A 67,152-nucleotide genomic window follows, 5' to 3' on the forward strand; every position below is an offset into this window, starting at 1 on the left:
GCCGGACCGATCCGCCATTGTCGGTCGCGGTTTCGCTGGGGAGTGGGGAGGGATTTTGACGGAGGAGGGAGGGGGTGCCAGACACCGCGGTTGCTGCCGCACCCATTTCAGGCTCTTCATTTATTTGCGGGTAAAGTTCAACCTGCATTACGGAGTCCTGCACGGTGAATTCGTCCTGGGCCTCTAGTTACATTAACTCTACATCCACCTCACTCCCCACCTGGCTCAACTCGCCTTGGCTGAACATTTTGCGTGCTGGGAATAAAATTTATAACGCTCGTAATTTGGGGACATGGGGGGGGGGGGTTTGCTCCGTATACCCCTGATCCGACTCCGTGAATTTTGCTACGGGTGCGGAGGGTTCGTATCTCCACTTTTGAACACCAAAGCAAATGTTACAGCCCGGGCGTCGGCCGCAAACTGACCGCTCTGATGGAACCGCAAGTCAAGTCGGCCCGACCGATCGCCCGGAATATATATCGCCGCCCGGATAAGTCCGAGCAACGGGTCCTTGTACAAGAACCGAAATACGCCAATGGGCAGATAACGTGGGGTAGGGTCGATTGCCAATCTTCAATGTACCTAAATACCCATGTGATCCAACTACCGGGGTATTCCACCCTCGACGGAACTCGTACGGAACAAACCGCCAAGGCGAGCCTGTCCCGTGCACGATTCCGAGCGGCTTAATCGCCGAGAACCGTCGGTCCAAATGTCCCCCATTTACGGCAAACCAACGGCTTTCTAACTACCAACACACGAAATGCTCAGTCAATGAAAGAATCGACGCGACGAGCTGAAAACATTTAACAATTGGGGTATTTATTAATAATAATGGGGAACTAGGGAAGCACGTAAGAGCAGAACCATACCGACTTTAGGAAATGCGATGCAAACATTTACAGCACACAAAGCACTTAATTTCCTACTTATTAGACGGGCCCACAAAGGGCGGAGGAGCTCCTTGTGAGCCAACGGCCATCCATATCTAGTGCCCAACTGTGTCTGCGGACGTCCTCCTGCAGTTGGGTTACTTCTTATTAGGAGGTTGGTGGCAGGATTTGCACTCCAGCCACCGTAAAACGCTTCATTCCGCAAAACGCAAAAACGCAAAAAAATCTGAAAACCCACTCCGTGGGAGTACCTCCTGTGCAGCTTCCCTTCGCAGGGCAGCTCACCGGATGATGGGATTGGGGCAAAGCCTTCGGGACCCCCAATCTTTGATAGGAGGGAAACCACGGGGTAACATCCCTGGGTCAGATTGCGGGAGAGTGTGTCGGAGTGGTGCTGAGGTGTCGTCCACCAGACGGCGGTCTCCTTGGGTTAACCTGAGGCGGTCCCTTCGGGTGGGTGCCTGGAATGTCCTATCCCTAAGAGAGGATGATCACCTGTCTCTGTTATCATCTGAGCTCAAGCGTTTGGACATCGGGATTGCAGCTCTCTCTGAGGTTCGGAGACCGGATTGCGGCGAGATAATGGTGGGTGGTTACACTTACTATTGGTCTGGTCGCTCTGATGGTTACCATACCCAAGGAGTTGCTGTAGCTGTGTCCAATAAGCTGACCCCAATGATAATTGAGGTAACACCGGTCAACGAGCGTATTATGAGATTAAGGATTCGTCACTCCTTAGGTGTCATTTCCCTGGTCTCTATTTATGCTCCGACTGAGGCGAGTGATCTTACCGTGAAGGATGCATTCTACGCCACACTCGAGTCTGTGGTTGATCAGTGCCCCAGACGAGATACACTTCTAGTCTTGGGGGATTTCAATGCATCGACTGGAACTGATAGGGATGGTTATGAGGTGTGTGTTGGTCCCCATGGGTCAGGAACTATGAACCAGAATAGCACTAAGTTCCTTGACTTTGCAAGAAGTCATGGACTTAGGGTGGCTGGTTCATGGTTTCAGCGCCCGCAAGCTCATCGCTGGACTTGGTATTCCAACGCTGGCGGTGTGGCAAAGGAGATTGACCATGTCCTCATTGACGGTCGTTGGAGGATGATCCAGAACTGCAGGGTCTACCGGAGTGCTCAGTTCCTCAATACTGACCACAGGCTTGTTGTAGCAACTCTAAAGCTGCACCTTAAATCCTGGAGAATGGTACCATCCCAGCCTAGGCTGGATGTTGCCAAGCTCAGGGATGAGAGAGTAGCTGAGGAGTTTGCGAACAGGCTGAGTGGACACTTGGGGGTCTGGGTGCTTTGGGGGTCCTGAAGAGTTGTGGAGCACCTTCAAGACCACCGTCCTTGATGTTGCCGGTGGATGCCTTGGAGTTCACCGCAGGGCAAAGAAGAATTTTGTCTCTCAAGGGACACTGGATACCATTGACCAGAGTCGCAGGGCCAGGCTGAATGGCAGAGCTGAGCTGTTCAGGGAGCTGAGGCGTAAAACTGTACGTGCACTGAGGGTGGACAAGGAGGCCTATGTGCGAGGAATCTGTGAGGGGTAGAGCATCACCTGTGGACAGGTGATTCTCGTCCCGCTTACAGGGGAATTCGCGCATTACGTTCATCCAAGCCCATCCCTCGGAGCACTGCAGTTCGAGCAGAGAGTGGTAGGCTCTTGACAGAGGAGTCTGAAGTGAAGGCCCGCTGGGCCGGTTACTTTGAGCGGTTGTACCAGGCTGATCCCCCAGCTGTCGAGTTGGACGTCAAGGGTGTTACAATCCCTGTTGCTGACCCTCGAATCAACTGTGGTCCACCATCGCTTGTGGAAACACGGGCTGCGGTGAACCAGTTGAAACGGGGCAAAGCTCCAGGGATCTGTGGCATCCATGCTGAACTTCTCAAGGCTGGTGGAAATGCTGCACTCGCGTCGTTGCATGCAGTTTTGTGCTCTGCCTGGAACACAGGCATCATCCCAACTGACTGGAAGAGGGGCCTTGTTGTCCCTCTCTGGAAAGGGAAGGGTGATCGCCAAGACTGCAACAACTACCGAGGGGTGACGCTGCTCTCAGTGCCGGGCAAGGTCTTTGCTCGGATAATTCTTGATAGGGTTCGCCACCATCTGCTTGAGCACCAGCGTCCAGAGCAGTCAGGCTTTACACCAAAGAGGTCAACGATTGACCGTATCCTTGCTCTTCGTGTCCTCACTGAACGCAGATGAGAGTTTCGGCAGGGGCTGCTTGCAGCCTATGTTGATCTCTGTAAAGCGTTCGATTCAGTGAATCGGGATGTCCTCTGGAGGATTCTTGGTCTTCGTGGGGTGCCACCGAAACTGATCGATCTGATGTCTGAACTCTACTCTGGTACTGAGAGTGCTGTGAAGTGTGGTGGTACCGCCTCTGACTTATTTCCAGTTGTTACTGGAGTTCGTCAGGGATGTGTACTTGCCCCCACACTTTTCAACACTTGTATGGACTGGATTTTTGGGAGGATGTCGGAGAGATCAAGTTGCGGTGCATCGTTTGGCAATGTCAAGATCTCGGACCTTGATTTTGCAGATGATGCAGTCATCTTTGCGGAGACTTTAGACATCCTCTTGGGGGCCCTCGAGGTGCTGAATGAGGAGTCGGAGCCGTTGGGATTACGGATTTCTTGGGTCAAAACAAAGATCCAGGCTTTCGGTGACATCTTGGATGCTGCTGTCCTGTCTGTGTCTGTTTGTGGTGAGGATGTTGAGGTCGTGGATAGATTCACTTACCTTGGCAGTGATATTCATGTCTCCGCAGGTTGTGAGCCGGAGGTCAATAGACGTCTGGGTCGGGCCTGGGGAGTCATGGATTCACTGGATCATGGGGTGTGGCACTGCCGGTACCTGTGCGGGAGGACGAAAGTCCGAGTCTTCAGGTCCTTGGTACTTCCAGTCTTGCTCTATGGGTGCGAGACTTGGACTTTGACCAAGGATCTGAGACGGAGACTTAATTCCTTTGTTACCAGGTCTCTTCGGAGAATCCTTGGCTATCGCTGGTCGGATTTTGTGTCCAACGAGCGGTTGCTGAGAGAGACTCGGATGAGATTTGTTACCTGCATAGTCCGTGAGCGTCAGCTGCGGCTGTATGGACATGTGGCTCGTTTTCCTGACGCTGATCCTGCTCACCAGATTCTCTCAGCGAGGGAGTCTCATGAGTGGAGGAGGCCAGTGGGCCGACCACGTGCCTCATGGTTGCAGAAGGTTGACCATCATCTCAAGGAGATGGGGATGGGCCTGGCATCTGCCTGGGGGATGGCCAGACGGAGGCCCCTGGAGTACCGGCGGAAAGTGGACGCAGCGACGCGCTGTTCTGGCACATGCTCCCATACCTGACCTGACCACGGATACATGTACGCACACACAAACACACACCCAAGAAATTGTGGCTGAGGCCATTAATAACGAGCTCCAGCTCGGAGGACAGGTGGCTGAAACCCAGAGCCTATCTTGAACCTCTCCACCTCATGTGGTCTTCAAGTTGTTCGGACCCAGGCTCCAGTGAGAGCGAGCTGGATCCAAGCCGCGATCCTTCCCGAGCTCCCGCGAATCCTCCCGCGCTTCTCAACACATGCTGGTGAGACGAGGCGCCGATCCTTCCCATCGATGCGTCACTTCCCCGAGGAACCACCTCCAAGAAGAGGTCGATGAGTCACACCAAGCCGGGAACCAAACGGAGAACAAAGAGCTCCACAAACGAAGAAGAAAAAGAAGCCACCATTCACAGCTCGAGCCGAGCAACCGGCTCCACTTTCTTCCAAAAAAAAGCAGCTCTCCAAAAAGCCTACCGAGCCAAGCAGGACCCGAAGCTCTGCTGAACAACTCCTCTGCAGAAGCAAAAAGCTTCCGAAAACCTCAACCCTAACCCAAGCCAAACAGGACCCGAAGGTCTGCTGAACGACGACTCTCTGCTGAAGCGAAAAGCTTACTACTCAAGAACAAAGAAAGGATCTCGTCCTTATCCGTCTCCGCCCCCCTCCCGCACGCCCTGCGTGACTCATGCCCGAGTGATCCATCCCCCACTCAACCACGGGTGGGAGGGAGTTGTTGACATCATGGATCACGGGACGGCATGGTTCTTCTTCCTCTTCGCATAAGAGCGGGAGGGACGTCTCCATTGTTTCGTTCCCTAACTATTAAATTGATCCGCAGCGCATCTAATCGATTTCTAAACATTTAAACAATGGAACGTGAGCTATCTAGGGAAAAAGCACTTATCGATAAAGCTGACTAAAGGAACCTGTATGTTGTGTGCAATCGAATTCCAAATTCGTAACTATATGTATATATATATATATATATATATATATATATATATATATATATATATATATATATATATATATATATATATATATATATATATATATATATATATATATATCCAGGACTTTTGGAACACCCTGTATAATGAATAATAAAAAACATTTATGAGCACACTGAATGAATAATTGAATGAATAAAACAACACCCAGGAAATATTAACACAAAAATATTTAATAAATATTAACACCCAGGGAATATTAAATAAACCTGTCAATGTTCTGCACGATTTTAATCCCGTGGTTGTCAGTAACACAATAACTCTGTGTATTCAAGGTGAAATGATTTAATTCATTCCCGGTCCATCAGACAGGTGCACGCCACGCTGTTTGTGCCGCATAGTTCGTCCTAATGGCGTAATTGCACTAATTCGTTTCGTTGACCGTGCTTAAAAGGGAAGCTGGCATTAAATTATTATATTAAGTGAACACAGTTTCTCTAATGTTTCTATGAATGTCCCCAAAGCGAAGAGGAGTTTTTTTCAATACCCTGAATATTATTCAGTCATTTTGTTAGACGTTGTTTCTAATTCCCTGGTAATGCTTAGTAATTATACATAATGGTACAATCATTCTCTTTTTGATGGCAGTTTCACATAATACGTCTCGCCAGTTTTCAGGCATCTAATTGGCCTTCATCGCAACTGCTTCAATGTGATTCATGGAAAATGGCAAATTGCTGTATTTCTGGCCATTTTGACTGCCAGCTTAAATTAGAATATTATCCGCGGGCTGCCTTTATGGGCTCTGATGGCTGTGGGGTAGATGGAGCTAAGCAGCAGGCTCCTGGGGAGAAAGCTTTTTCACTTCTGTATTTCGTCTTTAAAATGATGTACTTACGCTAAGCGGGTTATTTGCCGAGGTTTTTATTGGATTAGAGGCCGTTATGCTTTTCTGTAGGCTTTGTGCCACTTTTGAAAGGTGCATATAACTGGAAATACAGCGGGAGCTTGTTATAAGAATGATCCCAAACTGGTGAAAGGATTTGAGAAGTTAATCCAGGTGAGGGAAGATTCAAGGGCAGATAAGAATGTGACTGCATAAAAGTCGAAAGATGAAGTACAAATGCATAATTAAAGCAAAAACGTATTCATCAGCAAGTCCTACTACAACGATTGCTACCATTGCAGTTCCACTGGAACATCCCCAATAATTTCCACATGATTGTGATGTCAATCAGAGAACCTTTTTGGACCAAGACACTCACGAACAAACTTGCCAGATCCGACATTCAGGAATTTGAAACTTATTCAGTTTGCTGGTGAACACTTGCCGACTCTTAATGAAAGACACCGTGCTATCTTTAATGTCCACCATCTAACACTTGTAGACAAGTTATAATGAGATGCAATGCCATGCCTGTGAGGTGTATATGTATGTATGTATGTATGTATGTATGTATGTATGTATGTAAGTATATATATATATATATATATATATATATATATATATATATATATATATATATATATATATATATATATGTGTATATGTGTAAGTATATATATATATATATATATATATATATATATATATATATATATATATATATATATATATATATATATATATATGCCTGGTGTTGGCGCAGTGCTTAGGCCAGCAGCTTGGGATCCAAAAGGTCCTGAGTTCAAGCCCCGTTGTGCCACTGAATTAATACACCAGGGGGTTGACTCAGCCTGTCATCCTTCCGAGGTCGGCGAAATGAGTACCAGTGTACTGGGCCGGTGTATACCCTGGTTAAAATAGGTGTACCATATCCCTGTGTTGTAAGAGGCGACCAGGGTTGCGTCAGGAAGGGCATCCAGCGTAAAACATGTGCCAAATCAATATGCGGATCATACAGATGATCCGCTGTGGCGACCCCGAACGGGAGCAGCCGAAAGAAGAAGATATATATATATATATATATATATATATATATATATATATATATATATATATATATATATATATATATATATATATATATATATATATATATATATATATATATATATACCTCACCGTTGTGCAGATAGTTCCGCACCGTTGTTTATAGGGTTTCTTTGTGTTCAGCGGGCTGCAACTCTTTGAGATAGCCGTTTTTCTTTCGCTATCGTTATTTTGGACTGTCCGAAAACGTCGAACGAATGCCCCATGGAAGACCTGCAGCAACGCGCGAGTTTTCCCACTGTTTTGCGCCGCCAACACTGGCACGAGAAACGGCGAAGAGCTCGCTCGCAATTGGTGGACACGGAGCATGAGGCGGTCGGGAGGGGGAACGCCCCTTTTCGAGGAGCTTCTCCAAAGAGCTCGAAGGGAGGCGGAGCTGAAAAGGGGGTGGAGCGAAGGGGCGGAGCCGAAAAGGGGGTGGAGCGAAGTGGTGGAGCCTCACGCTATATAAGGCGGACGGCACGTGGGGCTCGCTCTCTCTTCTTCATCGTGCTGGATTGCTCTGCTTCCTCTTCGTCGATGCTCTCTGCTTCTTCTTCGTCTACGTCATCCGCTCTCTTCTGGTGGTCGAGGTCGAACTCGGACTCGCTCTCGTCGTTTTGGCTTCCTCTTCTCTTGGTGGTCGTCGGAGGTTCGCGCTTCCTCGTCTCTTGGTGATCGAGGTTGAACTCGGGTTCTCTCTCTGGATCGTCGAGGTCGTCTTCTCCCTCTGGGCGCCAAGTCGTGAGGGTTGCGAGTGGTGGTCCAGGGTTGAGGAGCACACGAGAGGAGAGTGCCGGAGAGGGCTCGCCGACCATCACACCTCGAGTGGGCAGGTAACCAGCATGGTCTCGCGGGCCTTTTCGGTCATCCACAGCCCATGACCATAAAGGTTTACCAACCCCACCTACCTCCCTGCCTATGGGGAGGGTTTCCTGTTGCTTTTGTATGACTGCTGTGGCGCCGTGTCCCTATAAGTAGACCTGTGTAAGTGATGTACATTGCTCGTATTCCGTGGTAACGCTTTCTATTTGTTTCTTGTACATTGCATGACTGCCTTGCTTTTGAATACGTGTGTGCTTTATAATAAATGTCCTTGTGTGCAACGTATCCCATTCGTCACATTCTCCTTTCACCACATTGAAAGTGCCATCTTGCATTGTGGAATGAGTTGTGGGTTTTGAACACCCAAGTAAAGAAGAATCTGAACCGTCGAGGTCGGCGATAACACCGCTCGGTTATCCCTGTAGCACGGAACGAACCGCTTAAGCGGTTCGTGTCCTAAGCCGACCTGCGGCGTGGTGCAACCCCTCGGAAGGTTACCCGCACGGGTATTTCGGTATATCGACATACGGCGATTCACCCTATTTCGCGCGGGTAGAATGCGGACTGGGTTGTGGTGAGGTTAAAGCCCCACCCGTGACTGGCTCCTGGCGGTAGTTCCAGGAGGGTCACGACTGAATTGTCCGCCCGGTGGGAGACGCGGCTGCCATTAGAGCTACGCAGCCGATCGCACGCCAGGTGGGCCAGAATTCGTAACAATATATATATATATATATATATATATATATATATATATATATATATATATATATATATATATATATATATATATATATATATACATATACACAAGCCGGTAGGCGACGAGGGATCCGCGCGGATCGAAGTGCTGGATACGATGCTTTTCATTCTGACCAATCCTCCGATGAAGATTCATTGCCAAGACGTATTGGTTCACATACAATTGTTCCTCTGCCTGGCAAGATTTTTCCTATTGCATATTTTGCCAACTGGCACTCCTCATACAAAATGACGGTAAATAGACACCCTATTTTTGAAGGACTACCATTGGTTCACATACAATTGTTCCTCTGCCTGGGAAGATTTTTCTTCTTGCGGATTTTGCCAACTGGCACTCCTCATAAAAAATGACGGTAAATAGACACCCTATTTTTGAAGGACTACCATTTGTAAAATAAAACCTAAATCAAAAATCGGCTCGAGTAAAATTTTCTAAATATCTCGAAGTGTTTAATTCCGAAGTCTCGTTTCTCCACGTTCAAAACTGTAGGACAAGTATTGAAAATAGTGAACACGGTTTTTCGGCCGCTGCATAGCAATGGGTTGGTGCTTAGCAACGAAACTCAAACCTGCATACTCCCACCCCATATGGCACCTGTTTCGCCAAGTTTCTTCGAAATCGGTTTGCTAGTTTGTGCTATGGAGCCTCGCGTTGCAGGTACACACACACACACACACACACACACACACACACACACACACACACACACACACACACACACACACACACACACACACACACACACACACACACACACACACGGAAAACCCGTTAAACTTCTCTCAATGCTCTTGTTTGACCACCTCCTGAGCCACATTATTTTTCATAAGCCACGCCCACTTTCCTACGCCACTCCCACTTTTCATCACCCACTTCCAGTTTCCCTAAGCTTCGCCCTTTTTCTTAAGCCCCTCATAAGAAATGACGGTAAATAGACACCCTATTTTTGAAGGACTACCATTTGAAAAATAAAACCTAAATCAAAAATCGGCTCGAGTAAAATTTTCTAAATATCTCGAAGTGTTTAATTCCAAAATCTCGTTTCTCCACATTCAAAACTGTAGGACAAGTATTGAAAATAGTGAACGCGGTTTTTCGGCTGCTGCATAGCAACGGACGAAACTCAAACACACATTCCCAGCCCATATGGCGCCTTTCGCCAAGTTTCATCGAAATCCGTTTGCTGGTTTGTGCTGTGGAGCCTCGCGTTGCAGACACACACACACACACACACACACACACACACACACACACACACACACACACACACACACACACACACACACACACACACACACCCCGGCAATAAGGGATATTTTGCGAATCCGACAGACAGACACACACCCACAACGAATATAGGGGTCACTTACTGACTCGTGAACCAATATTGGTCTCAGGGGTGAATTCTGTCTGGGGAGGCTGCTTCATTTGGTAGTTTTATGAAGACCCATTAAGTGATGATTGGCTGTCGTCCAAACCACGAGCAAGACCGCATCATGTGGCTCAGGATGCTCGGATAGGAAGGAAATGGCAAACCACCCAGTGTAACCCTCGCTAAGAAACTGCTTTGGTAGAACTGATGTTCTGCAACGAGATTATGGTAAACCAGAAATATACATAAAGTGTGCGTGTAGGTATACGCTGAAAACACACACACACACACACACACACACACACACACACACACACACACACACACACACACACACACACACACACACACACACACGGCAAGAATGCTGACACATAAACACAGTCTCTTCTTAGCTGTCTTGCCTGGGTTGAAATCTTGGCCCAGCTATAAACTGTCATCCCGGTGGTTCACAGGCAGGGTGATTCATCAATGTGTGTGTTGTCCCTCGGATGGAAGTTAAAATGGCTGTCCCATCTGCCGGTATTAATTCGTGGACATTAAAAAAAAATCCCACTGTCATTTGTTTGTGAAGGGTTGACAAGTTATCGCCGGAACCTTAATCCTAAACAAATTGCAAATTATTGCCATAACTAGTGCCGGAAGGCAATTGCAAACCACCCAGTGTAACCCTATGGCAATTAACGGCTTTGGCAGCATGGACACTCTGTAACAGAGTGTGGTACATGACGATTCATACACACACAACCTCAGGATTATGTACAGTGTCGTGTGCACACATAAATACCCAGTGTCGGGTTGATGAAACATCCTTTCATTTACAGCTTCACAAGGTGAGTTGTATTGTGTGTCGTGGTGGCGAGAAAAATGGCAGATCCCGTTCGATGTGCCGTGCGTTTTCCACGACAACAGCGAATAAATAGGAGGCTTTGTGTGAATAAAGCATGTGCGGTGCTCTTTCATTCTTCATTCCAGCCGTCACGGGAAAACGCTTAATAACGAGACTCTTTCCAATGCTGCTTGTCGTCAGGATTTGTTATCATTCGGATATGGTTACAGATCTGCAGCCTCGGACGGGCTTCAAAAGCTTCGAGATGCGCTTGATAAGTCTTCCTTTTTACAATGCATCAAGCTTTTGGGAAATTCTGCACACGTGTTGCACACAGCAAAAGAAACAGGTTATCCGAGAGTAGGGGATTTCAAGTTATGGTCGCCAGCACCGTGAGCCATGTAATTACGTGCTCAGATGGGAATACCAAAGAGGTCAACTTAATAATGGCATAAATTATATGAACGAAAGGATTATCATTTTCAATTGTACTTTAACAACAATTTCAAACTTTTAACTGATCACTCGCTATTTTCTCCCTCTCTGTTAGGCCACAGATTTACTGATCACGTTTTGAAAACGACACGGATGCAATGCTCCACTTTTCACTTGTTAGCTCGAATCCGCCTGTACTCACCTTCACTCACACCTGCTTCACAACACTCACCATAATTGCAGTTCTCAGAAGACTCAAAATTATCTCTTTTGATCCACAATGCCGTCGCGGAAGAGGTTTGTAACTTGGGCTTTCTTTGTTAAAAGGAACCCTGAACTTAACCAGTTTTTATTCACCCCTTCCCAACTGATCTTGCTCTTGACACACTTGAATGAGAAGCCAGAAATGGTTCGACCAAAGAAGCTACCATGAGGAATTCCAGAAACAATAGCGGTCGATCTTAATCATTTCCTCGTCCACGTTCATGAAAGCAACGATCATGAAATAAGTGTTGAAGATTTTATAATCCCTCTCCCCCCTTCCATCCTCCCATCCAACACCTACCCCTTTCCCACCTCTTGAATGACATGACATCGTTCCCACCTCTGGAATTGGCATATTTGGTGGGTTGTACCAAGTGCTACCTTCGTATTAATACAATGAACACGACACTCATCTTACGGCGAAACCTCATTCGATTTCACCTCTTTGTCCTCGTATATATTCATGGTCTATGACGTACTAGTGTAAAACCGAATGAATTTTGTGGAACTTTAACCAAATAATTTTCTGGAAGAGTTATTAATACATGAATGACCACATCGTAGTGAATATAGAGGAGCGGAGGCTTTTTATCCTTAAGACACTACATGTAATAAAACAAAGCCTGTCTGGAATAGTTTGGTGAAGATAATAAAAACAACTTGTGGAAATGACTAGAAAAAATATTTAGCGTCAAGTTCTGACTTTGGGCACACATTCCATGAAGGACAAGGACACCAGTGTAATTCAACAGAAATACAAGGGGGATTTAAAGAGTTGCAAAGGAATGACATCCTCACAGTATTCAAAGAAATGCCAAAAAATTGTTTCCAATTATAATACAGTCTTGTGTTTTTTGAGGAAAAAAAATTTTTGGTATCAAGCTTCCTCCTAGCAGAGGGGAAGGCTTATAATAGCTGTTGTAGGGTTTGTTCCTACAATTAGAGGTCCCCATTTTTAATGGCACCCCAGCGTTTCTTCTACCACAAGGAGTACTAAAGCAATATTTAGAAAAATATTTTATATTATTTTTTTTTTCTTCCTGCACTTTCAACACTCAAAATTTTCAAACTGCATCAATTTCCGAGCTGTATCTCTTTCTCGGCGTTCGTGAAGTATCTGGGACTTTCTGAATGCTTACACAATATATTGTATTCGGAGTATCCGGGACTTTCAAATGTAATTTCTTTTTTTTTAATCAATAACATGAATAAAAAGTACGTGTGGTTGGCAAATTTTTTGACCTCGACCTAATTTTAAGGTCATGACATAATTCGACATTTTAACATTTTTCACCATAATACAACAAAAGTTTGTTGAATTGCAACTAAATTGCTCTCTTGATAGCCTTGAGCAAGGCACATTTACACTTAATTTACATCATTCCCATCTGGGTTAAAGGTCAATGTCTTACATCCCTCGGTGTATGAAACCACCATTTAGGTTTTTTTTTCTGCCAATTTCCGAGGACTTTCGGAACTATATTTTGCATCGATAATGGGAATAAAAAGTATGTGGAGTTCAAATGATACTTTTTTTAATGTTGACCTAATTTTTAAGCTCATGACCCAATTAGACATTTTAACATTTTCCCAACAAAACTCGACTAAGGTTTGTCCAATCAGAACGAAATTGCCCTCACTAGATCGATGCGAGCTGCATTTACGCTTAATTTACATCATACCCCTCTGGGTCAAATGTCAAGGTCAAATGGCGATCTGAAAAAGATAAAACACGGTTTTTTTTGTCATCACTCAATTTTGCCAATGTGGAATATCAAGGACTGCTTGGCTTTCCAAGATGTTTTTACATTACAATAGTGTGCACTAAAGTTGTACATCTCACATTTAATTCGTGTCCTTGACCTACTTTTTCGGATTGGGACCTAATTAACAAAAAAACCACCTTTTTCATTGTAACTTTAATAATTTTCCTTCGACTTTCATGATGTTGAGTTGTTTGGATGCACTATAGATGGGGACACATTTTCTTAATTCACACTCTTATCCATAAATGTCGAAGGCCATATGATGATCCGAAGAAAATTTGGCCATTATTGGATTGCAGACCAAGAGTAAATCATTGCAGACCTTCCCAGTCGGGAGAGGCTTACCCTTGGCGATCTCTTTTGTGATCGCTGATATCTAGTTAATGAAATACGATTGCATTTTGAAAAAAAATGAAACATAATGAAGTTGTCACCTCTTGGATCATTTTTTTCTCGTTCCTCAAGTTATTGAGATGACCGACAACCAACCGGTGGAAAACCTTTCCATCGCTGAGAATCTAAACATAGGCAAGAGGGTGTCCATCTCAGTGAGCTGCCCAATCTCTCCATATGTAAGACAGGGATTTCGAAATTGGTGGAAGTATCAGCACACAATGCCTTGTTATTTCACTTAATTTCCTTTGTTATTTTGTAGGTGCATTAAAAAATACATTGCACTGATCACTATCTAGCAGCTCTCCTAGCTCTCGAACTACTTGTTAAAAGGTACCATGTGATCTTCAGCATCCATCAACTAATGTTCGCAGATGGGACACCCAGCTTAACGTCCGTCGAAGAAGAGGATGCACTTTGTGATGCAATGCCCTGTCCATGAAGCACCAGACAGTCGATACTCGGGTAGCAAATCAAACTCAGACTAAACTGCTTAAAGTGAGGTATGTCAGAACTGCTGTTAGATATTATTAATTATAATTGGAGGCCTGTACTCTTAATTCTGGAGCATGCAACGAAAGTTGAGAAACGTTTCTTGGTGAGATCCAATCCTTGGTAATAGGACGCCAAGCACTCAACTGACGGTGATTTGGGCAGGAATTTGTAATTTGTTCAGGGTGCGGGCGATAGCTCACTCGCCTACTCTTCGCAAAGGGCACGATGAGATTTTTAACGTCCACAAACCAATGCCGACAGACGGGACGGCAGTTTAACGTCCATCCGAGGGACAGCATGCACATTGATGTGTCGCCCTGCCTGTGAAACACCAGGGTGGCCGTTTATAGCTAGGTCGAGATTTGAATTGAGGCGAGACAGCTGACAGGGGAAAGTACATACCACCATGAGACCTTGAGGGCATGTGCTATCCCTCCAGTGCACTCTGGGGTATATAAGAACCTGGACCATACTCCTTACAGGGGCCTTGGTGCTGTCGAAGCAGTTTCTTGATAAGGGATATACTGGTTGGTTTGCCATTGTCTCTCCAGCGCTGTTTGTCCGTGTTCTATCATTTTTTACGCTGACCGTCAAGCAAGGAAGCAGCAAGTACCATTTGGGGTCGAGACTCCTTTAATTGAATTTAAAAAGGGAAAATATTCACTTGGAATAAGACCTCTGGGTGCAAGGCAGTCGTGACGAGGAGAGCCAGGAGTACCGGAGGAGAGGTGAGGAGGTAGGGAGGACCGGAGGAGGGGAGATGGCGGGGGTGGGGAGGACCAGAGGAGGGGAAGAGGGGAGATGTCACCAACACATTATAGGATGTTTCATGGAAAGAGACTTGAAACGTCATGCCGATTATTATTGAAATGTTCATTGTGTTAATTAGACAATGGAATATATCTACTGCAATTGTGTTGATATTTTAGGTGAAAATTTCAATCAAACCGTCAGAAGAGTCGAATTAATGTTGCAAGGACATCAATAACATCTCTGGAATGTTGATAACAAGGGGGGGGGGTACAACCCCCCCCACTCTCTGAACCCCATTTCCCCTCCCACCCCCATCCTAAATCTGGAAAAGGTTGATTCCCTCGTTACAATATTAGACAGTGTTTACTTGAGGTGGTGTTTACAAGCATCCAAATTTTTGGATGGTTTTCAATGATTCTCATGTTAATACACAATATTGTACATGATAAACACGACTTAAAGTATTGCAACGACGACCTATCCAATGGCACCGATTATTCCCACCACTTAGTGGTGTCTCCTGGGGAATGTTTTTGGCTCATGCTTTTGACGAACCGCCTAACATGACCTGACGTTCGACTGAAGGCGATTTGGCCAGAAATTAGGAAAAAGTTCAGGGTGCCGGAGATAACTCGATTATTATTTTGGGGAAGACACCGTAGGGTCTTGAATGTCCATCAGCTAATGCTATCAGATTGGGACACTCAGCATAATGTCCATCCAAAGGAGGGGAGCACCTTGCAATGTTGCACCCTGCATATAAAACCCCAAACCGACAGTTTATAGTTGCGAACGGGAATTTAAGCCAGAGGAGCCAGCTCAAACATAAGCACGCTACCTCTGTACTATCCTGCCAGACCGATACAGCCTTGCGAACGTTTCAGCAGAGCCGAGAAAGCGGACAAACTGAGCGATTGGGCTCACCGTTAATCACAGCATGTAATGACCTCACAAACATCTCTGTTGGGAGCCTCAAGACACGGAGGTCAAAAGAGGCATATTGCGTCCATCCGTGCGGCTCTGACGTCACGTGTTTTGGCAACAGTAATGCGTTCTCGATGAGGATGAAGGCTTTGGGTGGGGACAATGAAACGACCTGTCTGTCCCTCCAAAACACCGGCTACCTCCCCTCAAGACCCCCACTCGCCTGAGGATTTGTTTGAGGTCGGGAATCCTTTCAGTATTTCAGCAACCACCCCCCCCCAAGCCAAGCAGCGACACAGCCCCCCTACCCTCTCCAAACTATGGTAAAACTTTGATGAGAGTGTTCCAAATACGCGCCTCTCAATGATGACGCTCACAATGCTGAATCGATGGTTTTCCAATTTGGAGAGGCATCTCGGCTCGGCGTTACTGTCTGATCTGGTACTGTTCCGTGGGTGTCATTATCTCAGATTCGATCATTCTTTTGCATGGACCTTTTCTCCAATTTTAATCTCAACAAATAAACACCACATTATATGAAGTGCAGTGTGCGGAGTTGCAGATGTAATCACTGGTAAATGTTCACAATCCTTTTCATAATTGCACTAATGAGATGTAACATCGAAAAAACATGCAAATAAAACTAGCTGTTTTAAAGATTAGGATAATGAACAACAGTACTTTTTAGGCAATCCAGTACTTACGGCAGTGTTGGGCGGTGTTTTTTGTTGCACTTTTTCAATTATATAATTATATATATTCTTACGAATTCTGGCCCGCCTGGCGTGCGATCGGCCGCGTACCTTGAATAGCAGCCGCGTCGCCCACCGGACGGACAATTCAGTCGTGACCCTCCTGGAACTACCGCCAGGAGCCAGTCACGGGTAGGGGTTTAACCTCACCACAACCAAGTCCGCATTCCACCCGCGCGAAATAGGGTGAATCACCGAATGTCGATATACCTAAATACCCGCGCGGGTAACCTACCGAGGGGTTGCACCACGCCGCAGGTCGGCTTAGGACACGAACCGCTTAAGCGGTTCGTTCCGTGCTACAGGGATAACCGAGCAGTGTTATCGCCGACCTCGACGGTTCAGATTCTTCTTTACTCGGGTGTTCAAAACCCACTACTCATTCCACGATGCAAGATGGCACTTTCAATGTGGTGAAAGGAGGACACGACGAACGGGATACGTTGCACACAAGGACATTTATTATAAAGCACACGTATTCAAAAGCAAGGCAGTCATGCAATGTACAGGCGACAAGCAAACAGAAAGCAATACCACAGACTATAATTATTATTTACAAGCACAGTCACTTACACAGTTCTACTTACAGGACACGGCGCCACAGTATCCATACAAAAACCCGAAAAGAAAGTAGGGACTTCCCTTGGTGGCCGTCGAGTCTTCCTCCAACGACCGTTAGCGTGGTCGCGCCTGGCCCCGACCACTCTCGCGGCCGGCGAACCCTCTCCGGCAATCCTCGTTCAGACGCACAGGTCCACCACACAACCGGCGCTGCCACGTCTCCCGTCTGTGCCTTGCTGGACAGGCCGCTCGCCAAGGCGCGAGCGCAGGACAAAGACGAAAGAAGACAAAGACGAAGACGAGGGCCAAGACGACAAAAGACTCAGCAACTCTCGGACGACAAAAACTCAGCAACGAAGACCCAGGCGACAAAGACTCCAAGAGCAGACGAGCGAAGAGGAAGAGGGCGCGCCCTGCCCGTGTCCGTCCTTTATGGAGCAGCGCTCCGCCCTACGCAGCGCTGGGCTCCGCCCGTCGCTCCGCCCCGTTTCTCGGCTCCACCTCCCTTCGAGGCATTTCGAGAAGCCTCTCGAAAGGGGGCATGCCCTCACTCAGACCGCCTCACGCCGCGCATCCACCAATTGGGAGCGAGCCGCCCCACCCCTTCCCTTCACACCAAGGGCGGGGAAAATTCAGGCGGGAGAAGTCCGTTCAGGCCCGGCAAGAGCCTTTCTTGCAGCAATCCTGCGTCCTTCCTGTAATGGCTCGTGCCGCGGAGATCGTCGCCGCGTGGTCCGTGGAGGACGGCGTTCGGAGTGCGGGAAGTGGCGAAGATGGTGGTGGTGGATGTGGTGAAGGTGGTGTTGTTGGTTTGATCCAAAATAATGACAGAACAGAAAAACGGCTATCTCAAAGAGTCGCAGCCCGGTGAACACGGAAATTCCTTCGAAACAACGGTGGGGAAATCTAACTACACAATTACTTATCGTCATAACTGATCTAAGGACCCTTTATGGTGTATTGCGAATTTCCCCAGCCGTAACACGACCCCCTCCCCTTTTTACAGACTCATCCTGAGTCGCCGAATTTTCGTGTGCCATCATGTGTAAGTTCTCCCCTCGTACGTTTTACCTTCGGATCCCCGAGTGCGACATTCATGGTATTCGTGTCCCCAAAATAAATAACCTACGTGCTGAGTAACTAACTAAATAAACCCACTCAAACGGACGACTTAAATAAATTGCCGGCGCTGAGACTCACATGCCGGGGGAGCAAAACACATTTACAAGTACATCTTAACCTGACAAAATTTACACTAACCATGGCCCAGGATCGATGGACTTTGCAAAGAGAAAAATTTAGCAGGGAGCCAGGCTGCTCACACGCAGTCTCTGGCTCATGCAATGCAGGTGACAGGGAATGTGGCCGGCTGCTCACACGCAGTCCAAGACCTTCCCCTTTTAAAATGAAGGCAGTGAACTGGCAAACGTTGCATGGGCTGTCAGTGCAGTCCCGTGTTGCAGCTGCCACCAGGGCAGTCCTTGCAGCTTGCGCAATGATCCTGGCGCATATGGGAATGAACAGGGGGGGGGGGATGCAAAACAGAACGGGGCAAAATGGACGAGGGCAGCAGGCATGGGCCAAGGCAAAGGCCTTGCAGCAACACAGCCAGCCGATGAAGTTGGCCAGCCTTTGCCTTTCAGTGGAGGTTGGTGGAGGGAGTGCGGTGGTGCTGGCCACTCAGAAGGCAGGCTTGGACCAACCTAACCATCTCCCTCCCAACCTGTCGCCTTTGCCTGTCTCTGTCCATACCCACTCCCTTAATTTGTCAAAACCCAATTTTGCCCCAACTTATTTTTTTGTTTTTATTTTTATTTTTACTTCCCCCACGATAATTTCGTCTCCTAACCCCCTTTATCGTCCTTGTTCTGGCTAACCTATCCTGTCACCTAGCCTACTCCCAACCCCTACGTTCCCTTCCCGGAGGGGAATGAGGGAGGGCTAGCGTCCTGTGTCAAGGCCCAATCTAAGCCTCAGGATGGCCTCCCCAGACTTCAGCGATCGATAACACAAAGTGGGTCCAGCGGCCCACAACGAGAGCGAGGGGATGGATGGTGCGGAGGGGTACACTTCCTAATCTACCCTAACCAGTGATAGCCCGGTGCCCGGGGTACCCACTCAGCGATACTCACCTTTCGCAGCCATGCTCCCAGCCTGTCAACAGGGCTCCTGCACCCCTCCAAATGGGTATCGAGCCTACTTTCCCACCAACAGCAAAACGACCTCCATTTTGTCAATTTAACTAACCCCCTAACTCACTTTACACTGACCCCAGGGTCCCTTGGGCGGGAAACACTCCTCCCCCCAATCACTCATTGCACCATGCATACCACCTTCACTCCATTCACTCACTCAACACGTCTCCTTTCACAACTCACACATCGCTGATCACTGCTATCCTGCTGACTACTTCCCCTAACTACCTCGTGCTCCCACGTCGTCCCTTAAACTAATAGCACATCCTTTGAACACTACGTAGCTAAGCTACGTCCTCTCTACACACTCACAGTCTGTCACTGTCTCCGAAGTGTCATTTCCCATCCTAAATCTGAACCCCTCTAACTAATCCATTCCACGGGCTCCATGAGGACTTACCCTGCCCCATGAAGCCGGTCTAACTAACACTAACACTTAGTTATTAATTAGTGTTATCCTGTGCCCTGGCCAAGTGGGTCTTCCACCCCTTGCCCAGGGAATCCTGTTCACCCGAAGCGAGGCTTGCTTTTCTTATATTTCACATGCGCAGCACCAGCGCGGCAACTCGCAACATGCGCACCTTTTGCGTAACGTCATGGCCGCTGTTCGCGCTTCACGTCCCTCCTGGACGGCACCATCCGGCAGGGATTCACCCCTCCTGCCGGATTCCAACCCTACGTGCAGCCATGACGTCACCCTGCGCATAAAAAAGCCTCGCGTTTCGAGGGGTTCCCCACACGAACACGTGTGTTGCGGCTGCGTGCTCCCGCATGCCGACCGTCATCTCTCTCACATACAGCGACCTCACACACACGGTCTCCCTTGCACTCGGCCGTTCACTCACGCATGCCATTTCCCTAGCACACGTGGTTCCACTCGCACTCGGCCTTCCACTCGCACAGGGGGTTTCACTCAGACACGGGACCTCTGTCACACACACCCCTTCACTCACGCACGGCGTGCTGGGAAGCACGCACTCCGGCACACTTGCCACCACACCACTCACACGCGGGGTTTCTTCCACACACGGGGTCTCACTCATACCCGGGGTCTCATCCACACACGGGGTCTGTCACCCACCCGGTCGCCCTCATACACGCCCTTGCACCCGGGCTATGCGTGCGTTGCAGCACGCATTTCGCCACACTCGTGAACACACACCTCGACACCACACACACCGGGACAATCGCACTGGGGATTAGCGCCACCACAAGGGCTCCGGGGCCTCCATACCCCAAGCTGCACGTGCACCTGTTCGCAGAACTCACTTGACACAACTGAACCCACCTGGTCGTGATCAGCTTCAAGGGAGCATAGCGTCTCCCTCCGTCCCTGAGGGAGGCTATCCGGCTGCTTGCACCGGGTCACAACACAGTCCGCCAGCTCGCCCCCATTAATAGACCATGTGGAGGTACTCGCTATTACCTTCAGAAAATGATTTTCGTTGTGCAGATCACCAATGTGGATGAAATTTGGCATACTTAAAGGTTTTTAGACGCCAAGTTCAAATCCACTTGTTTCCACGTCGAGGATGTGACACAATTGGTCATTTTTGGCAATTAAAGATACACCGAACATTAAAGCACGATTTTGACACAGAAATGAAGAATCAAGGTTAGATTGATATGTACGTCAAAGAAAATTCTTGTGAGGTCTTGAAATGATACAATATGTTTATACAGAGCCCTATTCACTGTTATTAAAGATGTTTATAATTAAAGGTCGTAAACCGAAGCAGTTACATATTTTTAACGGCCGAAAACGTCTGGACCGACCGGACAGGCCTTCGAGTTGACCAAGGCAACTTTTTGCTTAAAAGGCAGCCACACTGGCTATTAAAGGTAGTTACATTGACTATTAAAGGCAGTTACATTGGCTATTAAAGACAGCTACAGCGCCTAATAAAGACAGTGACATTGGCTATTACGGATTAAATCAGAGACAAAAAGACTGCGCGACTCAGCCTGATGAAAAGTAGAACCGCCACAAGAAGATTACTGTCTTAGAACTCCAGTATTTCTTGCTCTGAAGCGGTTGCTGAACTAGGCTCTTGACTGCTGTTATTACAAAACTCAAGTCCACTATTACATGCGAACCAACCTGAATACTACTATGTAGTAGATCACGACAGCAAAAGCAGTGTGACACCCGCATTCATAGTTCGTTGTCGGAATCATCGTCAGTTCCGCTTTCATCATCCATAAGTTCCATTTCTGCACGGGTCTGTTCATCGTTGGCGCAGTTTTGACACCCACAGCACCCTGTGCAGGACAGTCCTTTTGACTGGCAAGAACACTGGTGGGTCTCGCATTTCATCTTCTTGCAATTACATTTCGTCGCCTCTAACAGTTCCTTCGGCGCTGGTGGTTTGCTCAGCCAGTGAACAGTCAGTGCTCCGTTGCATTCCACCCATCCGTGAAATGTAGGAGAAGGGGCTTCTATAAACCTCTCAGTCACGCGGTGGTGGATCGCAGACTGATAGTTCACTCTTTTGTAATGCAGCATCAGAGCGTCGCTTGTAGGCGGCAACTTCTGTTCTCCCAGCGACTGGCTGCAGAATAGCTTGTAGTGAGCCTCATCCACACTCCTCATGGTCGGCTGATTGTACATGGCGCAGACGAATTGTTCCAGGTCGTGAATGATATTCTGATCTCGCGTGAATTCTCGACCAATGCTCCCGAAACAGGTGACGAGATGGGGACTCTTCATCATCAAGTCGAATGGCCTTGTTTTGCCCTTACCGTGGAATGCACTGGTGGTATCACTTCCCGTGAAATTGTGCAAACCTATCAACGCATCGCAAACAGAACTTTCCAAGGCATTACTCAGCTTTCTAATGTCAACGACAATAATGTCCTTGGGACTTCCTGTGGCCAGATGGAAATTTCCTGCTCGAATCGACTTCGAGCGAGCCAACGCCAACACAAACACATCGATGTCGAAACTCTCTATGCGCACCGACTCTTCATTTTGTCCCACGTGAGTGGCATGAAGCAGGAGCTTCGTGTCAGCTTCCTCATGGTCACATTCAAGTTCAGGTACTGACGACACGACACAGTCATGACACCATTCGACGCCTCGATTTTCTCATATTTGCCGGCATGACTGACGTACAACAGCATGTCGCCCAGTTTTGATGGAGATGTTTCTCGTCCACGATTCGACGATGAACTCTATCAACGCCTCCTTGTTGGCTCGGCTCAGGAGATAATTGGCCTACTGTTTTGGAAGGGCTCGATCACGTCCGTAGATGGTTCGCACCTGAAGATTGCCCACCCTGCCCGCTCGTCTGGCATGCTCCAGGCATTTGATGCTGATACTTGGGTAAGTATCAAACACCACGTCCACTCTCGAAGATTGGTTATGTCGTGCTTTGGCCACTACGATGTTCAGCACCAAATCTTCCATTTTGCCGAAAGTGTTAGGCAGTGAACCAGCCTTTATCGCCAGAATAACAGCCATTCCATCCACAATCGTTGCACCTTGGATAGGTCGAGCATCCACATCGCAATCGGGCCACAGTTTCAGTGCATGGTTGCGGAGTTTGGCTTTGTCAGTCTTAGCAATCGAACCATCACCAGATGCCAGCGGGAAAAATATGTTCACCGTGGGTATGCGAGCAGATCGTGGAGTGTTACATTGCTTTTCTCTCCAATCAACAGCAATCGTGTGAAAAGACGATGTTCATCCGCAAGTTCAACCTTCGGCATCTGCTGGTGGGGAGTCGCCGACTTTCCTCGCGCCTTCGAGAAAGTTGTCAATTTGGCCTTCGAAATCGGACTGAAGAATGGGACCTCACCCGAGAGAAGCCGATCACGCATGAATTGCACGACAGCATTCTCTCCCTTGACATACGCATTCATCAAGTCCGCGGAAGTAGCTGGCGGTGCAATGACACCTGAACTAATATTGACGAGTTCAAGGTGAGCGCCGGAGAAAGGGTTAATCATTTGAAGTACTGTGTCCATCACTTGTACCGCCACTGCTTCGTTCTTCTTCGAGCTCGATACATCCAAATTCTTTCTCGTTCGGGGCTCATCGAGGATACCCGCCATGGACTCACATTTCCTTGCGATTTCCGCACGTGCTGGTTGGGACAGGATCCACTTCTTCACAGCTGTGCTTTTCTGAGTGTAACCAATGATGCCTCCACTGGTCTTGCTGTCCCTATTTAAAGTCTGCTCAATGATCTGATCACATGCAACACTACTAAATCCATAACGAGAATGCCGTTGGGCAGTCCATGAACGCTTGATAGGTGTCTGGGTGAGAGCACTCTCACCCGGCCATTTCCAGCCAGTAAACAGGTAAGTACCTTGCATAGTTTAGGTGATCGTACGCAAAGTACCAGGGCATTGACGCTCTTGTGATCGCAAGGTGTTTCAGCCAGTTCGAAGTACGAGTTGCTCGTATAAGCTCTAGTGCTAGCTCCACCATTTCCAAGTAGGGCCATGTAATGTCCACACTTTGGTGTTTGTTCAGGTAATCCCTCACCATGAGTGCTCCCGAGTATAGAACATGTAAACTGAGGTCTGAGTCACCCTGCTTGTGGACCCTGGCTGGCTTCATCCTCTGTAGTTGACTGTTTCTGTTGTAGAGCTACTGTCTACAACAGCAGCCTGAGCAATGGAACCAATATCAATGTCCTTTATGTACACCACTTCACTCTCAGACATTTTTGGTGGATGATAGAAAATCATGTCTGGGTACCGTTCCTGCAGTCTTTTCTTCAGTCTTGTTGCCTGGTAGTTGGCCTTATCCTGACTTTCGCATACTCTGAGTAGGTCATTGAACATCTCACACAACTTCTTCATATGTATAGATTGCTTTCCATCAATGAGTTTTACCTGGATTACTTTATCACAGAAAATGTCAAATGTTGAGTCATAGTTCACTTTAACTCTGTCTGTGGTATGTGTCATTCACATACTCATAATAACATTTACGGTGATAACAAACTTCCAGCGCCACACAGTCTTTATCCTTTATAGTTGTCATTATTCTCACATCACGTTCATCTCTCCTCTGCTCAGCAGTTTCCCTCAGCTTTCCTCCATCCTGTGTTTCTGCCAGGGACAACTGATCACGTTGAGATTTTCCTTTGACACGGATGAATTTGTCTTTTTTCTGGCATATCACACAAATTCTTGGCAGTACACCAGCTGATTTGCCAGCCACCCTTTCTACAGAGGTTCTGAGGGATTTTCTATGTATTATGTGGTATACGACTTTTTTTCGTATTTTTTCGTATTTTTTTTCGTATTCGTATTTTTTGTGGTATTTTGTGATATTTTGTGGTATAGTGCCCCTCTTCTACGAGTCCGCCCACCACCTCACTGGTTCTAGCAGAAACTGCAGTAGTGCTGGCTTCGGATTTCCTTTTCCTGGCTTCAGCGCGTTTTATATGATCCTTGTTACAAAACGACGCATAGCAGAACCGGTGACAGCCGGCATCCGCAGGAGGATCAGTCATTGGCAGCAGTTTCATTATTTGATCAGCCAGCAAACGGCAGTTGTTGATAGTTTCACTATCTGTGGCGTCGCACCAAGCCTTCGCACACTCACATACCTTAAGCCAGCTCTTATCCATGAATTGCGTCACTTTCTCATCTTCCTCCCCGCCCAAGTGTATGAAACAACGCATATTTGGTTGTTGAAAGACCAAAAATCACTCAATCACACGACAACCATGGGCGCCACCATCTTAATTTGTTGTTTCCTGGTCGTTTCCTCCGCGATTCCAAGCATTCCACGCCCACTTCACGGCGGTAATTTCAAATGGTAATAACTGTCGGTGTGTCAACTTGTGCATATGGAAACAAGTAGGAATTTCAATGGTGTTTTCTCATGAATGTACAGGGTGAATTTCGTTTAGATTGGTGATCTGCACAACGAAACTGAACAAACCGACCCACCTCCACATGACCTATAAGCCTCGCTAACTCCATGTGTGTGTGCTCGTCTTTCACCCCGTCTTTATCGTGTAATCTCTCCTCTATTTTTTCTATCTCCCGTGTCTACACATTTTATTTCTGTTGTCTCTTCGTGTCTTTAATTCAGTCTCGACTCGGTCTATCTCCCGTGTCTCTAGCAATACTTCTTTCCTTCTTTGTCTCTGTCATTTCCATAGTCTCCATTTTTATGCGCGTCTCCTTTATCAGAGTTTGCCCTAATTGTTCTTTCATCTGTTGATAACCCTCATTTATTTGCGTTAACATCCCCATTAGTTGCCTCATCTTCCTGATTCTCGCCCACGTGGTTTGAAGCGGTGGCTGAAAACACTCGCCTCGTGCCATGCCATTTGTTGCGCCATTAATAGCGGCCCGCTAACGCCTCGTGCCGCGCTGAAGTGCGGCCATGCCGCCATCTTGCGACTCCGTTTGCCGGCAAAGTTCGTGCTCAGAATATGAGGGTGAGCTCCCCCATGGATTAAAATTACAAGTACCGTCCCGGGACATGGATTCTACATTGAAAGACATATCTAATACCCCCGGCAACGCTCGCCTTGAAACTCCATCTTATTTCTTGGAAGGGATTAATTTAGCTTTCTCGTAATTTGGGGGGGGGGGGTTGCTTCACACACCTCTGGTCCAATCCCCGTAAATTTAGTTGGAGACCGAGGTGGATTTGAATCCCACACTCCTGTACACCAGTCTTGCGAATTCTGACCCGCCTGGCGTGCGATCGGCCTCGTACCTCTAATAGCAGCCGCATCGCCCACCGGACAGACAATTTAGTCGTGACCATCCTGGAATTACCGCCAGGAGCCAGTCACGGGTGGGGGTTTAACCTCACCACAGTAGGGTGGATATACTGGTTCTGGCTCACTTTTCCCCATGTAAATGAATGGGGGATTTTCAGCGATTCCTATTTTTTTTCCCTAAAAATAAACCCCCTTTTTATCCCAAGGTATATTTATTTGTCCCCCCTTTTAACCTGGAGGTTGAACAGCTCACTCATTGAACCTATAAAGATTTGTTCATTCTCAAATTCCTTCAATAGTTTAATTTTCTTTGCACAATAATCCCCATCTAAAATATTGACAAACAAAACATTTGAATCTTTATATTTTTTAAGATACCCCTTTTGTGCCATTATGAAATGATAAACTTCTCTTAATGCTCTTGTTTGACCACCTCCTGAGCCACATATCATTTTGAGATTATAGTAAATTGTTTTTTCATTGTTCAATTGATAACCATCAAAGTTTTCAGTCCATTCAAGGATATTCATTTTTTTCTTTACATCCTCTAACTTACCACTTTTTAAATTGATTCGCTTATTTGTTTTATTTAACTTTGTTTCAGTTATTTTTTTCAATAAGACTTATTTGATATTTTTCACATTCATTATGTTTTCCATTTATATACCAAGACTGAGATTTTCTCCACTCTTTAGTTTGATCAATACTTGGTTTGACCATTTATATATTGCAAAAAAACGCGGCAGTAGCCCTTAAAAAACCCTAACCCATCTTCCCATCGTTAAAACACAATCTATTCTATTCACTCTATCATACAATATCCATATGGAACACAATCTATTCCATTATCTAAAATAAATCTCTTATCATCAAAGGCTCCTAATGCCTTTTTATTTACTTCTTCACGATATATGTTATGTTTATAACTTCTTTTTGTATTCATTTTCCTATATTCTTCTTTCTTATTCATCAAACAATTATAATAATTTCTAAAAGTTATTGATTTCTTTATTACATATTTCTTTATTCCCTTTAACCTCTTATCAATCTGATCACCATACTTATAAGCATATGCCTTTGCTCTCAATCCAATAAACTCACTCATTACTTTTCCACCCAACTCATCCTTAAACTTACCAATAACCTTTTCATTCTTTTTGGAAAATAACTCACTCTTCTTGCTGAAATTACTTGTATCATATACTCCAATATTTTTCTTCATATCTTTATAAACATCATCAGTTTTTATATCTAGGATAAAACTATCAGTGTCCATATACAACAATGAAACATTTTCACCATACTCTTTCTTTAAGTCATTATACAAATAATCATACATCAATATCTTTGATAAATCAAGAACTGCTGTTCCAATATAAATTGGTTTATCCATTACAATACTTTCCTTTTTCATATGAATTGCAGAAAAGTTCTCTGAAAAAACCTCTTCTCTCTCAAAACTTGGTTTATTTATCAATCTCGAAGCTTCTTTCCAAGATGTTGCGAATCTAATGTTTTGCCTGTTTCTAACATTTTCCATAGTCTTTCCAAATACAGCATTATTCATTAATTTATAAAAGTCCCCTTCAAATTTTACTTTTGTATTTGCTCTCATATCTGTATTGAATTGAATATACTTTTTCACCCAAGGACTTTGTTTAAATTTTAAAACTCTATGAATTTTAGCTACTCTCAATCCTTCTCTCAAAAACTGTTTTAAGCTTCTCTGATGCAAAACATATCCCTCTTTATCATAGAATGTTGTTAATAACTTTTCTGTTGATTTACCTTTAATATTAAAACTTTTATGAGAATCACTTAACCATTCTTTCTTTGGGGTTTCTTTCTCACATGCAAAAGGAAGATCTTTATGCTTATTATGAAGATCACTCGGGTACCTCAAATCAACTTCAAAATAATAACCTTCTTCTTCGTCATTCAATTCCTCTTGAGAAGAAATAACAATATTCATCAAAGCCTTTTCATAATCCTTTTCTTCCACCCACTCTAATTTATCATAAGGCAGAGATTGAGACATTGCCCATCCATACAAATTATTAGCATCAAAATACATCAAATAATTACTATCTTTTTCACTATCATAATTTGGAAGATATTTATTATTTGCTTTAGCATATCTTTTTGAACATACTTGTGATATTCCACCTCTCTTGGACTTCTCAATCATCAAAAGCATATCAACATCACTGATTAAATCTATATCTTGTTTTGTCATTTTCAACATTGCACTCCAAGCTAAACCAGGAGCTGTGAAATAGTGGGCAGGATCTAATCCATAACAATTTTTATTATGACAGAGTGATCTAAAAGCTTCAAACACATCAGCTAACAATAAAACATCTGTTTTTAGATATAAATCATGATATTCTCCAAGGTTCTTTATCTTAAATATTTTCCATATTTCTTGTGCGTGTTTATATTCCTTATCACTTATCTCTTCTTCATAAAGGTTATTATAGAAACTTTCTTTTGATGGAAGTTGTGTTTCTTTAAATGTCATAAATGAATCCATATAATCATAAGGATAAATTCCCTTGCTTGTAAGAATTTTCTCTTTACTTTGAATTTCATTCCTTGTTTGAATTTCCTCTCTTGTAAGAATTCCTTCTTTAATCAGAATTTCATCTTTAATCAGAATTTCCTCTTTAGTTAGAATTTCATTCATTGTTCGAATTTTCTTTATAATAAGAATTTCATCTTCAGTTAGAATTTCTTCATTAATTTCCTCATTAATTAGAATTTCCTCTTTACTTTGAATTCTCTCTTTAATCTGAATTTCCTCTTTAGTGAGAATTTCCTCTTTTGGAAAGAATGAATTAAGATTTGGAAAAGAGTCCGTGGAGCTTAGATTTGATGCGAGGTAGGCTAGTGGTGTTCCCATAAACTTGTAAGAATCAAGAAACCGAATACGAGTTATAGGTTTTGTGAATATCATTTTTGTAAATGAAATATACTTTTGACTTGTGTTTGTTATGGCAGAAATATTCCCTGGTGTTTTTGAAAGTTCATTTATAAATAGATGTGTATCATAGTTGGCGCTGTTGTGAAGAAAGACTGGAATAAAAGAAGGTAATTTATAATTAAGATTACAACAGGAATGAGCGGGACCTCTATATTTACCAGTAAGATGACAATGATCCCTAACTTTAGACTCCTTAATTTCCCCCTCACAAATATGACAGATATTGTTCTTTCAAAATTCTAATTTTTCTTCTTTGGTTAATTTCATCAGTTCATTTGTTTCTTTCATTAATTTAGTGAGTCTTATACAATCCTTTTCTAATCGTTTTACAAAATCTTGTGAAGCTTTTTTTCCACGATAATGTTCAAGTTTGTTATACTTTTCTCCAACAGATGATTTGATATAATAACAGAAACCACAAGGAATATGTTTTTGATATTTATTTGTATATGATTCTTTTGGATTAGGAGAAGCAGTATTAATCTTTTTAAGGATACACTCAAAATCAGCATATATCACAAATGGGTGCATGATAGATTTATTATAATCTTCAAAAGAAATCTTTTCACCAGGTTTAGGCATTGTAATTAAAGCTGATTTATGATTACTACAATATTTTGAATGTTGTTCTAATCGTTCTTTTGTATGAAATGAATTAAGACATCGCTTACAAGGATATATTTTGTTTGCTGTTCTGAATACCTGAGAAGAGATTAATCTTGATAAATTATTGATGTATGTGTAATGTGAATTCTTTCCAACACTAAAATATAAAAGATCAATGTGTGTTTCTTCATTTTTATAGTTGTTTGAAATTTTTAATATTTGAACTTTGTTTGTATCCGTTAATCCATATACATTAATAGAAAGATTATTCTTTTTCTCAAATTTAGGAATATCTGTTAGTGGCATTGGGAATTTAAAATCTTTAATGTCCAAGGTATTCTCATATTTCATATATTGTTTTACTCTTTCTGAATTACATTTTGGTGGATGAAAGTGAGCAAGAACAGACCAGAGAAAACATTTATTATCATTGTTCTTAATATTAACAACTGCCTTCTTTAGTTTTATTTCTTTTGGTAATTCAATATAAGAAGAAGCTTTAAGAGGGTTTGATTTTAGAATGTGTATATCTAAAAAGATGATTTTTTTAATATTGAATCCACTTCCTACCACTGTATTATCAACATCCTCCTCTTGTTTTGATAGTTCTTCATAAACCCCACTATTCAAAAAATCTTGAAATGATGTAATAAAATGAAGATCTGTTCTCATATAAGGAGTTTGTTCTTCATCTTGTCTTTTCATATTCATTTTCACTCCCATATAAAACTTTAAAGTTTTCATTTCTTTTAATGTCTTTTTAATAACTTTTTCAACATCAGGTTTCACTCTTTCAATTGATTCAGCTATTGATGATGGACCGGGTTCTCCAAATTGAAAAATCCTTATTTTTATATGCCCTTTAAATGCCCCATCAGTGTTTTCAATATAATAGTCTCCCTTTACTTTAACCTCATTTTTCTTGTGTTTTTGTGATTGAAGATGTCTATTATAACTACTCTTCAAAACATCCTTTGAGCAGATATCACAATGTTTTCTTTCCAACTCAAGAGGAGATATTTTATGAAATAGATTAAATGTGTGTTTGTTGGTTCGGAGGTGTTTTCTATAATGTTTATATTCGTGATTACAAACATCGCAGTATGTTGTATTCACCATATTTATATAATAAATCTTTGCTTAAACTAAAATTTTCTTGATGAAAATTTCGTTTATTTTACAGGTGAATCTGTGCTTAAAACCATTTTATCCTCCAACTTTTTCACTTAATAAATACAATGTTTCAAGACACAAAAGACAAGTTTCAATCAATCTCTTCATTTGTTAAAGATACTGAGAAATATGTCAAAGATGTAAAATTGAACAAAGATAAATATAACAACTATTGGATAAAAACAATTATGGTAAATAATATGAGTTCTTCAATTTCCTTCAGTGGAAGGGCTTTTAGTATACCTGGTAGAACATCAATTAAAGTATCTCTAACAAAAGTTTCTCCTCTCCTTCTGGTAATATATTCAAAACTAGAAAAAGCAATGAAACAAGAAAAAGTATCAAAAAACAAAAACCTTATGGATGAAGCTTTAGAAAGAAAAGATAACACCATCTGTAATATGCAAGGAGAAATTTGTATTTTTTTCAACAACCTTAAAGATGTAAATCCTGATGAAATAAAGGATGTTAATATATCAGGTGAAATGACATTTCGTTCAATAGTAGTTAACGATCATTTTAAAATTACCTTTAATATAAAAAATGTTGTCGTTGAATCTGATAATGAAAAAAAGTATATCGATATCGATGGTAATATTATTAAATATGAATCAATATACAACTGAAAGTATAGATGAATTTCAGTTTAAGTAAAGTTTTACTTTATAAATATGCTAGACTTTCCTGATTCTCCATATGACAAATTTGAGAATTGTCCTGCGTGTGAAAGACGGGGATTAAACACAGAGTCAAAAGCCTATAAACAATGTATATTCTGTGATTATCTTCTAATTAATGATAATAAAAAATATAAAAAGGAAAATAATTCTTTTAGATTTACACCAAAAATGAATTACTTTACAAGATTGATTAGAGAAATGAATGTAAAGTATGAGGGTGATAACACACCTTTCCTTACAAGGGAAGAAACTGAACGTATAAGAGAAATATTCAAAGGATTGTTGTTATATATTATTCATGGATGTAATTTTCAAGGAAATATCAACACAAGATATTGTATAAATAAAATAATGGATTATCTTGAAATTAAACCTGAACTTAGGATAAAATATAGAGTTTCTAAAAAAGCTAATAATAAATTAAATAACCTGTTTTCCAAATATATAAATGAATGATTTTTTACCCATTTGGGAAAATAAGATAAAATTTAACAACCATAAAAATCTCCCAAATTCATTAAGATGTCTCATAGTTGGTTCAAGTGGATGTGGAAAAACCTGCTTACTTTTAAAGATGCTCCTCACTCCCAACTTTTTAGATTATGATAATTTAATAATTTTCACAAAGTCGAGTTTTCAACCAGAGTATCAACTACTCTCACAAGGTTTTAATGCTGGTCTTCAAAAAGAAGATATAATTGGTTTATTTAAACATCAAAAAAACCTAATTGATTATAACATTGAAGATATAATTCAACTATTTTGTGATACACAGAGATGTAAAAAGAAATCAAATCCTATAACTTGTATTCTTAGTGATAATACGGATGATATACCATCTCCCCAAGATTTGGATAAATCAAAAAAGAACCTCGTTATCTTTGATGATTGTGTTAATGAGAGAAACCAAACGGTAATGGACAGCTACTACACAAGAGGGAGACATTCTTCTTGTAATTGTATTTATCTTAGTCAATCGTACTTTCAACTTCCTCGTCGTTCCATCAGAAACAATGCTAATACTTTTATTTTATTCAAGTTAAATTCAATAGATATCAATAATTTTTGGAGAGATAATTGTTCTACATTATGTAGTAAAAAGAAATTTGAGGATTACATGAAGCACACGACTGAAAAATATAAATATATTGTTGTGAAACAAGATGAGATATTAAGGGATATATTTTTTGTTTTATAAACAATTACACATATAAATGACAACTATTATTGTAAATCTTGTAGGTAAATCTGCTTCTGGAAAAAACTTTCATAAATCAAGGTTCTTGTGTAGTACAAATGAGAATATTGTAAATTTACTTGAAAAACACCCCGTGATACGCATTGTATCAACAACAACTAGAGCAATAAGACCTGGAGAAGTAAAAGGTGAAGATTCTCACTATATTTCAGTGGAGGAACATATGCGATTGAGGAATGAAGGTCAAATATTTGAGGAGGTTTCTCTTGGTACAACAAAATATTCACATTGTAAGAGTGAGTTAAGGAAACTAAAATCTGGTGGTGTTGGGATAAAAGAAACTAATCCAGAAGGAACGAGACAAATTATATTAAACATCTGAGCGGAGTGAAGATTTTATCATTCAGTTTTGATGTTGATGAAGAAACTCAACGCAAACGTATGAAAAGCAGAGATGCAAGTATTAGTGAAGAAGAAATTACAACTCGCATTAATGTTAATAAAGAATTTGATGAAATATTTAAAGAAAAGGATTTATTTGAACACATCTACTTGAATGATGAAGAAAAGGAAAATTTCCCTGTTGATCTTTACAATTCATTAAATGATATTTTACAATAAATAAATGGATGCAAAAGAAAGAGCAAGAAGATTTAAGGAACATCAAGAGTTGGTTTCAAAAGTTGTAAAACAGCAGGAAGACATAAAGAAGAAACGCAGACAGAAACTAACGGGCGAAGAAGCATTTGAAAGAAAACAAGAGATATTTTTTAAACCACTTTTAAAAACTTCCCAAGAAAAAATGAAAGATGTTTCCACAGTTCCCACAGTAGAATATACTCCTAAAAAACTTCAAATGTTAAAAGATTTTGATCAAATGACGGAGTAAGAATTAGAGCATTTTAGAGAATTAAAGGTATATGATGATGAAGGTTTATTTCAACAACTGGAAGAGATTAATCGACTCCCTGATTATATTGTGAATGCTCTTCAAAACAAAGAATATTCAGCGGATTCAAAAACCAAAGCAGGACTCATTCCAACAGAACATCCAGCAATATTTCATCTTGTTCAAGAAAAGATATTGATATTTAATGATGAATTAAGGTTCTTGGGTTCTGCTCAACCCCCTGCTAAACTAACTCCGAGATTAATGTTTCTTCTCACAAAAGATGGAAGACAAGGTTCAACTGTGAGGGATGAATCAAAGTATATTGATAAACCATTGGATATGGAAAAATAATGATGATAGAGTATATATATTGATCTGCTGAACACTCCAAATTATAGGGTTATTCTTTCTGGTAAAAGTAGGAAGAATGAGAAGGAGAAACACATTATTCAGGCTTTAAGTATCCTTGGTTCAGGTGTTAGTTTTCTTCCAAATGACCCATCGCAATTAGTTAATAGACTGTTATTGTTGTTAGGTAGTAAGAAGGCTGGAAATAACAATTGTTTTAATGAAGCATCAGCCATTTTAGACCAGTTGATGAACATGAAAATAATTAATAAATATCAATATAAAGACATTTTATCTCATATTAAATAAGATGAGAAGCACAATCCTGAGTTTTAATTTCACAACAAGCGACCACACATCTTCATTCCCATACCCACTACAACTTGACACAACAAAAGAATATGAGGCATCTTTATTGTCCATGGAAACTTATAATACCTTATTTAATATAACCGATAAAAATGACAAGTTTAGTTATAATCCCGGAAGTGGATATAAAACGATAACAGTCTCACCCGGAGCATATGAGATTTCTCAAATATCTTCCGAAATTGCTCGTCTTATGAAAGAACAGGGTGATGAACCAAAAAAATATTGTTATAAACATTCAAAAACATACTTCAAAATCAACGATTAAAGTTAAAAATAACTACAAGGTTGATTTCACAATTGATAATTCATTTAGAGAGTTATTGGGTTTCTCCTCAAAAAAGATTGAAACTAATGGGACGTTTTACAGTGATAATGTCATTCAAATATCCTCAGGAATAAATTCGGTGTTAATTCACTGTGATTTGATTGATGGTGCTTATAATGATGGAGAAAAAACAAATACAATATTTTCATTCAGCGCATACTCAACCCCAATTGGTTATAAATTCAATATGGAACCCAAAAAATTGGTTTATCTCCCTGTGTCAGGAAAAACCATACACAGAGTAAATTTTAGGATATCCGACCAAGATAATCGTGTGATTTCTTTTAATGGAGAAGTTATATCCATCAGAATTCACCTACGTGAAGTTTTCCAATAAATAAATATGATGGATATTGTGAGGAAACACGAGTTGGGAAAATATAAAATAATTACAGGGGATGGGATGTTCCTTTCCCCATACTACAAGGGTGAAGGTATGTATCTTGGTAGAGGATACTATAAACCTAAGAGATAAAGGGGTGTTGGACATCAATTTAGAGGAGATGGGATAATTGATACTCTAATGGGTATTGGTTCAACTATTCTTAAACATAAAGATCTAATTGGTTCAACTGCTTCTGCTGTGGGAAATGTAGCAGGTGTTGTAAAGAGCATAAAAGATGCCCAGAAGGAATCTCATAAATTACAAGCAATAAAAGAAATTAAGAAAGGCAAAACTCAGTTGTCCCCCCAAGAACGACAGAAAATAATTCAAATACTTGGATCAGGGTTTCAAAAGTTTTAACATCTTTTTTCCTAAATAAATACAAGTATGGAAGCAATTGATAGTATCTATGATTTGGATGATACTATTATTATCTCAAACTCCACTAAAAAAGAAGATTACTTCAAGGTAGATGCAATAACTGGAACAGACTGGAATACGAATGGTACAAAAAGTTTTGAAATAAATAATCAACAAACCTATTTGAATCTCTCCGAAAGTTTCTTGTTGTGTAAATTTAAATTCACTAAAGCTGGGAATAACACAAACGCTACACTTGTAAATGATTTCTTCTAGAAAATGTTTGATAGTGTGCGTTTGTATATTGGAACACAAGAAGTTGAAGCGGTTGATTATGTCTCTGCTGTATCTGAAATGATGAAATTTACACTCTATACATTCAGTGATAGAATGGGAAAGGGGTTTGTCGAAGGTTTTATTCCTGATATGTCAACGGGAACAAACACAGACCCTGGATATACTCAAAGGAAAGGAATGTATAATGATGATACAAAAGCAGAAAATAGTTTTACTGTGGCAGTTCCTCTTAAAGGTATATTTGGATTTTGTGATCATGATAAAGTTCTGTATGGTCTTAAAATTAGATTTCAACTACAAAGGAATGATAATGAAAATCAATTGCTTTTTGGTGTTGGTAGTGCTTTTGGTGATCAGAATAAATTTGTAATTGAGGAAATGAGTTGGTATATCAGTGAATATACTCCTAATCTTAAAACAGAAGAGATGTTGAATCGAAGACTTAACTCAAAGAAACCACTCAGTGTATCATGCCTCAAAAGAAGATGTCAACACGTTAAACTCAACCAAACTACTTACACGTGGAATTTGGGTGTTCTGGAAGGAAAGCCACGATATCTGTGGATCATTTTTAAAAAGCCAGATGGTGATACTGCGACTGATAAGAATAATGCATTGAGTGATAATGCTAAGGTGAAACAACTTCGCGTTTCTCTAGATGGAACATTTTATCCACGAGATAGATTGGAAATTAATTGGGAAAAAATGATTTTGCTGAAGCATACAAGTCTTACCAAAAGGTGTGTGAAAGTAATGGAAATAAAGAACCTATTTTGGATATGACAGCATTTAAAAGTTTGTATACAATCTATGCGTTTGACCTGAGCACTCAAAAGGAAACTATAAAGTCTAATCGAGTGGATACTTCCCTATACATTGAAAGAGGAGAGAGTGAAGAAGTTGATACATATTGTTTGCTTTTGGAAGAAACAGAATTGCAGATTAATACAGATAATGGTGTGATGATTAGTCTCACATAATTTTTTGTTAAATAAATGAGTGGCAAAGTACCAACTGGGGTATATGTTAATCAAATCAATCTTCATAAACTATCATCTTGTGTTCAAAATCAAAAGCCTTGTACGATTAACGTTAATACAATTCAGAGAAAAGGAGCAGTAAGAATTGATGTTTTGCTCACAAGAGAACAGGTTAAAATCTTGAATGACACTGGCTCACTTAAAATTAAAATGACAAAACCAATGTTGAAAAAATATTCAATAAGAGAGACGAGTGGAGGATTTCTCCCATTTCTAATTCCTTTATTTGCTGGTTTAAGTGCGGTTGGAGCATTGACGGGTGGTATTTCAACAGCGGTGAAAACTGCCAACGAAAGGAAGGCTCAACTCCAGGTTCAAAAAGAATTGGAAAGACATAACAAAGAGTTGGAGAAACAAATTAGTGGAAGTGGTGTAATTGTAGATTTTGCTGAAAAACTTGAAGGTCTGCCTGATAAAGCGAGATTGTTAGTTGGAGATATGCTTTCTTCTATAGCACAAGCAGGTGTAAAATTAACGAAAAGAGGTAATGGATTATATCTTTCTAAAAAATAAATGAGCATTGATGAGTGGTTGAAAGAATTTGGAAAGAATACAACATCAAATTTACAACTTGTTAAATATTGTAAGAAATAAAAAATTCATAATGTGGTTATTTGTATGAGAGATGAATTAACAAATGTGCCGAAACATACAAAGAATATTATTATGAACTTAGAAGATAATAATGGGAACGGTTCTCATTGGGTTTGTATTTTTAATAGTCAAGACAAATATTATTTTGATAGTTTTGGTCTTCCACCACCTGTTGAAGTCATAAAATTCTTACAGAATGGTGTTTATCAAACATTTCAAGTCCAAGAATTAAATTCCAAGTGTTGTGGTCAATTATGTCTATATGTGTTATTTCAACTCAACAAAAATAAAAAATTTTATGATATTATTTTTAATCTAATATAAATGACTTATGTTGGTAAAGATGGTTCTATCTTTGGTGTATCTCAAGAACTGGATATTGATTTATCAAATTATTACACAAAGGCACAGGCTGAACGACATAAATATAATATAACCAAAAATATTAACATGAAAAATGCTTTTAAATAAAAAAATTATCCAAGCCCAACTGACGCGAATGACTTGGTGAGATTAAGCGATTTATCACAATATATATCCTTAAATAAAACGGCTGTGTATTCCAAAGATACAGAAGTGTTGATATTATCTCCAGGTCATACAGAATTCACAGTTCGAATTAAAATAAATTTTTATAAAGAAGGGCGTATCATTTGTATGAGAATAGAACAATGGGGGTATGATATGAATGATTTAGGGTATAATTGGTCATTTAAAATTAACCTCGAAGACCTGGAACAATTAAATCCATCTCGTAAGGAAGAATATTATCCACTTGGTATCGAGAATGAGTTTTGTGGGTCCACGATTAGTAAACAACAAATAAAAGAATTTAATAAGGGTAAATATAATAATGGTTTTGCCCTTGTTTATCTCATGAAAACAGAAAAAACAGGGTTACATATAATAAGTAAGGAAATACAAAATGATTTAACTATGGGAAGATGGGGAGGTGTTTCGTGCCATAATATTATTCTAACATATATTTCTAATACATAAATGACAGCAAGAAGGCTTCAAGAAAATTATCATTTCTGTGTCCAAGCATACCTTCAAGAAAAGGGTATTCGATATTTTAATAAATATGTTCTACAACATAAGAATGAGGTATTTTCAATAAAAGATTGGCATTATGCTGATGTTGATAAACCGACAACTTTAGATTTAATTAGAATGTGAAATAATGAAAAAATTATAAAGTTAAGAAAAGGTAAGGCGCTTTTAGAAATTCAAAAGAAATTTTATTGGTTTCCTGTTGTAAAAAAAAATATTTTGGATACAGGAATAACAAGAAATCCTGATGAATATATGTATAATATTCTATGGGGTGTAAGCGATTCAAGGATAGTAAGGGATGAGGAAGGAGTTGAAGAAGAGAGGGAAGAGGAGGAAAAGGAGAAGGAGGAGAGGGAGAAGAAAGAGAGGGAGGAAAGGGAGAAGAGAGAGAGGGAGGAAAGAGAGAAGAGAGAGGGAGGAGAGGGAGGAGAGGGAGGAAAGAGCGAGACTAAATAAATATGAAAATATGGAAACCAGTGAGATTCAAAAAAGATTGGTGGTATTACAGAAAATAACTCAACCCACCGAGGAGGAAAACAAAGAATTGACAAGTCTATTTGCAATACTTCCGACAAGACTATTGACATCGACAAGATATTCATTTTAATTCAAGTTTTTTTTTTAATAAATGGAGGAGAGAGTGAAGGCATTTCTAAGGATTCTTTACGTTTTAAAAATTAAGATTCAAATGTGCATGTTGGAAACTAAAAAGGTTTTTTGCACTTTGCAGGAATTTTTCTCATAAATAAATGAGTTATTGTCTCAAATGTAAAAAGAAAACTAATACTATAAATATTTCATATATTAAAAGTAAAAATAACAGGGTTATACAAAAAGGTATATGTTCGGTGTGTGGTTCAAAAAAAAATCAATTTATCTCCAAACACAAACTCGGAGGAGATATACAAAAGTTTTTATCAGGAAGTAAATTAACAACTACTGGAATACCAGGGGAATTACATCTTCCAGGGTATTCTTTCTGTGGTCCAGGCACAAACTTGGATAAAAGATTAGATGAGGCAGACAATCCTAAATCCTGGAGTAAACCAATCAATAGAGTTGATGAAGTGTGCATGAGACACGATATTGATTATGGGAATACCACAACGTTGGAAGAAAAGCATGAAGCCGATAGAGAAATGTTGTATAATTTGTCTGATACAAAATCCAACCTTGAGAGAAAAAGTTGATCGGTTCATTGTGAAGAATATGATCAGTGCTAAATTGAAACTTGGACTTGGAAATTCAAAAAACTTATAGGCTCTAATGATGCCATTAAGACTGAAGAGCAATTAGCTGATGAATTACATAAACCAATATTCACAAAGTTTCAGAGAAGGAAAGTTTATTCCAAGGAAGTTGATTATATCTGGTCTGCTGATTTGATTGAACTCAATAATGATAAGGGGTACAAGTATGCTTTCACCGTTATTGATTTGAGGAGTAGATATGTATGGGTTGTCCCATTAAAAAACAAAACAGGTAATACTCTTATGTTAGCCTTTCAACAGATATTTAATAAAAGTAAGAGAAAACCTAAAAAATTGTGGACTGATGAGGGTAGAGAGTTTTATAACAAGACATTTATGAATTATCTAAAAAATAACAGTATTACATTATACAGTACCTTTAATGAAGGGAAGGCAGTTGTTGTTGAATGTTTTAATCGTACCTTAAAAGAGAGACTATATAAAAAATTCACACAACTCGGTTCACAACAATGGTCATCTTTTATTCAGGATATTGTGGATAAGTATAATGACACGATTCACACGTCAACAAATATGAAACCATCAGAAACATTTACAAAATTAAAATATGAAAAAGAGATTAATGTCAGAAAACCTAAGTTCAAAGTTGGTGATATCGTAAGAATATATAGGTGGAAATCTCATTTTGAAAAGGGTTTTACTGAACGATGGACGAAATAACTTTTATAAATTGTTGATGTAATAGATACGGTTCCTTGGACTTATAAAATATATGATTTGGAAGGGGAAGAGATTTTAGGTTCATTTTATTCACAGGAATTACAAAAGACAAAGATAAATTGAAATTTTTTGACTCCGCCCCTTTTTGTCTCCACCCACACAAGCCCCGCCCACACAAACCCCACACAAACCCCACACAAGCTCCACACAAACCCCTCACAAGCTCCACACACACAAACCCCACACAAGCTCCACCCATATTCATCATATTCACATAATTAGTGATTAGTTAATTAGTTCCCCACACACAACATGTTTATTTAATTAAAAAATTATCCACCCATCCACACAAGCTCCACTCATCCACCCATCCACCCATCTCTCCACCCATCCATTTATCCACACAAACCTCATCCACATAAGCCTCATCCACATTCACCCCTCCCACATAAGCTCCACCCACATAAACCCCTGCCCACATAAACCCTGCCCACATAAACCCCTCCCACATAAGCCCTGCCTACACAAGCTCCACACAAAAACTCCACACACATAAACCCTGTCCACATAAACCCCTCCCACACAAGCTCCACCCACATAAACCCCACCCACACAAGCCCCACCCACACAAGCCCCACCCACACACACCCCGCCCACACAAGCCCTCCCACACACACCCCACCCACACAAGCCCCACCGAAGCCCCGCCCACACAAGCCCCGCCCACACAAGCCCCGCCCACACAAGCCCCACCCCCCTCATCCCCCCCGTGCGCCCCCACCTTTGACCCACCACCTCCCTCATCCCACCCCCACCCTTCCCCACACACACACATGGGGAGGGGAGGGATGGGATGAGGGGGTGATGGGTCATTGGGGGGGCGCACCTACCCTCCCCTTCATGTCTTAATCCTTTTTTGAAATTTAAAATCAAGTAATTGTAAACAAAACAAATAAAATTTATTAATATTGAAAATATTAAATATTCATTTGCGAGAATGTATAATCTTCCCCAGCAATCTTCTTCAGATGTCTTGTGATTTTGAAACTCAGACACCATATTCTGTTTTGAAACAAAAAGTGGATAATAATTAGGTTTTATAAAGATAATTACATGGTAATATGAGTAAGCCTCGTTGACCACTGAATCAACACACCAGGAGCCTGTCATCCTTTCAAGGTCAATAAAATGAATTCCAGTGTACTGACAAAACCGCGTCCAAACTAATGATGCAACCAACATAAGACGACATTCTAAAGAGAGAGTGATATTAATAATAATTCAGAAACATTTACCTCCAGAAAATCATGTGTTGTACAAGATTGCTTCAACAGCTTATGTTGTGTGATAGTGCTGAAAAAAAAAATAATAAGTCAAGGGTATAGATGAAGAGACAGACAGAGAGAGATACAAACAGACAGGGAAAGCAACACACACGCACACACACACACACACACACACACACACACACACACACACATACACACACACACACACACATATATACACACACACACACGTGTCTCACCATTGGTTTAATTCATTCGAGATCAGAGACCGTGATAAGACTTCGTACCAGTCATAAATCATTGACCTCTTCAATAAGAGCAGAGAGAGGTAGGTAGAAAGACAGACAGAGAGACACACACACACACACACACACACACACACACACACACACACACACACACACACACACACACACACACACACACACACGTGTCTCACCATTGGTTTAATTCCTTCGAGATCAGAGGACGTGATAAGACTTCGTACCACTCATTATAAATGTCTTTCAATTCTCTTCTAAAATCATTGATCTCTTCAATAAGAGTATTCATTTGATGCACCTCATCGTGATATGTAAACTCAATTTCTTCCAACGACCTGTCAGGGAAAAAATATATACAGTAAGTCCTCGCTAACCGGAAGTTCGCATATCGTAGTTTCGATTTTTCGTAATTTAGTTTTAATGACCAATTTTTCAATTATCGCAAACATTTTATGCCTATCGTAATGTCATTGCAAGGAAAAACGCAAAAAAAAGTTTCAAACTGCCTGCAAAAAACAACAATCACACAGGATGCGCATAAACACACTTTCACTTTACTGCGCATGTACTGTATGCTGTACTGTACGTATTCTCTTCATGCTCGCCTGCATACCTTCCTGTATGAATCCCAAGCGACCCGCAAGTCTTTTGCCAAGCACACCTCGTTTCAAGCGACAACGAAAGGCTGTCACATTGAAGGTGAAATTGGATATAATTAAAAGACATGAACGAGGTGAAGGGACAACGGAAATCGGCCGCGCGCAGCAATCGCTGCATCGACTGTACATTCGATCGTTCAAAGTTCGGCAAAGATAAAGAAAATATCACAGATTGCGACCAGTTCGAGTGCAACGACACTAACGAGAATGAGAGATGGTGCCATGCACAACATGAAGCGTTTATTATGTGTGTGGATAGAAGATCAAACTAAACGTCGCATGCCTTTATCTCTTGCTGTGATACAAGAAAAAGCGCGTCGTTTGTTAGGGCATTGACCCACGATTACGTGATCAATTACTTCTCCAATCATGTTGAGAAGTATCTCCAAGGAGAACAACATTGACAACAAATCTTTGCTGCTTGTAGACAATGCTCCTGCCCATCCTCAGCAAATGGAAGACTGGTGTGAAAACGTGCAGGTAGTATTTTTACCACCAAATACTACCTCACTTTTACAGCCTATGGATCAGGGAGTTATTGCTGCTTTTAAAGCCTATTATGTTCAGCATACCATGCTGCAGCTTATCAAAAAAACTGATAAGGACAAGCTATCAATCAAGCAGCTTTGGCGAACATACAACATAAAAATAGCTTTGGAAAACATTGAGGATTCATGGGCGGAGGCAAGTGCCTCCACAATGAACGCTGTGTGAAAGAAATTGTGGCCCGAGTGTGTCCACAATTTCACGGGGTTTGCTGATGTTCCGTTGATTACAAGTCAAATTGTAGACCTGGCGCAGGAGGTTGGTTTGAAGAGGTTGACGAAGAGGACGTGGATGACTTACTGGAGTCTCATGCAGAACCCTTAAGCAATGAAGATCTTATGGAGTTGGAACAGCAGTGGGCTCTTGAGGAAGAAGAAGATGCTGTGACACCTTCATCCAAGCATCTCACCATGAAAAACCTCAGCCAAATCCTCAGCTCATTTGAAAGTCCCACAGAATTTGTTATCGAGCAAGATCCAAATCTTGAAAGGAGCACTGATTTTAGCTGTGTTGTTTATGATGCCCTTTGTTGCTACAAGGAACGTTATGCAGCAAAGAAAAAGAAAGCCATCCAGCCCACTCTCCATGCATTTTTCAAGCCAAAAGATGCAGCACCAACTCCATCCACCATCCACGATGCTCCTTCAACCAGCTGCCAAGAGACCGTTCCTGCTGGTGAAGAAAGTGACAGCACAGTGTCAAGTGAAGAGGGGGACGATTCTGCCACTCCGCAAGTGTGACTTATCCACCGCAATCAACTCCGTTCCTCCAGCCTCGGGGTAAGTCTCCACGACTCGAGGAGTGTGTTTTGTTTATTTGTGTTTATGTCCAAAAAATTCCGAGCCAAAAACACATCCCCCCTTTAACACATTGGTTTCTATGGGAAAATATGTTTTGTTTAACACAGTTTCGCTTATCATAAGGTTTTCCAGGAACGCAACCCTTGCGAAAAGCGAGGACTTACTGTATATCAGAACTATCATGATTTAATTTAAAATCGATTGCTTCATCGTTCAAAGAGAAAACCATACACAAACTTACCAACACTGTAGTGAGCTGTTTTGTTCATCGGAAGAAAGATCGCTCATGTCTCAGTTGTAAAAATGAAAATCCCGTCTGGCAGAAACTTTGTCTGGTGAATCACTTATAAAGCAACGATGAGGAGATTGCTTAATCATTGGGTGTGGACACAGGAAATGACAGCTTGGAAAATAACTGGGAGATATATTCTCAAATTGTATGAATCATTTACAAAACATACTTAAAATGGTTTTGATTCAAATGTTTTCAGTTCGTGTTCCGAGATAAAATATAAACACGAGACCTTGTCTCACAGAATAGTTCCTATTTTTCACAGCATGACAGTCCAAAACCACTTCCTCATTCACACAGCACGACCGTGTCAAAAAAACACTTCCTCATTTTCACGGCATGAACTGAAAACATTTGAAACAAAACTTTTTTTATGGCGTGGTTTATACACAAAAATGATTTGCAACTCGGGCGGTGGTCAGATGAGATCATTAAGAGAAGTTTATCATTTCGTAATGGCACAAAAGGGGTATCTTAAAAAATATAAAGATTCAAATGTTTTGTTTTTCAATATTTTAGATGGGGATTATTGTGCAAAGAAAATTAAACTATTGAAGGAATTTGAGAATGAACAAATCTTTATAGGTTCAATGAGTGAGCTGTTCAACCCTCAGGTGTTCAATTCAATGAGGTTCAACCTCCAGGTTAAAAGGGGAGACAAATAAATATACCTTGGGATAAAAAGGGGGTTTATTTTTAGGGAAAAAAAAGGGAATCGCTGAAAATCCCCCATTCATTTACATGGGGAAAAGTGAGCCAGAATCAGTAAATCCACCCTACTCAGGCTTACCAACTTTGTGTTGAGCTGTTTTGTTCGCGGAAGAAAGATCGCTCATGTCTCAGTTGTAAAAATGAAAATCCCGTCTGGCAGAAACTTTGTCTGGCGAATCACTTATAAAGCAACGATGAGGAGATTGCTTAATCATTGGGTGTGGCCACAGGAAATGACGCTTCGGGAGAGACAGCTTGGAAAATAACTGGGAGATATATTCTCAAATTGTATGAATCATTTTCAAAACATACTTAAAATGCCCTAAAATGGTTTTGATTCAAATGTTTTCAGTTCGTGTTCTGAGATAAAATATAAACACGAGACCTTGTCTCACACAATAGTTCCTATTTTTTCACAGCATGACTGTCCAAAACCACTTCCTCATTCACACAGCACAACCGTGTCAAAAAAACACTTCCTCATTTTCACGGCATGAACTGAAAATATTTGGAACAAAACTTTTTTTATGGCGTGGTTTATACACAAAAATGATATGTGGCTCAGGAGGTGGTCAAACAAGAGCATTAAGAGAAGTTTATCATTTTGTAATGGCACAAAAGGGGTATCTTAAAAAATATAAAGATTCAAATGTTTTGTTTGTCAATATTTTAGATGGGGATTATTGTGCAAAGAAAATTAATCTATTGAAGGAATTTGAGAATGAACAAATCTTTATAGGTTCAATGAGTGAGCTGTTCAACCTCCAGGTTAAAAGGGGGGGACAAATAAATATACGTTGGGATAAAAAGGGGGTTTATTTTTAGGGAAAAAAAATAGGAATCGCTGAAAATCCCCCATTCATTTACATGGGGAAAACTGAGCCAGAACCAGTATATCCACCCTACTCACCACAACCCAGTCCGTATTCCACCCGCGCGAAATAGGGTGAATCGCCGAATGTCGATATACCTAAATACCCACACGGGTAACCTACCGAGAGGTTGCACCATGCCACAGGTCGGCTTAGGACATGAACCGCTTAAGCAATTTGTTCCTTTCTACAGGGATAACCGAGCGGTGTTATCGCCGACCTCGACGGTTTTAGATTCTTCTTTACTCGGGTGTTCAAAACCCTCTACTCATTCCACGATGCAAGATCAGGCCCCCCTAACAAACGGACGCCAACGTTGCGAGACGGAATGAAAAGCCGTCATTGTTACAAAAACAGCTAAAATTGATGAAAAAGCGGCCGAAATTGAAACCAACACAGTAATTATGGTCGCAATAGCAATATATAACCGAAACCAACACGTTTATTCTACACGCAAGAACGGTCAATCCCGAAATAAAACGGTGGGGAATCAACATCGGTTATTTCCGTCGCGAAACGGCGGAGACCAAAGCGAAAGCGATTCATTCCGGTTACCATAACGTGGAAAACATGGCGGCTTGAAAAGTTCTTTAAGTTATGGCAAGTTAACTTTAACGTAGTCTGCCTTGAATATATCATGTCTGTTAATGAAAACCCGTTTGTGGTACGGGATACTATACAAGCAGCGATAAATGCGCCCTCTTGACTTGATGTGTGGCTTACATTTCGTGTAATTCGTGCCCCCGTGCTGGAGCGATCAGTGACGATTGATAGTTTATATTTGCAAGAGGTAAAATTTGATAGTAATAATAAATTGCAAATTCCAATAAAATAACAAAGTTAATATGAAGTAAAAACTGTAAAAAGATCCCATACACGATCCCCGATGTTGAACTGGGCCTACACAACTAGCGATCCTTCACTCGGGGGCTCGAAATACAGGCAAACCAAACATTATCATCACAACAAAATTCGGTTTAATAAATTGTTAAAACTACATCAAGTACTACCCACTATATATTATCTATATTACTTTTATATTCGAGGCACAAGCACTAAAAATTTACATACCGTAACAGGTCGTTCTACTGCATCCGCCATCTTGTTCGCACTACAGTAACCGGAATGAACCGCTTTTGTTTCGCTCTCGGACGTTTCGCGACGGAAATAACCAATCTTGCTTCCATTCCCCACCAATCTATTTCGGGATTGACCGTTCTTGTGTGTAGAATAAACATGTTGGTTTCCATGATATCTGCTCTTGCGACCGTAATTAGTGTTGGTTTCAATTTCGGCCGCTTTGTCATCAATTTTAGCTGTTTTTGTAACAAGAATGACGGGTTTTCATCCCGTCTGACAACGTTGGCGTCCGTTTGTTCGGGGTGGTGGGGGGGGGGCTGAAGATGGCACTTTCAATGTGGTGAAAGGAGGACGCGACGAACGGGATACATTGCACACAAGGACATTTATTATGAAGCACACATATTCAAAAGCAAGGCAGTCATGCAATGTACAGGCGACAAGTAAACAGAAAGCAATACCACAGACTATAATTATTATTTACAAGCACAGTCACTTACACAGTTCTACTTACAGGACACTGCACCACAGCATCCAAACAAAAACCCGAAAAGAAAGTAGGGACTTCCCTTGGTGGCCGTCGAGTCCTCCTCCCACGACCGTTAGCGTGGTCGCGCCTGGCCCCGACACCTCTCGCGGCCAGTGAACCCTCTCCGTCACTCCTCGTTCGGACACGCAGGTCCACCACAACTGGCGCTGCCGCGTCTCCCGTCCGTGCCTCCCTGGACAGGCCGCTCGCCAAGCCGCGAGCGCAGGACCAAGACGAGAGCAAGACAAAGACGAAGTCGAGTGCCAAGACGACAAAAGACTCAGCAACTCTCGGACGACAAAAACTCAGCAACGAAGACCCAGGTGACAAAGACTCCAAGAGCAGACGAGCGAAGAGGAAGAGGGCGCGCCCCGCGCGTGTCCGTCCTTCATGGAGCGGGGCTCCGCCCGTCGCTCCGCCCCGTTCTCGGCTACACCTCCCTTCGAGGCGTTTCGAGAAGCCTCTCAAAAGGGGGCGTGCCCTCACTCCGACCGCCTCACGCCGCGCATCCACCAATTGGGAGCGAGCCGCCCCACCCCTTCCCTTCCCTTCACACCAAGCGCGGGGAAAATTCAGGCGGAAGAATTCAGGCGGGAGAAGTCCGTTCAGGCCCCGCAAGAGTCTTTCTTGCAGCAATCCTGCGTCCTTCCTGTACTGGCTCGTGCCGCGGAGATCTTCGCCGCGTGGTCCGTGGAGGACGGCGTTCGGAGTGCGGGAAGTGGCGAAGATGGTGGTGGTGTATATGGTGAAGGTGGTGTTGGTGGTTTGATCCAAAATAATGACAGAACAGAAAAACGGCTATCTCAAAGAGTCGCAGCCCGGTGAACACGGAAATTCCCTCTAAACAACGGTGGGGAAATCTAACTACACAATTACTTATCGTCATCACTGATCTAAGGACCCTTTATGGTGTATTGCGAATTTCTGCAGCCGTAATGATATAATGATATATGTATGTATGTATGTATGTATGTATGTATATATATATATATATATATATATATATATATATATATATATATATATATATATATATATATATGTATATATTGTTGCGGATTCGCGCCCGCCGGCGTGCGAACGGCCACGTAACTCGAATCGCGGCACGTCGCCCACTGGACGGACAATCCCTTCGTGACCCTCTCGGACTAACGCCGGGAACTAGTCACGGGTGGACCTTTCGGCCTCACCACGATCGTGCCAATCGGCCCCCCGCGTGAGATAGGGTTGCTCGCCAAATTCGACCTACCTAAGTACCCACACGGAGGGTAGACCGGGCGATCGCACCTCGCCGCAGGTCGACTTCGGACACGGGCCACTTTAAGCGACCCGTTCCGTACTATCGGGATAACCGAGTGGTGTTATCGTCGGCCTCGACGGTTCGATTAATTATCGGGCATTTTATCCCACGACCAACCCTTTACGTGAAGTAAGATGGAGATTCAATAAAGGAAAAGACGAAGCGAAACGGGAAAACAGCTCAACAATAAGCACATTTATTTCGCGATGAACGGAAAGCACACATATACAATTACACAAAAAGCAAATGTAAAAGGAGAAGGAACACAACAATAATGCACAAAAAGCAAATGCAACAATGCAGATCTAACCGACTACCGAGCACACGGCAACACTTATACAGTTTTACTTCACAGACGGCGCTGACAACACATACACCCAAAGCAAAAGAAAAGGACCACCCTCAAGGATGAGGGGGGTAGGCGGGCCTGGGGCCGAGACCGCGTCGGGCCTACCCGTCTGGTGATGAGCCGCAAAATGGCGCTGGCGCCCCGACTCCGCGGCCTCGCTGGGACTGCCTGGTATGGGGTGGGAACGGGGCACCCTTCTCGCACTATCTCAGCGCGGGGGGAAACAGGAGGGGGTTGTTGATGCTCGGGGGGAAGGAGGATATCTCCCTGTCTCGGGTCCCGCGACGAGCGTCTCCACCACGAACTCGGTCGCGCCGCCGGCCTCTCCCTCCGCAGCTCCCCGACTCCGACACGAGCACCCCCTCGACCGTCTTCGCCGACGCCACCTCTCCACAGCTCCGTCCAACCGCCCTCTCCGTCTCCTCTCTTGACTCGTCCCAACTCTTCACTGGCTCCGAACTCTTCACTCTCTCCCCTCCGAACTGAACTGTTTGGCGAGCGCGGCCCCTTATATGCCCCGTGGCCTCGCTCCTTCACCTTCGACCCTTTACCTCCGACCCTTCACCTCTAACTGGCTCCCCATTGGACCGAGGAAAAGTGGGCGTGAATGCTTTTTGATCCATGAATTTACATATTGCGATATTACTCCAACGCACCTGGAGGCGGGGCCAAATCGCCCCACGCTCGCCGATAGGACGGAACAGAAGTGGGCGTGAGTCGTTTTTGATCCGTTTTCTTCGGAAAGGCCGGCGCTTTTGCACCCCTGCTCGGTGCGCGCCCTGCACGAGTCCAGTATCGGTGCCCACAAGCGGCGTGGGAATGACGGTGATGCGATGGTTGCGAGGGCGAGTTGTGACGGTAAAGGTCGTGGCTGTTGTTGTGAAGCGGCGTTGCGGTTGGTGGTTGTTGTGTGATGGCTGTTGAGACGTGGTTGGTGGTGGTAGTAATGGCGGCTGGTCCAAAATAAAGATAGTAAAAGAAAAACGGATATCTAAAAGGGTCGCAGCCCGCATGAATGACATTTATTCCCTCTAAACAACGGGTTTGGGCCTAACTACACATATACTTACAGAGATATCTCACCTAAGGGACCTGAATGGTGGTTTGCGAATTTCGTCAACCACAACACTACCCCCTCCCCTTTTTACAGACTCGTCCCGAGTCGTCAAATTTTCGTGTGCCATCATGTGTAGTTTTCCCCTAGTACATTTTACCTACGGATCCCTGAGTGCGACATTCATGGTATTCGTGTCCCCAAAATAAATAACCTGAGGGCTGAGTAACTACCTCAACAAACTCACTCACACGGACGACTTAAATAAAATTGCCGGCGCTAGGACAGACATGCCGGGGGCGCACTCATATTTACAGTACATCTTACCTTAACTTACAAATTTTACACGAAACCATGGCCCAGGATCAATGAACTCTGCAAAAAGAAAGCAGTTAGCAGGGAGCCAGGCTGCCCGCATGCAGTCTCTGACTCAAACAATGCAGGTGACAGGGAACGTGGCCGGCTGCTCACACGCAGTCCAAGGCCTTCCCTTTTGAACTGAAAGCAGTGAACCACAACAGTGCATGGGCTGCACAAACGCAGTCTCCATGCCAGCTCAAGTGGCACACGCAATGAGCACAACGAATGGATGGATGAATGGATGCACGCAAACACGGTGCACGGGCCGCCACTGCAGGCCCGTGTTGTAGCTGCCAACAGGGCAGTTCTTGCAGCTTGCAAACTGTTGCTTTCTGATCCTGGCGCACATGGCAATGAACAGGGGGGGCAAAGCAAAAATTGAACGGGGCTGGTGAACAGGGGCAGTGGGCATGGCATGGCAAAGGCAGCAGGCAAACACAGCCTGCAGAACCAGGCCGTTGCAGGCAAACACAGCCGGCAGATGAACTGGCCGGCACAGGCCTTGAAGTACCACAGCTGCAGATGATCCGGCCGGCACAGGCCTTGCAGCACAGCAGCTGCAGACGATCCAGCCGGCACAGGCCTTGCAGCAAAACAACAGCCGATGAAGTGGGCCGGCCTTTGCCTTGCAGCGACGCAGCCAGCAGATGAAGCTGGCCAGCCTTTGCCGTTCAGTGGAGGTTGGTGGAGGGAGTGCGGTGGTGCTGGCCACTCGGAAGGCGGGCTCGGACCTACCCTACGGTCTCCCTCCCAACCTATCGTCTTTGCCTGTCACTGTCCATACCCACTCCCTTAATTTGTCAAACCCCAATTTAGCCCCAACTTTTTTTTTTTTTTTACTTTCCCACTATAAATCGTCCCCTAACCCCCTTTATCGTCCTTGTTTGGCTAACCTATCCTGTCACCTAGCCTACTCCCAACCCCTACGTTCCCTTCCCGGAGGGGAATAAGGGAGAGCTAACGTCCTGTGTCGAGGCCCAACTCAAGCCTCAGGATGGCCTCCCCAGAGTTCAGCGATCTAACCCAAAGTGGGTCCAGCGGCCCACAACGAGAGCGAGGGGATGGATGGTGCGGAGGGGTACATCTCCTAATCCATCCTAACCATTTAACTGTTAAACTACCCCGGGGCTTTCAACAAGCGCCTCTCGCTTAAACTATTGGTTCTATAAACCCAGATTCCCGTCGCCTGTGTTGGTGTCCTCACAATTTCGGGCCTCGCCCCTCAATTTTCTCTCCGTGCCCTCACACGGTCTCATGGCTGGGACACGTGGCTCCCTTTGGCAGGCACGACCCTCTGCCGAATCTCCCGCTATGGCACCCCCGGGCACTACACTGCCTCCGAGCCTACCAGCTCCCTAACACCGGGGAGTGCCCCCCATGGCACCTCCCCTGAAACGCACACGTGGCAGGCTGGCTTCCCAGGCCCCTTTCCGAGGGTCACCCGTGTCCACAACACTGCCCACGCGGCTAATGGCGCCCCGGGCCCCCGCACCAAGCAGGCGCACCCGTGCCCACTACGCTATCCCGGCCCCCCATGGGCCCTTGGCCTACCACGGCCGACTAGCCTGGTGCCCGGGGTACCCACTCAGCGATACTCACCTTTCGCAGCCACGCTCCCAGCCCGTCAACAGGGCTCCTGCACCCCTCCAAACGGGTTTCGAGCCTACACTCCCACCAACAACAAAACGACCTCCATTTTGTAAATTTGACTAACCCCCTAACTCACTCTACACTGACCCCGGGGTCCCTTGGGCGGGAGTCACTCCTCCCCCCAATCACTCATCGCACCATGCATTCCCCATTCGCACCACACACACAGACCTGCTGGCCTCACTCACTCAACATGTACTCACCTCACAACTTTTCAACACACACACACCGCTGAACTCTGCCATCCTTCTATCTGCATCCCCTAACTCGTGCTCCCCGTCGTCCCTTACACTACAGCACGTTCCTTTTAACACTACGTAGCTAAACTACGTCCCCTCTACACACTCACTGTCTGTCACTGTTCTCAAATGTCCCAAAAATTATTTACCCAACCTAAATCTCGCTATCATCCCTCTAACTAATCCATTCCACGGACTCCATGAGGACTTACCCCTGCCCCACGAAGTCGGTCTAACTAAGCTAACCCTTCCCCCTAACTAGTTTCCATCCTGTGCCCTGGGTCAAGGGGGTGTTCCACCCCTTGCCCAGGAATCCTGTGCACCCGAAAGTGAGGCTTGCTTTTTCTTTTTTTTTTCTTTTTTTTTTTACATGCGCAGCACCAGCGCGGCAACTCACAGCTCGCGCACTTTGCACCTGCCCGTGACGTCATGCAGCTGCACGTTTACCTCGTCCCTCCTTGGACGGTACCATCCGGCAGGGATACCCCTCCTGCCGGATTCCAACCCCACGTGCAGCCATGACGTCACCGTGCGCATAAAAAAAACACAAGCCCCACGTCTCGAGGGGTTCCCCACGCGAACACATGTGCTTTGCCCGTTGGAGCTTAACACACACGATCGCGTGGAGAACCCGTCCGGTCCAAATCCATAATCCTGCCTAAACTTTGTCCGTCCGCGGGATCGGCAAATCCACCGCTGGCGTTTCCGGGCTGGGACTTTACTCTCGCAAGCGAGCACGTGGGGCCTCGTGCGTTGCACAGCACGGACCTCGTACTCACTGCTGGGTGAACCCGGCACGGTCCCCGAAACAACTACAGCCGCTACTCGGCTTCCTTTCCTCACATGTCGCCGTCGTCGCCATTCGACCCACGCACACCTGCGTGTTACGACGCTCACACTCCATTCCATTACATTCACCCCGGGAGACGCGGCTGCATGTTCACACATGCCCACCGACATCTCCCTTACATACCGCTCTCTCACACACACGGTCTCCCTTGCACTCGGCCGTTCACTCACGCATGCCATCTCCCTCGCACACGTGGCTCCACTCACTCGCGGCCTTTCACTCACTCGTGCTATTTCCCTCACACAAACCACACCACTCACACACGCGGGGGCACTCACCCGCGGTGCCTCATCCACACTGGCCGTTTCATCCACACACACGGCCTCTTCCACTTGCGGTGCCCCTTTTACACACGGCGTGCTGGGAAGCACGTACTCCGGCACAATCGCCAGCACACCACTCACACACGGGGTCGCTTCCACACACGGGGACGCACTCACACCTTGCACCACACACACAGGGACAACCACACTGGGGATTCGTGTCCCCACAAGGGTCTCCGGGGCCTCTATACCCCCCAAGCTCTCCGTGCACCTGTCCACAGCACTCCTCCCCTCGACCTCGCAAAGCACGACCGAACTCACCTGGTCGTGACTCGCCTCAAGGGGGCATACTCCCTCCCCTCGTTCCTGGAGGAGGCCATCCAACTGCTCGCACCGGGTCTCGACCCAGTCCGCGAGCTCACCCCCATCGTCCTCCACTACCTCTGTGTGTGTGTGTGCGTCTCTAACCCCGTCATTATCATCGTGTAGTCTTCCCTCTATCGTTCCCATCTCCCGTGTCTCTGCCAACTCAGTCACCTCTTCACCCTTTACCTCCCTTGTCTCAACTATTATTTCCGTCTCTTCCCTTATCTCCCTCGTGCACGTCTCCGTCACCCCAATTAGTTTGTCCCTCTCGGTTACCGTCACGACCCTCGCCCAACACGTTTCCCGAATTATTTTTTCACCCGCCTCCACCGCGGGCCCGACAGCCGTTGCACCCCCTTCCAGCTCGTTCGCTCCCACACGTGGAGTCGCCATTTTAAGCTCCCTGGTCACTGCCTTCATGCCCGCCTGCAGGCTTCGGCCCATGTTCTGCGTCTCACCCCGCAGCTTTTTCGTTTCTTCCTTCATTTGCTTGTTCATGCCTTTCATTTCGTTTTTCATTTCATTTATGTTTGCATCCATTTTCGTTTTCACTTCCGCATTCATTTGTTGCGCATCCGCATACATCTTTGCCAGCATGGTGAATAGCTGGGCCATGTCGGGTGCGCTTGGGTGAGCCGTTTCGGCAGGGATCGGGGAAGGGTTTTGGTGGAGAGGGGGAGGGGGGTGTCATACACCGCGGCCGCTGCCGCACCTATTTCGGGCTCTGGGTTCAGTTGGGCGCAGTTCGTTTTCCTGTACAACCAACATTTCCTGCACGGGGATTTCATCCTGGACCATGGATTCCACACATTCTACATCCATTTCTAATACCCCCGGCTCCAGCTCGCCTTGAGACGCCATCTTATTTCTCGCAAAGGGTTAATTTGAATCGCTCGTAATTTGGAGGGAATCGGGGGTCGCTCCTCTCACCCCTGGACCGATTCCCGTGAATTTAGCTGGAGACAGGAGAGCCTTCGTTCTTCCCGTTCTCCGATACCAGTGCCGCGAGGAGGGCGATGAATTTATATCGCACGACCTGACACCAGTGTTGCGGATTCGCGCCCGCCGGCGTGCGAACGGCCACGTAACTCGAATCGCGGCACGTCGCCCACCGGACGGACAATCCCGTCGTGACCCTCTCGGACTAACGCCGGGAACTAGTCACGGGTGGACCTTTCGGCCTCACCACGATCGTGCCAATCGGCCCCCGCGTGGGATAGGGTTGCTCGCCAAATTCGACCTACCTAAGTACCCACACGGAGGGTAGACCGGGCGATCGCACCTCGCCGCAGGTCGACTTCGGACACGGGCCACTTTAAGCGACCCGTTCCGTACTATCGGGATAACCGAGCAGTGTTATCGTCGGCCTCGACGGTTCGATTAATTATCGGGCGTTTTAGCCCACGACCAACCCTTTACGTGAAGTAAGATGGAGATTCAATAAAGGAAAAGACGAAGCGAAACGGGAAAACAGTTCAACAATAAGCAAATTTATTTCGCGATGAACGGAAAGCACACATATACAATTACACCAAAAGCAAATGTAAAAGGAGAAGGAACACAACAATAATGCACAAAAAGCAAATGCAACAATGCAGATCTAACCGACTACCGAGCACACGGCAACACTTATACAGTTTTACTTCACAGACGGCGCCGACAACACATACACCCAAAGCAAAAGAAAAGGACCACCCTCAAGGATGAGGGGGGTAGGCGGGCCTGGGGCCGAGACCGCGTCGGGCCTACCCGTCTGGTGATGAGCCGCAAAATGGCGCTGGCGCCCCGACTCCGCGGGCCTCGCTGGGACTGCCTGGTATGGGGTGGGAACGGGGCCCCCTTCTCGCACTATCTCAGCGTGGGGGGAAACAGGAGGGGGTTGTTGATGCTCGGGGGGAAGGAGGATATCTCCCTGTCTCGGGTCCCGCGACGAGCGTCTCCACCACGACCTCGGTCGCGCCACCGGCCTCTCCCTCCGCAGCTCCCCGACTCCGACACGAGCACCCCCTCGACCGTCTTCGCCGCCGCCACCTCTCCACAGCTCCGTCAAACCGCCCTCTGCGTCTCCTCTCTTGACTCGTCCCAACTCTTCACTGGCTCCGAACTCTTCACTCTCTCCTCTCCATACTGCCAACTCTTAACTGCTTTGACTGACGAATGCAGCCCCTTATATGCCCCGTGGCCTCGCTCTTTCACCTTCGACCCTTTACCTCCGACCCTTCACCTCTAACTGGCTCCCCATTGGACCGAGGAAAAGTGGGCGTGAATGCTTTTTGATCCATCAATTTGCATATAGCGATATTACTCCAACGCACCTGGAGGCGGGGCCAAATCGCCCCACGCTCGCCGATAGGATGGAACAGAAGTGGGCGTGAGTCGTTTTTGATCCGTTTTCTTCGGAAAGGCCGGCGCTTTTGCACCCCTGCTCGGTGCGCGCCCTGCACGAGTCCAGTATCGGTGCCCACAAGCGGCGTGGGAATGACGGTGATGCGATGGTTGCGAGGGCGAGTTGTGACGGTAAACGTCGTGGCTGTTGTTGTGAAGCGGCGTTGCGGTTGGTGGTTGTTGTGTGATGGCTGTTGAGACGTGGTTGGTGGTGGTAGTAATGGCGGCTGGTCCAAAATAAAGATAGTAAAAGAAAAACGGCTATCTAAAAGGGTCGCAGCCCGCATGAATGACATTTATTCCCTCTAAACAACGGGTTTGGGCCTAGCTACACATATACTTACAGAGATATCTCACCTAAGGGACCTGAATGGTGGTTTGCGAATTTCGTCATCCACAACAATATATATATATATATATATATATATATATATATATATATATATATATATATATATATATATATATATATATATATATATATATATATATATATATATATATATATATATATACACATATTTGCAAAGAACAACCGTGCTGTTACAGTGCGGATTTTGCGGTTTTACTGTGTGAGGCATAATCCATGGAAATACTCACCGTAACAGTCAGAAGGTGCGCTTACACATTATAAGCTTACGAACGGTGCTTCCCCAGTGTATTGGGTCACTCACTGACATTTGATTTGTCATTTATATATATATATATATATATATATATTTTTTTTTTCAATTATTACTTACGAAATCTAAAGATTTCGTAAGTATATTGATGCCTTCCGTTTCTGTTTGTCTGTTTGTTTGTTTGGAGGCACGATAACTTGAGAACGGAAGAAGCTACCAATGTCAAATTACACCACGTGATTCAGGAGGGTGATGGCTAGTGCTGATTAGATTTTGCTCAAAATCGGTCAAAGGTCAAGGTCACAGTGAGGTCAAACATCCAAAACATTCGATTTTTGATGGTTTGTTACAGAATCATCATAGAAACTTCTGGTTTGCATCGCTACGTTCTCTCAAGACAGCTTTTATTAGACAAGGTCAGTGGTCAAGTTGACGATTTCGTAAGTACCAGTCTATGACTGCTTATTTTTATTTTCATTTACAGATGCTCTCCAGCGGTTCTGATTTTTTTTTCCTGGTGTGTCGGCTTCGATTTCCGTCGGTACACAAAATTTCAGCTTTGTCACCCGGAAGGTACCGACCGATCTTTATTATCAGTGAGTGAGTGAGTCAGTCAGTCGTTAGAAAGAGCTTTATATATTGTATAATAGCAAATACCACCCGTCGCTTCGCTGACAGGAAAACTAACTGGAGGTGGGGGGGGGACAAAACGAGGGGGGAAGAGAGAGAGAGAGAGAGAGAGAGAGAGAGAGAGAGAGAGAGAGAGAGAGAGAGAGAGAGAGAGAGAGAGAGAGAGAGAGAGAGAGAGAGAGAGAGAGAGAGTGGGGAGCAAGGAGGGTGGGAGAGTGAGGGGGTGGGGGAGCGAGTAGGGGTATGGAGCGAGGGGGTGGGGGAGCAAGGAGGGGTGGGAGAGCGAGTAGGGGTATGGCGTGAGGATGGGTGGGGGGAAGGAAGACAGTGTGAGGTGAGAGGAAGGGAAGGCAGACGTGTGGTAGAGCGTTAATTGCGATTCATACCATCTCATCAAAATGATTCTGCACAGAATAACAGTGAAGATGGAAACAAAATAGTCTGAAATCCATTTTCTCCTGGTCATACAATAAACATGGCCCAGAGACAGAGACAAACACCGCTCAGACACGTCTATAGACAAAACCTGCCAGACGAATCTGGAGCCAAGCCGTCTGGACACAAATACTGCTCGGACACATCTAAAGGCAAACTCCAGTCCGGACGCGTCTGGAGACAAATTCCCGTCCAGACACGTCCGGAGAAAACTCCCGTCCGGACATAAACACTGCCTGGACGCGTCCGGGGCCAAGCTGTCTGGAGACAAACACTGCCGGATGCGCCCGGAGAAAAACACCACCTGGACGCATGTGGAGACAAACACCGCCTGGACTCGTCCAGAGACAAACATCGTCCAGATGCGTGCGGAGACAAACACCGCCAGGACGCATCTGGAGTCAAGCTATCCAGAGACAAACTCCTCGTTAATTGCGATTCATACCGTCTCGTCAAAATGATTCTGCACAGAATAACAGTGCAGATGGAAACAAAATAGTCTGAAATCCATTTTCTCCTGGTCATACGATAAACATTGCCCAGAAACAGAGACAAACACCGCTCAGACACGTCAATAGACAAAACCTGCCAGACGAATTTGGAGCCAAGCCTTCTGGACACAAACACTTCTCGGACACATCTAAAGGCAAACTCCAGTCCGGACGCGTCCGGAGACAAATTCCCGTCCAGACACGTCTGGAGAAAAACTCCCGTCCGGACATAAACACTGCCTGGACGCGTCCGGGGCCAAGCTGTCTGGAGACAAACACCGCCCAGATGCGCCCGGAGAAAAACACCACCTGGACGCATGTGGAGACAAACACCGCCCGGACACATGTGGAGACAAACACCGTCCGGACTCATCCAGAGACAAACATCACCCAGATGCGTGCGGAGACAAACACCGCCAGGACGCATCTGGAGTCAAGCTATCCAGACACAAACTCCCATCTGGACATGTCTAGAGATAAACTCGCGTCCGGAGATGAACACCGCCCAGACGCATTCAGAGCCAAGCTATCCAGAGACAAACTGCCGTCCAGACAAAAGTACTGCCCGGACACATCTGCAGACAAACTCCCATCTGGATAAGTCTGGAAATAAATGCCATCCGGACATAACCACCATCCGGATATGTGAAGAGAAAGAGAAAGAGAAGAGTGATTGAGGTTTGGGAGGAGGGTGCATCACTGTATTGAGAGGGGGTAGAGCAAGGATGGGAAGACAAGAGAGGGGTGGGGGTAGGGGAGTGAGCAGAGATAATATGTTATGCATTATGAACAACACACACACGTTAGTGATTGGCCGATATCGGCAATTTTGCAGGAATCAGCAGGTTGGAGTCAGTGTGATTATCAGCTACAGTACGTACTGTATACAACCCAGAAACCTTGAGTAGCTTTCACAGAAAAACAACGCTGCATTTATATTGATGTTTCAGGGATATGTTCACAAACATTAATCTATATAACAGTTGTGTGTGACTGGTGGAAAAAAAATTTGGCTCGGTATTTAAGAAACCAGAGAGTTGGTGTTCAAGCCACCCAATGCTCACCTGTTTATACATTTATTGTTTTTAAAAGACTAGTCTAATAATATTTTTTATAAAGCATTGAAGTGAAGTCTGATCCAAATAATTTTAAAGCAATATATGTATTTGTATATTGTAATCAGTAAAAAATAGTGTGGTAGATAAAAACATTAGAAAGGAAATAACTTGCACCAAAAACTTTAACATTTTCACGCTAATGCTCACGTTCACGCTCACGCCGGGGGTATCGCTATAGCTCTCTGTTCTTCGAACAGGCGAGCTAAAAACGTTAATATGGCAAATGGTTCGGAAATCGGGTGTTGTTTCACAGCCACTCGCTCAGGATGAAGGAGCACAAACCATTCACTCAGGAAGATGGAGCATGGACTACTCGCTCAGGATGACAGAGCACGAACCACTCACTCAGGATGAAGGAACATGAACCACTCGCTTAGGATGATGGAGCACGAACCATTTGCTCAGGATAACGGAACACAGACCACTCACTCAGGATGACAGAGCTGTTTAATGCAGAGCAACCCTGGAGACATTGCAAAGTTTAATCACCCGTAAAATAAACATTGCAGATAATCCGCCATGTTGCCTGCTCATCTGTGCACGAGCCACTTGGGACATCGTTCACGGTCTGCACAAACGTTATAACATTATTTTAAAACATCCGTTTTTCACCAGATTTCCTGAGATTCCCTGTAGAGCACCTTCCAAAACCTCCGAAAATATAGCCATAGATCTAGCAGACGCTATGGAGAAGCAGTCCCTCTGGGGGGCAGGGCACGAGATCAAGCAGTAAATGCATTAAGTCATATAGCTCAATGAAGCTGGTCAATTTTGGCACATTCTTAAATCTTTTGTTCACTCAATGTAATTCTTCAAACATTCGAAAAAGATAAGTTTAATGCTTTGGAAATTTTACATTTTCTTGGGAATATTTGAAGAATGAGGGATATTGCCTTGCTTGCTTCAAGTAAATAGGTACTGTTATATTGGCTTAGTTATAAAACTCATGATTTCTTTAAATTATCAGATTTCACTCCAGATTTCGACACTTATTTAATCCAGACGATATCCGATCCTGATAAGTGAAATAATATTTCGATGATTTACTTTAATTAGTCCGTGAGAGTAGATCATGGAAAATCGTATCAAAAATGCATGAAATCGCTCCAAGCTCCCAATTGAAAACTATAGCACTTACAAGAGTGACGTAAACAACGATTTGTGGCTCTGATGAACAGGCATTCGATAATATGAATGATTAAAATGGGGAAAAAAAACTTTATTGTTAAGAAATCGTTGTGGTCTGGTCCAAGTCAAGGCATGGTTGATCAGCCCAAGAAAACATGGTGGCTTCAGACCCCAGAGAAGTTACCTACGATGTACCCTAAGACTCCATCGAGAGCGATGACCGAGGATGCGTCTTATAAAGGATATAATTAAATAAGGCCATGAATTATCCTCAAAAGGGGTGTTTTAATGAACCTAAATACCTAATTTTCAGTCATGCACTTTCTTGCAGTTTTCTTGATATGCATGCAAAGTTTCATCGTTTTGGAGTCATGGAGAAGACACACTGACACATATACACACACACACACACACACACACACACACACACACACACACACACACACACACACACACACACACACACACACACAGACACACACACACACACACATAGCACCATTTATTAGTGTGTAGATATATATTCGTGTCCAGTGGGGTTTAGCCCCTGCCTGGTCGGATGGCCAGACAGTTCTCCCTTGAAGGCTAAGGGCCGAGATCCCCAGAGATTAATGCGTGCGCGGGAAAGAAATGCGAAACATTTCACCAGGATGGTAGCACAGTACAGGGTTTTACTCTAACCACAGCAGATGCATGGACACACGCAAATGAAATTAAATGAAATTTATAATTTAATGACTAATCAAATATGTACAATGACAAGAATTCAAAATATAATAATGAAAGAAAAAAACGTGAGTTAATCTAAATCTAATTAAGGCTCCTCCACACAAATTTAAATACAGACAAGTGAACAGAATGATAACATATAAATCCCTCCTTTATGCAGCACTTCACTGTGTGCCCAGGGTTGGGATCCTCAAGCTTGAAGGTCACCAAAACCGCTTCATCACTGCACAGGAAAAATGCACTTAAATGGCGCCCAGTCGCTCTTTGGGCGGGAAGACATTCAGGAAGTAATTCGGAGAGGGCACTTGAAGTCAGGGCTCAGAAACTGCCACGCGGCTCCCTCGTCAATCGCACAGGCCGACGCAGTTGCTCTCTTTGGTGATATACACGAGGCTTCAAGGTCGGTCTCTCACGATCAGTCAAGAGTCGATGGCTAGCGTCTTGCTCCATCATGCGAGCTAGTTCATCTCAACATGGATATGACAATCGTGCCATCTTCTTCATGCGTCGAAGCAAAGGCAGCCGTAATGCCTTGCTCTTTTGACCACCGATCCTGCCTCTCCGTTCTCTTGCCGAGACGTGCTCTGGTTTCTCTGATCGCCACCCTCACACCGAACTCCACTCGTGCATTTGCTTCTCGCTACAAACTGCTTCCTCGTCCGTCTTATCTCATCTGCTCCTTCCTCGTCCTTATTCCTCTTCCTACCTCCTCACGTCACTCCCATCAATCATCAGCCTCAAGGGTGTGATTTCGCCTGCCATCAGCCTTCAAGGCGGGGCTTGTTCCTACTTGGTCATGCAGCTCGGTTGTAACGGGCGTTGCCGTTACAAAAACGTAATTCTATCAACGCTGGTTTGCAATACCAAAACATAGGGAAAAGTCACAGGGGGGGGGGAATACATATTGGGGGACCTTGTCCTTAATCCCTATCTAACTCACACCGCACCATCCCCCGTGTGGTGACAAGTCACACTTAAGCTCACAGTTTCCCTACTTAGTTTACATTGAGATGTCTCCTACAAGTTCACGGGCCAAGCAACTCTATATGATCCTATCTTTCTGATGAAATTCCTTCATCTACCCCACAAACATAACAATATCTATGTATATATATATATATATATATATATATATATATATATATATATATATATATATATATATATATATATATATATATATATATATATACATATATATATATATATACATATATATATATATATATATATATATATATATATATATATATATATATATATATATATATATATATATATATATATATATATATATATATATATATATATATATATATATATATATATATATATATATATATCATGGTGTTGGCGCAGTGGTGAGGGCAGCGGCTTGGGATCCAAAAGGTCCTGAGTTCAAGCCCCGTTGGGCCACTGAATTAATACACCAGGGGGTTGACTCAGCCTGTCATCCTTCCGAGGTCGGCGAAATGAGTACCAGTATACTGGGCCGGTGTATACCCCGGTTAAAATAGGTGTACCATATCCCTGTGTCGTAAGAGGTGACCAGGGTTGCGTCAGGAAGGGCATCCGGCGTAAAACATGTGCCAAATCACTATGCGGATCATACGGACGATCCGCTGTGGCGACCCCTAACGGGAGCAGCCGAAAGAAGAAGAAGAAGATATATATATATATATATATATATATATATATATATATATATATATATATATATATATATATATATATATATATATATATATATATATATATATATATATATATTGTGTAAGATTTGGGTGGTTGGGATGACACACTTTGAAAGAAGAAGGAGGCGTTTCCAACCAAAAGTAAAAACTCGATCGACTCTGCTAATTTGAGAAAAAAAGTGAGAGCAGACCCCATCTGGAGCAAAAAAAAAAGTGAGCAAACGTTGCCCTGAGACCGGATTGACTTTGGCTTATTTACAAAATTATGGGCTGGCAGGATAGCCTGGAGGTATGCACACTCGCCTTTGAGTGGTCTTGCCTGGGTTTGAATGTCGGTCCAGCTATAATCTGTCATTCTGGTGTCTCACAAGCAGGGCAAGGCATCAATGTGCATGCCGTTCCTTGGATGGACGTTAAACTGGGCATCCCGTCTGCCATTATTAGTTGATGGACATTAAATATCTCACGGTGTCCTACGTGAAGAGTAGGCGAGCCATCACCAGCACCATGGCCAAACTACAAATTCCCTAATCAACGGAAGACTAGATTCTGCATTGGAGTCATCAGAAGAAACCCAAATATCTAGAGAAAAGATGGAGTCATCAGGCAGAACCTGGATAGGATAACTACTGCTGGGAGAGGGATGGCAAACCACCCAGCATGTCTCTTGGCTCAGAAACTACTTTGGTAGAACCAACATTCTGTAACAGAGTATGGTACATGAGTCATTTCCTATATATATATATATATATATATATATATATATATATATATATATATATATATATATATATATATATATATATATATATATATATATATATATATATATATTCCCTGGTCAGATTCTGTCCTGAGACAGGATATCCACTTGAAAGTTAACTTTTCATAAAGCCTCATTGGACCACTACGGCAGTTATATACTCCAGCATAGCTCCTAATAATGGACAGTCTGTACACTCACCACTTGAAAAATGATTTTGGAGTCTTTCCATGGTATCTGTCAGAGAGAAAAGAAAAGAGATAATACTCCTGCGAACGAATAGTCTGTTCAATTACAGAAGGAAAACCCATTAAACTGCCAGTCCCAAAACCCTAGAGTAGAAGTTGCTGTCATCAGTGACCTAACCACACTTCATTGATGATACAAACAACAGAGCAAATTGACTGAATCCCCTTAAGGCTTAAGAGAATGCAAAATGACGAAAAGCAGGAACGGATGCGAAAAGTGCAATTTATATAATATGAACAACAAAAACCATTGTTACAATGATGCTTTATGATGAAAACCTCACCAGAATAGGTGTTTTTAAAATGATAAACAACCCCTTGGACATTGCAAGAATCGACTCTCTATTTGATGGATATGTGTATGGTTGCCTTTCGCGAAATGATGGTTTTCCTTCCTTTGCAAGTTGGTCAGCACTGATTGACATCGGTTGGATGGGGACGTGAAGCTGGTGACCTGCTTCCCGTCCCCTCTGAGGGACGTCATTCACTGCTCCCCAATCTGTAAAGGAAAGAAAACCATCTTTTCGTGCAGGCCACTCTGCACATGTCCATCAAATCGATTAGATCAAGCAGAATAAGTTCAGATGAGCACAGTAATCGTGCGTGGTGATGGAGACCACATTGTGTAATATTGCTGAGGCATGGCCAATTTTTTTTTTACACAGAGTCGAGGCTCGTGGAGGAGCTAGAACATAGAATGGCTCAATATGTAACAGAACAAAAGGAACAGTAGAAAGAAAGGGGGGATTTACGAAACTGTAAAACGACGAATCTGACAGCATTGTTTGCTGCTGGTAGACGTTAAAGATGCAAGTGTCTTTCACAAAGAGTAGGCACCAGAAAGAGTAGGCCATTCACACAGAGTGGGCCATTGTGCACCAGAACTTGGACCAAATTTTAAATTTCTGCCCCCCTCGCTACCAGTGGGAAGGCAACGGCAAGCCACGTACTGGTCCTTGCAAAGATACTGCTTTGGCAGCACAAAACCTTCTCTCTGTCAGAGAGAGACAGAGACAGAGACAGAGACAGAGACAGAGACAGAGACAGAGACAGAGACAGAGACAGAATATATATATATATATATATATATATATATATATATATATATATATATATATATATATATATATATATATATATATATATATATATATATATATATATATATATATGATGGTTAAATAGTCGATGTGTCACCCTGACTTGAATCCACATGAAGACTTTATTTAGGAGATTTTGAAGATTCTTCACACACAGGACACAAACTCTCCTGAGATTGAGGATGAAAGTCATGGAATTTCGCAACTCAGAGTTGACTTCTACGTCAAGCCTAATGGGGAATGATGCCATCCGTCTCTTGGAAGGAGTACAAACACATAACGGTGGTCACATTGAGCATGTTCATCACAACAAATATATCTTCAAACATTTATGGTTCCTTGTTCATGAATACATTCTCGTTTTATGCACGTCAAAACTTTTCAATCGCAATTGTAAATGTCATTCTTTCGTGACACATCCTGTCCAAACGAATGCTTTGTTTCTGATATTGAATATTAATGTTATTGATACTCGGCACATGACTCAATTTGTAGTGAGACCCGACTGTTCTAACTGCAGTGTGACCTCTAACCTCTCAAACATCCCAAGCAGACCTCTGGGCATATCCCCTTTACCACAATCAAGCCTCAGTCCAGTATTGGATACCCAATAGGAACACAAGGGTTGGACACACGACACCAACATCCAAAGCGCCACGGTCTGTTGTGGATGGAAAGGGGGTGGTGGGAGTGTGGGGTGGGGGGTAAGTTGGTGGAGACAGGAGGGGGACTAACAAGGGCAAATATTGGCGATCAAATTATAATCTGGAGAATTAATAAACCCGCATAGTAATCCCCCATGGAAAGAAGTGAACCATTCTCTCTGCTCCAAATTGTGACGTTGTCCATTTGAAGTCTCTCCACTCACAATCACAACGACAAGCCACCCCTCCCCTCGGGGTCATGCCTGTGCCCATCATTGAGGGCTCCATCGAGATCCCATGAGTTGCAGATCCAAAGAGCACGGAGCGTACGGTGCAAACGCACCCCTGAGCCTCCCGGGCGACGTCCGTGGGTCTCGGGTTATATCGATTTTCGAGTTCCGTTCGTTTTTAATCCGCATCCTTTGCCTTCCGAGAGGCAGATGTATTCGGGAGATGTACACAACCGGCCGTACATGCCTCGTGCGTATTATCAGTAACACCAACCTGAAAATGATCTGTTTGTGTGGAATCTGAATGATTCATGCGCCTGGCATGTGTCGGACAAACGATGGCGGAAATGAAGACATAATATGATTGTTCAATTAAAATAAATATCGAAGAAAAACATTCGGCCTACACACCTTCTCTTGGATCTGGAATTTTGTGCTTTGTTCTGACAATATGCTGTCATTCTGTGCTCTTCTCTGACAATATTATTATCAAAAGATATGGTTGAGTAACCATTTCATTTAAGTGTTTGTTTGTCCTATTTTCTTGCTCATTGTAAGAACGTGTTCTTCAATAGCCTTGAATGTTGCAATTCCGAACTGTCAACATGTCAGAAATTAACCAATGAAAAATATATGCATTATCATACTGCTATATCAACCGAGCTCGCTGTCATCGACGGAGCTCACTGCCATCGCCTCATGTTCTTGTGCCAACCACTGGAGGTGCGTACAGCCATTCAAGTAAACTACTGACATGCACCAATCTCAGTCAGCTGGCACAATACCATCCACTTGACGTACTATCGTCCACCCAAAGTACTGTAATCCACCGACTGGATTGCCATCCTTCAGATTTCAGAAGTGCAGAACAAACTGCAGACCACATCGGCAGTCTTGGCCAATAGAGCACTGGAAAGGGACTCCCTCCCCCCTCCCCCCACACACACACTCCCCACCAGCCCCCCTCTTCAGATGTTGCAACAGATTGACTGCTCAAACTAATGGCCCAAATTTGCCCACTTGTCACCAACTAACTAAATTTGTGAT

At 43.6% G+C, this 67,152-nt stretch overlaps 1 long non-coding RNA gene across 1 annotated transcript; it reads right to left on the reverse strand.

Annotated features, from left to right (window-relative positions):
* Window positions 1-41,313: 41,313 nt before the first annotated feature.
* On the reverse strand, window positions 41,314-47,024 carry LOC147015640 (uncharacterized). Its single transcript, XR_015049772.1, has 3 exons — window positions 42,144-47,024; window positions 41,711-41,768; window positions 41,314-41,477 (listed from the first exon to the last, which is right to left on the reverse strand). It is a non-coding gene; the product is annotated as an uncharacterized LOC147015640 (long non-coding RNA).
* Window positions 47,025-67,152: the final 20,128 nt, after the last annotated feature.

Source organism: Eptatretus burgeri, chromosome 12 (genome assembly GCF_056783735.1).
Source record: "Eptatretus burgeri isolate ZD-2024b chromosome 12, Ebu_testis_v1, whole genome shotgun sequence".
In the NCBI taxonomy this organism is placed as follows: domain Eukaryota; kingdom Metazoa; phylum Chordata; class Myxini; order Myxiniformes; family Myxinidae; genus Eptatretus; species Eptatretus burgeri.